This window comes from Panicum virgatum, chromosome 2N (genome assembly GCF_016808335.1).
Source record: "Panicum virgatum strain AP13 chromosome 2N, P.virgatum_v5, whole genome shotgun sequence".
In the NCBI taxonomy this organism is placed as follows: domain Eukaryota; kingdom Viridiplantae; phylum Streptophyta; class Magnoliopsida; order Poales; family Poaceae; genus Panicum; species Panicum virgatum.
In genome coordinates, this window is record NC_053146.1 from 64,604,321 (window position 1) to 64,666,336 (window position 62,016).

Here is a 62,016-nt window from a genome sequence, read left to right on the forward strand (position 1 = left end):
AAATATTCTGTGTTGTAATCTCTGGGCTCACCCTCTTGTGAGTGTTGTCTGCTGATCCTGGAATAGCGTGGCTTTAATCGAGGCTTAACTCGAGGAACTACCGGTGAGTGCCAATTTGGGTCAGAGTTGCTTAGCAACAAAGATCAGTGCACCCGGGCCCAGTAGTTTTGGGTGGTTCCGCCACAGGAGGGTATGGCGCCGGACGTGGCAGGCGTCCTGGGAGCCCTTTAGCCTTGCGGGGATCGCGCCGGCGTCCTGCGGCTCCAGTGGGCGGCGTGGTGGTCGCTGTAGAAGGTACCGTCCTCTGTGCCCGAGCTGGCAGAGCACCGAGGGTTCTGCTGGCGGGGTCTTGCTCTGGTCACGGTCTGTACCGCATTCGAGGGTCGTGGCCATGCTCGCCGAGGATCCTGCGGAGGAGGAAGGTACGGGGAGTTGGCAGCATAGTGGCGAGAACAGTGTTAGGTATGTCTGCACAGGGTGTCGCAGGTTCCCACAGAGTCGGAAAAGCGCCGGGGATGGCGGCATAGTGACCGGAGTTGGCGGACGGGACTCCGGTCACTCCTGCTGTGCGGCATGGCGGCCTGACGCCATCTGACTCCCGCACTTCGTGGTGGAGCAGTTGGTATTTAATGCGACTGTCAGTCGGGCAGGTGAGCTGATGGGTTGCTAGTTCCATCTGCTGAGGGGTGGCCTCGAGCGAGGCGGAGCTTCCCTTGAGCCGGGGCCCTGCGGAGGGCTCGGCCTAGGGGGTCTCGAGCAAGGCGGAGTTTGCCTGCTCTCCGAGGGTAGGTCCGCTACCCTTGAGCGAGGCGGAGATGTAGCGCACCGTTGGAGGCCTCGGCGGGGAGGCCTCGAGCGAGGCGGAGATTATTCTGCGAGTTCGAGGGGAGCCTCGGATGGGTCGTACCGCGGTGCTGGGCCGTGGGCCGAGTACGGATTGGGCTCTTTTGGGACCTGGAGAGGATCCGGGCGCTATGGGAGAGCTGGAAGAGTTCCATAGTATCCGGGTGTAGAGCGACGACGGAGTTGTCGTCATTGGTGGCTTCGTCCACCTCCAGCCGGTTCGTCGTCTTCTTCCTCTCCAGGATCGTCGTCGAGTAGTCCTTCTTCACCTTCGGATCGGGGGAAGATGGTTTGCCTTGGCTCGCCATGACTGTAGAGTACGACGGGGCGGTTTGCACTGTGGCCCGTTTGGCTGATTGCGTTTTGCGCTTTTGAGGGCATTCTAGTCCCTAGATTAGGGTGCCCCTGATTGTGGTACCCGACAATTATAAACTAATTAATCGAGCCGGAGGAGTATCATGGTGATTACACTCCTCTCACATTTGATGGCAGTATGGCACTCTCCATCGTCTCTCTTCATAAAAATATTGATGTGTCAGCAAATTTAATATTCATGACACTATTATGTTCGCTTGGCTGTGTCTGGTAGCTGGTGCTGATTTGCTATGAGAGAAAAGTACTACTGCATGGCTGGTGACTGATACTAATTTGGTGTGAGAGAAAAATACTGCTAACTGATTGGCTGACAAGCCAAACGAACAGAGACTAGCCTTAGCCCTGTTGGCAGCACAGTACTCTCTCCATCCCAAAATAATTTCAATTCTAGGATCAAACACGTAAACCAATACTAGGTGCAAATTACCAAATTGCTCCTTGTATTTTGTTAAAAAAATCTAGACATTGACTTGTCTTTTGTATAAGAAGTTTTCAGAGACTCTTGTCTTTTGTGGTTGCTAGGTCAAAATTGCATTTTTTGTGGGACAAATTTTGGCCCATAAAATTGTATTTATTTTGGGACGGAGGGAATATATTTTTTCCCACAACTGCCTATGGCATTCAAGGTGCTATTGTATTGTATGCTGCCAAACTCCCAACTGCCCCCTCCAAAATATTAAAACACAGAGTAAATTGACATGACATTTGATTTGGAGCTGTCCCACAATCTTTTTTTAAAAAAAACATGACATCTATCTCCAGCTTGGTCAACACAAGAAGATATCGAAAACAAACATATCCGCCAGAATTGCGTCAACTAGCTATAGTGCGATTTAATGGAGGTTAGGTTGGTAGCTACTACCTGACGCCCTCAAAAGACTAATGCAAAAACCCTAGCTGCTGCTCGTTTTCAGCAGGATCGTGCAAACCTGTTCCATTTACGAAAATAAGTGAAAGCTGTTTGATTTTACAATATAAAATTGTCTGCTGAAAGATCTTCGCCTGACCCCTTTTACAATTCTTCTACGGAGTAGAATCATATTTTCTGACACGTTAGATTTTTAGACACTAATCCTTTCAAAGACTACTACTGCCGGGTTAAAACAGGGAGTTAATTCTTTAAATGCCATCAAAATTTATATCAATCCTTTTAATGCCACTAAAAATTAAGATATCCCTTCGTTGCCATCAAAATTTAACGTTTCATCCCTTCAATGCCATTCCGTTAAGTTTTGCCGTTATTCGGACGGAAGCTGTCATGGACCCTATATGTAAGTGAAAGGGAGCTTCCTTTTGACCCCTTCTTCTTGATTTATGATGGACAGGTCATGGTCGGCTGCGTGGCGAGCTGCCTCCGCTGGCGGCGAGGCCGGCTGGTGGCAGTACGGCGCAGGCCCGCGGCCAACACACTCAGGGGAGGCGGGGGTGCGCGGCGGCGCGGCCTGGGGCGGCACAGGGGCGGCCAGCAGCGGGCGACGACTTGGCGGTAGCGGCGGCACCCAAAAACGAGGGTGGAAACTGCGGGAACGTGCAAGAACGAGGAGGGCATGAGCTTCACTGCATCACCTAGGGTCGATTTAGCCATTGTGCAAAGGAAACGGTGGCCGGGCGATGGAGTTCCACTGTGGACGCATCTTGACGGTAATGGAGGCCAACGGCCGGGAAATCCTCTATTCCCGGCGAGGTGGGGGTCGGGGCTCGAGTCTGAGGGGTCGTGGAGGGAGCTAGGGAGGTAAAGGAGCTTCGGGTGCGAGGGATTTGAAATCCATGGAGGGAACTGCGCGGGTTTCGTCGGCGAAGGCGAGCTGCTCGAGCTCCGTCAATGGTGGCCGGAGGAAGAAGAAAGACTGAGCGTGAGAGAGGGAGAGAGTGGTTGGGGCGCAAGATGCTGTACCCCTACGGCATGGTCCTGCACGGCTTCTCGGCGCGGCTCACGCCGGCGGAGGCCGCATGCCTGGCGCGCGTGGAGGTCCTCGCCGTGAACCCGGAGGCGCGGTACGAGGCCTGTTAGAATATCTGGTGTATAACAAACAAAGCAGAACTTGTTGATGAGTCCGGCCATGTAGTTGTAGTCTGTATCCTTGTAGATAAAGTTGTTGTAAGCATATAAATCTGTATTAGAATCCTGATCCGATACATCTACAGGGACTATATATTGTAATCTTAGTTATGCCGATTGTGCATCAATGTTAATTAACGCGCAATCCGAGTGCACCCAAAGTTCAGGGGCGTCGGTTCCTCCTACTGCTTCTGCTGCTCTGATTTTTCCACCATGGGCCCATGGACACAGACCGGGAGTCGAGCTCCTCGCGCGATGACGACGGCCACGGCATGCACACGTCCTCCACGGCCGCTGGCGCCGCCGTGCCCGATGCCAGTCTGTTCGGGTTCGCGGCAGGGACGCGGCGCAGCATGGCGTGCTCTCGCTCTGGCTCTGCAGCAAGAAGAAGGGGGCAAAAAGGAAGGCTTTAGTGCTCCCTTTCACTTACATGTGAGATTCATAGCAGCTTCCGTTCGAGTAACAGTAGAACTTAACGGAATGGCATTGAAGGGATAAAACTTTAAATTCTGATGGCAATGAAAGGATAGCTTAATTTTCAGTGGCATAGAAAGAATTGGTATAAATTTTGATGGCATTCAAGGAATTAACTCAAAATTAAGCCATTCATCATTCATGTCTGGGCTGTAAAAGACTACTACTTTTGGAAGTATCTTCTGTGTTGGTCAGATTCCAAATTGGGGAGGTCAAATTAGGTCACGTAGTTTGACAGACAGTGCACTCTTCTTCCTCCCTATCCTGACAGGTGTAGGGAAATGCGATTTAACAATTAGTAGCTTGAGGAAAATTGTCTGATGAAGTGGATTTTGGCCGGTCTAATAGCCTACCGCTTGACTGATTAAGCAAATGTTTAGTGCCACTAGCTGGTGCGGGCATGTGATGGGGCGACACTACGTGGATTCGGTGTTGACGCAGGAGAACGGTTCGGCCGCGCGTGAATCCATGGATACTGATAAAAACTAAGCCAACAGATGATGCAGCGTCGTCTGAAGCTAGCTTAAGGTTCATTGAAACTGCATTAGGAACTTGCGATTTAAAATTCTGGTGGGATCAGCCGGGACTTGGAACTCTCGGATCTGCCGACAACGATTGCTCATCGCAAGCAATGGTGGTTTCTCTCCTTAATCCCAGGCACCCACTACTCATAGAGAATGATAGGTAGTATGAATTGAATAAAAAAGATTCTATTGTCAACACTACACTTGGAATGTACATGGTGACCAAACAACACTGTTCAAGGTCCAACTAGTAGCATCTAGCTCTCTCTCTCTCTCTCTCTCTGGAAGTCAAAAATTGGATTCGTGCGGATTGTTTCTTTGCATTTCTCATTTCTTCAAAAGCCAAATCTAGGGTAGTGCCGGGATCAAATCCTCTAGCGTGTAGCACAGTAGCAGCGGTGGTGGCGGCTTTAGACCAGCAGGATGATGGACCCAGGCGAGAAAGGCGCAGGAGCAGAGTGGAAAGGCGCGTGGGCGAGGTCTGAAACGGATGTCACGGAGACGGAGGGAGCCCGTGTCTTCTACGGGGGCTGACTCCCTGCACGCGCAGCGGGGGACACTTGGACTCCTCCCCACGCCACGAGCCTGGCGCACATGGAAACTGCCTGACCCACTCGCCGTGCTACACTGTGCGCAGGCCCAAGTGCATCTCTGCTGTCCACAATCTTTCCTCCTGTTCATACGCGGGTGTGAAACACTCTGCATCGAACGGGGTTAAACAATGAACTGCTAAGACTAATACTGACTCTGAATCTCGTGCGGCTGTAAGCCTGTAACGTGATTCCACCTTCAGTGTTCACACTTAGGGATGAAAACGGTCGGGAACGGTTGGGAAAACCCCTCAACCGTTCCCGCAACTGTATTTTTTGGTCGGGAACGGAAACGGAAACGGGAAAATCGGACGGGAAAACGAAATCGGTATTACGGGATATCGGGAACGGAATCAATCGGTCGGGAGCATGCCGATTACGATCGGGAATCGATAACTCAAAACGGGAAAATACATACAACCACTTCAAATATTTAACTCGATAAAATAATTACAACTATGCATAAATAACATGGAAACAAGACTCGTATAACTAAGAAACACAGGTAAAGTGAATCACGAATTCACAATTCACGTTGGAACACATGCAAACAACAATTCACGTTTCCAACACAGGTAACACAGCCGACTACGACAAATACGGGAATTCCCGCGGGAATTTTCCCATTTGAAAACTGGAACCGTGAAAACGGTCGGGAAAACACCCCAACCGTTCCCGTTCCCGCCCGTTTTCCTGTTTTGTTTTCCCATTTTCCCATTTTTTTCGCGGAAACAGTTTACGGTCGGTTTAAACGGTAAACGGAGCCGGTCGGGACGGGATTTTCCCGTCCCATTTTCAACCCTATTCACACTGCAGTTGCTCCGGTGTTCAGTTCCACGCTTTCCAGGTGCCCGGTACAATCTACATCTCTACATCCAAAAACATCACATCAAATATATATTTAGATACATGCATAAAGTATTAAATAAAATTTATTTACAATTTTTTTTGCACGGATAGATTATAAATCGCGAGATGAATCTAATGAGCTTACTTAATTCATGATTTGCAACAGTGATGCTACAGTACCATCCGCTAATTATGAATTAATCATAAATTAATTGGACTCATTAGATTCGTCTCGCGAATTACAATCCATCCGTGCAAAATGTTTTGTAAAAATAGAATTTATTTAGTATTTCGAAATAGCAAGATTCTGTATCAAAAATTTTACCCATAAACATCTAAACATCTAATTCCAGATCTTCAGCTGTGACTGTGAGTTCCTCGCAACCTGTACTGAGGTGACAAGAGGGAGGGGCCCGTGTATTGAGTAGCTTGAGCTGTGCCCTGCCTGTACCCGCACCGCGTTGCCTCCCGTCTCATCGAAACAGCGATGGCGGGCACGGCAGATTAGCGCGACGCTTCAATGGCTTCTGCTAATGCAACAACCATGCCATAATCGGCCAGCTAAGGTCGGACAGTGATAGTATTATTCCGTCCTCGGCATCCAACCCCCCAAACTGTGTTGCTTAGAGGACACTCGAATTTGAGTTTCTTTCTTGTGCCAAAACCCGGCTAGAACTAATAACAAACAGTTGCCTACAGCTCGGCTCTGAACGTCACTTTCAGAATCTTCATACGAGATTAATAATGTCTCTTTGACACTGCTGCGGACGGGGTGGGGACGACAGGTTGGTGGCGATGGGGTTGCCGGAGACTTTTGGGAGCCGGCAGCTTCGAGTGGAGTCAGGCTGGGGGGAGCAGGCGGAGCTGGGCCCCTGCGTGCTCTCGCCGTGCTGACTTCCAACTCGTCTCCTTCCCGTCCGGTCCGGCCGGCCGGCGCCTGTCCGTCACGAGCGCCCGAGCTACGGGCCGCCCGATTAATGGAGTCGGCTCTGTTTGGTCCCCGGACTGGTAGATGCACGGGTTGGTCCATGTCGCCATTCACTCTGTTCGGCTGGCCTGCTTCAGCACTAGCTAACAGTATTTTTCTCTCACACCAAATCAGTACTAGCTATCAGCCACCAGCCAATCAGCAATAATTTTTTATCACAAAAAATCAGTACCAGTCTTCAACAACAGCCAGCCGAACAAAATGATTGTGTAACTGCAATTTAGTTGGTTAACAGAGAAGAGAGAGGTGCCCACATCACTCCAGTAGTGTCGCCTCCGGTAGTACATTGCTGAATGCTGGACTAGCGGCATCCTACAGGGCAGGCACGGCGATGATTGGCAGCACTTCTAGGCAGGGTTCACGTATCCGACCGGTGACCGGTAACCGCCGGCCTCCGGTTCCGGTATACCGGTCCGGTTTGGCCGGTTACCGGTCGGAACCGGTGGAATTCAAATTTGAATTCAAACTTCCCCGTTCAACCGGTTCCGATCGGTATGCCGGTCGGTTAGACCGGTATACCGGCCGGTTTGGCCGGTATACCGGCCGGTTTGGATGGTAACCGGCCGGTTTGACTGGTACAGGTCAAATTCAAATTTTTTTCTTTTTTTGTTTAAATTCAAATGCCCACAAAGTATACTAAATAAATGTTTGTACAACATATTTTAGTCTAAATGAACCCTCCAACTCTTTTTTATACTACTTTTACATTGTATTTGTATACTTTCGTATGCACGTTTTTTTTATTTAACTTATAAATTCCGCAAACCATACTAAATGAACGAATTTTTGAGAAAATTTGACACCATTAGATTCATCACACCTTGAAATATTTTTAGGAATTTTTTGAGAATTTTTCATTTTTTTGAATTCAAATTCAAAATTTGAATTTGGACCGGTTGGGAACCGGTCGGAACCGGAACCGGTCCGGACCGGTTTGACCGGTTACCGGTCAAACCGGACCGGTTCCCACCGGTAAGGTTAACCATGCTTCTAGGTGCTAGGCGTAGATGGTTGCCGAGCCCTCCTGATCGCATGCAACCTAACCAGCGACACGACTAATGGCTTGCGCCGGCGACGCTGCTCGCGGCTCATTGTTATTCATCTGCCACTCTGCCAGCTATAGTTGGCCATTCGGGCCGCCCGGCCCGGGCCCGGGCCCGGGCCGGCCTTGGCCCGTTTTTTACGGGCCGTGCTGTGCATGTCCACGGGCTCCCCTAGCGGCCCAGGCACAAGCCCACGGGTCACTTTCGTGCCGGGCCAGCCCGGCTTAGCCTGACACTAATGCACAGGCCGGGCCGCCCGAAGCCCACAAATACAAAAAAACCCACAAACAACTTCAAATTCAAACATAATCAAACCAAAGTGATGAAACCCTCTCAAACTCAGATACATCACAAATTATAGAGCTGATCACAGATTCAAAAAAAACCCCACAAACCAAGATACATCACAGAGATAGTAGACATCACAGATTCACAGCCACACAGAGACATCACACACATAACAAAAGATCACTTAACTGATAAGTGATGAAAGAATTATAGAGCTGTTTTAACACTTGATCTATGTGATCAAGTGTTGGCTGCCTCATTAAAAACCTTCCTAGGTAAAACTCACCCTTGTGAGAAACCCTAGGAAGGGAAAAAGAGTACAGTCCAACTCTATAATTCTAGTTAATTGTTCAACATTACATCAATGTGTTCAAATTCAACAGACAGACTTTAACATTACAAACAGACCACTAAGACTAAGGTCTAAGGAACTAAGGCTAAGAAGATAAATGCACATTGTTGTTGGCCTGCAGTCCTGCAGACCAAGAGCCAGCCTTGCTGGCTGCCTTCACTTCTCTTTACTTGCCATTGGCAGGGACAGACCTAGCAAACACAGCAAGATCATTAATAGAACAAGTATGAAAGCTTTAGTATGAAACATGTTAAGTACTTACTCATTTGGAGTAGCCTGCCCTTCATCATTGTCATTGTCCTTGATGCCGAACTTAGCCTCGAACTCTCGTGTCTCCCTCTCGACGTCATGCTGCGCCCTTGCATCAGCAGCCTCCCAATCCTTTACGCAGGTCAAGTACTCCACATTATGAGGCGCCAAACGTCGTCGTCGCTCCTCGATCACCCTGCCAGTGAGACTAAAGCACGACTCCGAAGAGATAGTAGAAATTGGGACAGACATAACATCTTTAGCTAGGATGGACATGATGGGATATGTTAATTTGTGCTCATGCCACCAACTTAAGATGTCAAAATCATCATCAAAGCATGTGATAGTGTCGCTGTCCAAGTAGGAAGCCAACTCAGAAATAGCAGATACAGGTGCAGGAGTAGGAGAAGAAGTAGATGCAAGAGCAGGAGAATGAGGAGATGTACCAGTAGCTTCATAGATCTTACCCCATGCCGTTTTTTTTCTTACCAGTAGATCCTAATATGTTGGAGGGGCTCTGCAACCTAACTGCACCATACTTGTTATAAAGTTTATATAGTTCAGTTCTTACCTCAGAGAAGTAATTAGAATAATCAACACCAATAATCTGAGAAAGAATCTGAAGAACATTATGAAAACCTCGAATCTTGGCTCTAGGATCCAAAACAAAGGCAAAGGAATACAAAAGAGGGATGTTCTGCCAATATTTGAGAAACTTCAATTTCATAGGAATCAGAATGTCCGAAAACAAAGGATCAATCTCTCTGGAATGCAAATGACCAGCAATCTCAAGTATATGATGCAACATTAGAGGACTTGTTGGATAGTAAACTCCTGAAAAAGCAACAATTGAGTCATAAAAAATTCCAAAAAACTCCATAATTTTCTCAGCAATGGTCCAATGACCTACACCGAGAAGAGGCTCACCATTAACCAAACCACAATTAGCAGCAATAAAGGTACAGAAAGTGCTCTTGTATGGTATGAAATGCTTGAGCATAAGATATGTAGAATTCCATCTCACATCCATATCCAAACCAAACTTACGAGGATTCACCCCCTTAACAATGCAATAGTTATGAAATTCAGCAATGCGATGGTTAGAAGAGTTCAAATAAAAAATTGCAGTCCTAAAAGCTTCAAGATAAGACTTGATTCTTTTCAAACCAGATTTAACAATGAGGTTTATAATGTGACATGCGCATCGCTGGTGCAAGAGACCACGCAAAGCATTGTCACCGTCTCTGTCAACATTTCCAAGTGTTACAGGATCTGGACCAAGATAACCAACAAACTTAGGAATGAGCCTAGAAATAGCTCTGGCATTAGAAGAAACATTATCAAGGGTCACAGCAAAGATCTTATCAGTCAAACCAAACTCATGAACAACAGCTTCAACACGTTTAGCAATGTTAACGCCAGTATGTGAGCAATCAATGAGCCTAAGCCCAATGACTCTCTTCTCTAGCTCCCAATCAACAGAAACAAAATGACAGACAACACTAAGATAGTCTTCCTTAGCGTTGCCAGACCAAATGTCAGAAGTGATGCAAACAGACGAAACAGAACGCAAGGATTCAATTAAAGAAGTACGACGCTCAAGAAAGTATTTGTCCAAATCTCTAGTAGTGGTTTGCCTAAAGACTCTAGAAAAAACGAGAATTATGAGCACGCGTGATGTACTCCTCAAAAGCTTCTTCAGCACCAAAACCTAGAGTCAAATCAAGTCTGGAAATCAAACGGCATAGCTCTCTCCGAGCAACATCAGGTTTGTACTCCCAGCCACTGACAAAACCATCGCCATTGAACTGAAGTCCCTCCAAGCACCAGATCTGGCACGCTTGAACACGGCCTGCTCGGTAGAAGAGGCAGAAGGCGTCGAGGTCAGCGTCAGAGTCGCCGATCAGCCGACACCATCTCCTCTACCAACAGCATTGGCACCGTCATCGACATTGATCGGAGCAACAACGCTACCGAACAATGCCTCATCGCCGGCAGTGGTGTCGTCGTCATCATCACCGGGCAGGCCACACGCCCTGAGGCTGTCGTTGACGGTGTACTCCTCAATGTCGTCCATCACGACTTCGCCCTCGGCAGCTCCGTGCCTCAATGCCCAGCGGCCCCGAATCCACGAGACCTGCGCAAGAAGAGGGTCAAGAATAGAGTCAGCCGAGAATCAAGAACAAGAAGTCAAGAGAGGACGGACGGCAAGGGTTAGGGTTAGGGGTTACGGATTACCTGTGCAACCGGAGCCCGGAGCCGCAGAGAGAAGAGAGGACGACGAGTAGGGAGCAGATCAGGGGGGATGCTGGGGACCCGGGGTGGGATATACGGTGGCGTGGCGTGCTCGGAGGTAGAGAGCCGGAGCCCGGAGGCGAGGAAGAGACAGAGACCGGAGAGCCAAGTCGAGTAGGAGCCAGAGATCTACTCGCCGGAAACCGGAGGAAAAGGGAGAGGCCGGCGGCCGGCGGCGGAGGCGCAGGAGAATCGCCGAGCCGCCGAGGCGAGAGGGGCTAGGGTTTCGGTCGGGCAGGTCGGATTGGGGCGAGGCGAGTGGGGATTGGGGAATTTAGGATTTGGGAACTGGAGGTCGCGGACGGGGGGCCGCGCGGGGTGGGCTGGGCCGGGCCGGCCAGGCCGTCAGCTTGTTGAAGTTAACAGGCCGCCTACGGGCCGGCCTGCTACTTCCGTGCCGGGCCGTGCCGGTCCACGGGCGGGGGGTGCGGCCCAAGCCCGGGCAATGGTAGCGGGCCGGGCTAGCCCGGGCACGGTTTGGACCGGACCGGGCCGGGCCGTGCTTGGGCCGGGCCAAAATCGTCGCGCTTGGGTCGGGCCTGTGGGCTTCGGGCTGCATGAACATCTATACTGCCAGCTTCATCCCTACAGGCCTCCACTCTGTAACAGAACCGTCCGAATTAAACCATCTTAAGTGCGCTAACTATCATCTTAAACATTAATTTAGTTACTGCACACTTAAAATGGTGTAATCCGGCAGCCTGTTGCGTTAAGGATCGAAAACACTTAATGCGAGCACAGATGATTACAAACAGACCAGGGTTTTCAGATTTAAATTACAAAGCAGAGCTTTACCAATTAAGTTTAAGAAAAATATCACAGTTCAATAAGCAGCAGAATTTAAATAAAAACTTAATTTGAAAACAACATTATCTACGTAGTCGTGAGGATGTCACATCGAGCCCACCGATGTGGATCCTGGTTAGCTTCAACCACCAGCAGCTACCTGAAAACAAGATAACAACAAACCCTGAGTATACTAATACTCAGCAAGACTTACCCAACTAGTTGTATATACTTAGCCGACTCCTAGACATGCAAGGCTGTTTGGCTCTGGAGTTATTTTGCTGAAAAACTACTAATAGTGGATCCTTACTTTCAGTATTTTAGCTCAAGTTTATTGTACAAATACCAACTAGATTTGCACCAAAATCTAGAGCAAGCATGGTATATAACATTAATCATCCCATAATACCATAATCATATCTCATCTCATTCCAATTCTTTACTATGATGTGACACAGTGACCAAAGTTCTCATATCTGCAAGTCACGGCGAATCGATCCGATTTAACCTTACAAGGTGAACCTAACTCACACGACACATGTAAGCCACACTGGACCACACATGTCAACTGTTCTCATCATTACCACGACATCTGAACCACGCCTGCCAAAACCCGGGTGAAGGGCCACTCACGACGAACTCCCAGAGAACCCGAAGGCGACATACAATCCAACACCCGCCGTCATCCCACGCCCAGAGTAGCAGGTTGCAATTCAAACTATCGTCGTAAATCAGGTCTACAACTTACTGGTTTCGACTACCTCCTACTTCCGGCATGTGGTTAGTACTATTCAATCCTCGATCAACAATGCCAACAACGGTACGATCCTCAATAGACACAGGCGGAGGCTCACTTTCCATTCATTCCATATCCATAACCAAATTCATATCCGCCTGGTCTCCATTTTCTTTCCTCATTGATTCATTCTCCAACAACTTTTTCCAAGTAACAAAACCTATATCTCGCGAGTGACAGGAAATCACTCGACTTCTACCGCGACCCTACTTAGCAAAGCATTTCTAACGACACCTGTATACTAGTAGAGACTCATAGGTACCTAGGAAGAAACATGCATACTAGGGTTTCATACAACTCCTAGAAATATAAATGCACAAATACTTAAATAAATATTAAATACTAAAATTAAGGGTTATGCTCCGGGGCTTGCCTGGGTTTGACACAAAGTCAGTTAGTTAGCTTGTAGTCTTGCACCGGCTTGACATCATCTCTAGTCCAAGCATGCACTCCAGACAGTCCTTCCATCTTCTTGATGCATCCATCATTCATCGTCTTGGGGGTTCGATCCCGCCATCACGTGCTTTACGTCCATGCAGTGTACATCTAGCGTACCTAAATGATATGCAACATGCAATTGCGTGAACTTAAGAAAAAACTACACAGAATGCATGAGTGCTCATGATGCAATGCAATGCGATTAACAGAACAACATGGTTGGGCAATCATTTATCGAGTAAACAAAACAACAAGCTCAAAGGAAAACGGTTCAGGGCTGCCATATGAGAGCTCATTCAACTTATTTAGCCTGAAGTGTTTCCTTCCGAAAAGCATTACTAAACTCATTTAGAAAAGCCAAGCAACATGTAAAGTAAGAAGGGTTAGACTAGAACTTTATTTAACTAGCAAGCAAAAATAAGCATGAGAGCACACAAGACCATTTAGCTTAACAAGCCACATAAGCAAGTTTTATAACAAAAACACTACCATCTGGTCCTAAATGATTTAACAAGATTTACACATGAACAAAATAAATTGCTGAAATTACACATGCAGGATAACATTTATTAGCAACAACAATAAAAGGAAACCTGTAGCTAGGAACCAAACAAATGGAAAAACTTAACTTGCAACCATGATTTAGCAACACACATTTACCAGGAAGACAAGCTATTGCCAAAGCATAGAATAAAACTTTTCCAACATTTATTGATAGCAAACAGAATTTGTTTTGGACTTAGCAAGTTAAGTTGAACAAAGAAAGATCTAAAAACATGCATACAGATTATGAGCCGAGGAATTTTACAGTGAAGTACACATGCAAAAACTAGGCTACTGCATAAATTTCAGGATTTTTGGACTTCTAAACTGTAGATATTAATTAAATAAGCTTAAACAAACATTAAACATGATTAAATCAATACATCATAGAAACATTAACTAAACAACAGGTTTAACATTTTTCCTAAGCAATACATGTCAAAACAAAGCTAACCCAACTGGTTTTATATTTTTAACATGCTCCTAACTCCAGTTATGCAATTAACAAGCTACAAATATATTTATTTTGCATAATTAAAACGGCACATAAAAATTTATCAAACAACACATTTTATGATTCTATCATGTAGAGAATAAAAAGATGAAGCTAACAAAACTGGTTTTTGCATTTTTAGCATTTTTCTACTATTTTTATGGATTTTCAAAGTTTCAAGCGATTTGGTCCCTAAAATACTATTCACATGAGTCACAGGCTTCACAAAAAGACCCCTGGAATTAATCCTATTGTTGTGTGGGGTCCCTGGTCGCCATGGCAGTGAGCACAAGCTCACAGAGCTTCACGGGGATGGCACTCCCGGCCTCCGTTCTCGAAGGTAAAGGCATGGGAGAGAGAGAGGAGAGTAACCGTGTTCTTTTTTGGTGACTCCAAGCACGGAAGAAGGGGTGGAACGGGGTCAACCCCAAACGGCCATTGTTGCCACGTCGGGAGCTCGCGAGGGACCCTGTTCCGATGGGAAAAGGGAAGGGCGCGAGTTGGGGCTGGTAGAGGAGGGTATGGGGGTCCTCACCATGGCCTCGAATCGGGCGGGGAATGGCTGGACGAAGGGCGTCGACATCGAGTAGGAGCTTTGGAGGAACTCCAATGGCGACCGGTGATGTCGAGGTCGATCCGGCCGATTTAGCCAGGAAGGAGCTTGGCCGCAAGCTGGGGAAGGTGAAGGGGATGGTGAGGAGGCTCGGGGCATGACCAATTGGAAGGGTACGAGGTGTGGGCGGTGGATCTTGAGCCGGCCATGGAGGCTCTGCTCGAGCTCGGGTTTGCTCTGGTTGAGGAAGTTGGGGGTGAACGTGAGAGAGGAGGGAGATAATGATGCAGCAGATGCATCGAACAAGGGCGTGGGGTGCTTTCTCCTCGTGTGAGGAATAGTGTTTCTTTGACTGTTAATTACGGTATCAAATAAAGTCAGTTTATAAAACCAACTTCAAAACCCCGCGCTAGTAACCTTGAAGAAATTAATAGGGTCTTTGACCGCGGGATTAGAAGATGGTTACTGTAACATCATTGTAGCCAATCATCGATTAATTACTATCATTAGATTCGTCGCGAAAAATTATATGCATCTCTAAAAAGGTTTTGCAAATAGATTTCATTTAGTACACCATACATGCGAAGTTCTCTTTTCGGGAAACATGCGCGCTAGAATTCTAGCGTGATCCAAATAAGGTCATGGGCACATGTGCAGGATGAGGGCGTGAGCTTGCGAAACAGGTTAAAAGTATTTGATTCGATTTAGACCGGAAAAACCCCAAAAATTTGCATTGAAACTCGAATTTTGGCCAAAACGAAAGATGCAGAGGGAAAAAAGATCTACAACTTGATTTGGGAAAAATTTAATTCGATTTTTGGATTAGGGAGAAAAATGTTTTTAAAGCTCGGCCACGATTGAATTAGACAAAGCCATCTTGATTAATACTAATGACTATAATTAAGTGGTGATTAGCGGCTAATGCACAAAATTAACACCAGGGGTGTTACACACTCACACTCACCGCACTCATCGCTCATCATTGTTGAGTACTGCAGTTGCAATCCGACTGATTTCTTGTGCTGATTTGATTTGTCCTAGATGCAAAGATTACCTACCAGTGAAACACCAATCCCAATCCAGTGAAGACTCTCCGAGCAGGGACAAAGCGTACATCTAGTGGTTGACGCATCATCTGGCTTTAGAATCTCGTACAGGCGTAACACGGTAACAGGCCTACACCGGCACCTGCATGCTGTGACTGTGTGTCCAGTGCAGTTTTTTTTTTTGTTCTCTGAAGGGTCGTGTGCCTAGTACATCCAGAAATTTGGGATCCGGATGCGAAATGCAAAATGGAGCCTTAAAATCCTCCGATAAACAAACATCTATTTCTTAAATTAAAGAAAGATAGTTAAATTCATTGAATTAATTCGGCCGGCTGCGATAGAGAATGCTGCTCACCTCACGTTTGCTGGAAAAATGATCGTGGCGGTGTGCACATGAGTCTTGCTGAGCCCAATCGTTGGAGTGTTTGTGGTTAGCCACCGGCGCTGGTCCTGATGATTAGCTAACGACGATTTGTAGACTGTCGCCGACCCTCAGGAAGGATGGAAGAGATGCAGATTCTATAGCAGCGGCGACATATCGGCCGGACGAGGATTAGAAAGGGAATAGTGGTCTGCCACCTCGCTCATGGTCTGCAACGGGGCTGCGCTACATACAGTACTAGCTGGCAGATTTTATTCTGATCAAGCCTTTGTTTAGTTCCATCCAGAATTTCAAAACTTTATAAGATTCCCCGTTACATCGAATCTTTGAACGCATGCATGAATTATTAAATATAGCTAAATAAAATAACTAATTACACAATTTGTCTGTAATTTCCGAGACAAATCTTTTGAGCCTAGTTAATCCATGATTGGATAATAATTACCAAATACAAACGAAAGTAATACAGTACCAAAATTTCAAAAGTTTTTACAACTAAACAGTCCAAGACGAGACTCCGAGAACAGGGGCGCCGTGCTTCCTGAGTTCCTGTTCATGCTGGGCATGCAGTGATGCAGAATTGCATGTCGCAACCATCGTATGTATGTGTTCCCATCGTTTCCGTTGTCTCATTCGTCCTCTGCTTTCAGCCTTCAGCTGTACCAAGATTGCGAGCGAGGAAGTGAGGTAGATGATGATGATGCAGAGGCTGGTCCAGGCGCCGGCCGTCCAGCCAAGGCAATAGTTCTTCTGACATCATGAGAGGCAAAAGAGAGCATTACTATGGAGCATACACATACTTCAACGCTTGGCTTTGAAGGTCAGGAAAAGCACACTCCTTTCGTTGCTCCTTTTGCTCCCAGTCATTAAACATAAGTTTTTTTCTTTTATGGCTACGTGGAGGGTCGGTGCAGCGGATGAAGGATCATTTTGGTTACAACAGTCGTTAGCATTCTTTAGCTGAAACCTAGGATCTGACGGGCTCCATGATTCAGAACTTCATCAGATTCTCAAATGATGCGGCACCCGGTAGGATTGAGATTTCTCTGACGCTGAAAGAGAAGCCGAGGAAAGTTGAGCAATTCTTGCCGGGGTCAGATTAGGTGAGACCTCAGGACTCAGGAGGAGGGGCTGGCTGTCATGTAGGTTCAGCTCGTGCAATTGCATCATTGCCTCATTTGCATGCCTCATGCCTGCATGCTCGGCGGCAAGACAAGCACCAACAACATGACACAGCAGCCCAGGAGCTACTTGAGTCCTGAAGATTGACGCGCCGCAGATGACACGACTTGCCATTGCCATAGATATGAGCAAGTGATGACGTGATGCGCACCGTGCACGATCAATAGCTGCCGGATGGGGTGGGTCTCTCTCGTCGGCTGGAGGACTTGTCCCCTCGGCCCTTCGAACTCACGCCTCACCGCAATCATGTTAATCATTGCTTGAATCCCTGTCTGTCAGTTGCCAACGATCTGCACTGCAGATCTGAATCTGCGCCACCATTGACAGGTGAAAAAAATCTTGCGAAATGTAATTGCGCTCGACCTGGTAATCCTAACGATCTGCATTGCAACGGCACCCACATGCGAGACAGACCTTCTCAGAGCAAAGGACAAAGTGTACATCCATACAGCCACAGTCTCGCAGAAAGGCCAAAGCCTGCACCTGCGTGCTTGCTAGTACAGTGGCAGCATCAAGGTCTAGTAGTTCTGAAACAAGACGAGTAGACGACAACGCAAGGTAAAAGATGCTGGCGCTTTCAGTTCCTGCTTTGCTGGGACGACCAGGCATATACGTTGTTTGTACAGTACTTGGCAGTAGAGTAGAGTTGTAACTCGTACCTATCTTCCTCTGTTTTTTGTTTGTTTTTTTGGAAGAAAAAAAAGTAGTACAGGAAACATGAGCAGAAGAATTGAGCAATGTGAACCATATGCATTAAGGTCTTACGCGACGGCCGAAAGAGAGCAATTGTGTTATATACAAGGTCAGGAAAAGCGCCGTAATTTCTTCCTTCCGTCTCCTCTGTGTCTCCTCTCATTTTGCACACAAGGTTTGAAGTTTGAACATTGCTACGCGGAGGATTCACGCTGCATCATTTGGTCGCAACATTCATCCCAATGTGGTCGTGAAATCTGAATCTGATGTGCGTCATGCTGAAGAGTGAAGACTGAAGAGCTTCAAGATTCTGTGAATGATGAGGGACCCGTGGGACGTGGGGTGGGGCGTAGGAGGGCTCAAGATTTGGCCACGGCTGACAAAGTAGAGCGGCAGTCTTGAAGGTTGACGCTCCGCAGGTGACAAAGACCTCACAATTTCACGAAGGCATGAAGACGTCGATGGGGGCAAGATGGCAGCAAGATGCCCAGATGCGCACGAAACCTTGTGATTCACTGATTCTTGTCCGAGTCAGACGAGCTGAGGTGACAACTCCAACTGCCGGCATGTTTCTTTGCATGGCACGCCTGTCATGTACGGCTGCAAAGAGCAGAGCGAGTTTGTACGAGAAGATAATGAAGCAAGATAAGATCTCGAACGCGATGGTCCTTGGCTTGTTAAACAACTCAGGTAAACGCAGTGGGCAGTAGCTACTTTTGAAAGCATTATCGCTACTTGAGGATTATATGTGCTAATTGCTAACAAGACATCCTTACTTGTGCTCTTCAAATGGCGTAATGATGCAAGGTTAGCAGCAATGCGTGTAAGGATTAGCAATCATTTTAGTACTGATGACAATTGAATGGCAATATGGCATCATCACGGAACACCGGATTTGCTATTGAATAAGCTATTTTTTGGTGCATCTTGAAAGTTTGGTTCCATCGGTTATAACCGAAATCGAACCGAAAGAAACCGAAATCGAAGTTCCTCAATTCCTAGTCCTGAAAAGAACCGAACGGTTCCTGTTATCTAGGAAACGAACTTCTCCAAGAACCAAGAAACCGAACCGATCGGTTCGGTTCTAACCAAACGACCAGGCCTAGCCGCCGCAAGGGCGTGGCTCGCGGGGAGGAGAGTGGCAAGTGGGAGCTCGCCGTGGCGGAGGGAGGCCGGGCGGCGGCAGCAGCCCGAGGCATGGCGAGGCGGGGCGGCGCGAGCGCAGGACCAGCGAGAGGCGCAAGGTGGGGCGGGCCGCGCGGCGAAGGGGAGGTGTGGCGGCGGAGTGGAAGGAGATGGGGATGGGGAGTGGGGGAATGGATAAGGAGGAGAGGAGGAAAAAATAAAAAGGAAGAGGGAAAAAGGAAAAATAAAGAAAAAATTACAAAAAATATAAAGAAGTGTAATTTGGATATTTTACAATCTCAATACAACAGATGAAGTTGTTTTGCCAAATATTTTCCAAATTAACTTCTTTTGCACAGAGAAGCCGCTCCACCGGAGAAGCCGAAGCAGAAGCTGTTTTTGGTGGAGCAGGAGCTCTACCAAACAGACCCATAATAATGTAGAATTTTGCCATTGGAGCTGGATTGAAAATTTCTACAGCACTACGATATTGACAACAAATAGTGCAGTGTGTGGACAGCATGGCGAACATCCAGGCTGCCACGGCCAATGGGTCGTAATTGGGTCACATCGCATACTCACACATAAAATGGAAAAGTAATAAAATAAGCGGGAAACAGTTTGGATCAAATCTCATAATCGCACAGTAGTCCAAAGCACGGGCTGCAGTCGCCATGTCTCGTCACCTATAGATGCCAAATGCCCCTCACTCCCTTTGGCGTCGTGTCCCTCACTCTGTGACTCGGTGTTGGACAATTTTCTCTTCACATTCATTGTGCCAAATTATCACCCATCTTCATCTATAATCTGGTGCACAATTATTTGGTCACATTCATTGTGTCAGATATTTTTTTAGAAGTGGATAAAGATGAGATAATAGAGAGTTTCATGGTCACTAGAAGGGCACGCCAGATGAGAAGTGGATGAAGATGCTATAATCCTTTTTCAACTATTGTTGGTGTGTAAGCTTGTTTTATGCATATTTCAGACTTAGCATACTGCATCCACTTAGTGTAGTGAGAAGATAAGATTTGGTCTATTTTTCTTTCTTGGACTGCCACTGCTGATATCTGTACTAATACATTCAATTGAATTCTGCAGATATGGTTCCTCCAAAACCCCACTTCCAGAAAATCTTTTTTGCCTTCAAGAGAAGACTGAAGTAAATATCCGCCCCTCGTAGGTACTATCTTTGGAATTCATGTTTTTTTTTTCTTGCTTACATTTCATGTAAAATTTGCCACTAAGACATGCACATGCATAGAGCATTTAAATATTTTTTAAATTTTCTGAGCATCTAATTGTGTGGGCTAGTATGACTATTTAGTTAGTTGATATGTGGTCAATGACAGTGTGGACAAATGTAGCAACACAGATGATAAATTAGGAATTGATTGTTTGATAGAATCGATAGCTTTCCTCTGACTCTGATACATTGTAGGACATTAGGATTTATATTTGGAACACATCTGAAGGCCTAGAAGATTGGTTTCATCTACAAGAAGTGATGAAAAGGCGGCAGACAGCCTAGCACCATTTACTATTGTCTCCCAAGGACGAACAATTCCTGCCACAGCTCTTAATAAGACGAGGGAAAAAATTAGTAATCATTTCATCATCCAAATGATTGACAATGATGACAAACGATTCAAGGTTATTGCCTTCTCAGAGATACTGATCTGTATTTCAAGGGGTTTCAGCAAGAGTTGATCTTAAGTGAAGAGCAACATGTGCTCGAGGAGAAAAGAAGAATGGAGAGAGGTGCAGAAACCAAGCTTGTTGAAAGTAAAGAAGAAAAGGAAAGAGAAGGTAAGCTCATTGAAGAGAAAGAAGAAGATGGAAGAGCAATCAGGGGAGGGCAACTTTTACGGTTTCGTGATATGATGGTGCCAGAATTTTTAAATGCTATGAGGGTGAATATTGAAGCTGGTTATAGGAAAAGGTTAGTATTGATCTTGTTGATTTTTTGTCCCATGTTTAAAATCTCTGATCTTGGAAACAATTTCAGTTCTACCCAAGTTAAAGTAACCGTTAAGTGGACCCATAAAGGTTTTCTAAATGGTGTTATACTTAACATGGAAACAATTGATTGGCCTAGTGTCATCTGGACGTTGTTATATAAACATTATCTTATGGAAAGCCAACTATATTATGTATAAAATATTAATACAGTGAAAATAGAGACAATACAAGGGGCATGGTAATGAGTTTTACTAGGGTACCCCGATTACCTGTTGGAATTAGGGGTGACCCAAATACCCACTAAGCCAATTCACTCTAGAATCTGTCAACCGTTTTAATTTCTAGTTACTTAGTGTATTGGGTTTTTTTGTTGGTAGAACCGCCTATTCACTTCCGGCTGATAAAGCCAATATTGGATGAAACCAAGACACTTTTGTGATCTCGGGTGACAGAGCCAACTTTTGACGGAACATAACTTATACATTAAGTACTTAGAAACTATATGGATTAATTGGAAGAGTGGCACTTACAAGAACAAAACTTTATTTCAACATAATACTACACAAGAGCATACAACACCCTCTTTTTTAGTGGCTACCCTACCACCCACCCTTTTCTCCTAGCACTACCACCTCTCATCTACCATGCTCATGGATGGATGTATGACAAGGGAGGGGGTCTCCATTTATAAGACAAAGGGGATATGATATTTAGACTAGTGTCCCCTCGTAGAGAATTTCTAAATATTCTAATATTTTCTAAATTTATTTATTACTTAGTATAGAGTTCTTCATAAAAAATATCTCATTCTTGCATAGTGAAGAATATGCCTTGCACTCTTTCTCGTTACTTTTAGGAGGTAAGAGTTCAAATAAATCTTAACCCTTGAATATTAGAAGAAAAATCTAAATAACTAATTAATTAAGGAAAAACCACCTAACTACCTACATGCTGCGTCCGTGGATCTAGCAGCAGGGGCTTGCATGTATGCATGCATACAAGAGGCTTGCATGTTGCATGTTGGCTATACGCATGCATGAAAATCTCGATGGCCCCTATTTTGTTAGGATTCAATTTTGTGCGCGTTTGTTGTATACTAGTAGCTAAACACAATTGTTACATGTCGATCTCTCTTGTTTGGAAACATATATTTTTAAAATTTTGTCATAGACATCTCAAGTTAGATCTTGAAATGTTCAGGTATATATGGGTCTCATATCATTCCAAAACAACGTTACAAACTAACGATGGTTCCTTCATACCTCGCAAAAAATGATGCAAACCTAAGTATGCAAAGGCTCCAATCATGTTCGTGTCATTCCCCAAGAAAAAGAAAAAAAATGTTACACTCACATGTTTCGCACCCTGCTTCGCGCCCCGCCTCGTGCTCCAGCTTCGGCGGCGGGTGTGCGAGGGAGCGAAGGGGCGAGGAGTAGAGGAGGGGCGATGCGCTCGCGGCGAGGCACACCCCCCGTGGCCCCTGCTTCGTGCTCGGGGCGAGGCCCCTGCTTCGCGCTTGCGGCGAGGCACGCCCGCCCGCGGCCCCTGCTTCGCGCCCCGCCGCGGCGAGGCCCTCCCCCGCCCATGGCCAGGCCGGCGTGCGCAGGCGGCGGCGACAGGAGAAGAACAGAGGAAGAAGAAAGGCTCCATGTGTCGCTTACAAGTGGGCCCCATGCGTCAGGAGTCCACGTCAGCGTCCAGCGTGGCGAAACCGCTTAGCAAAACCGCCCCAGGGGGTTAAGTGTCCGGTATTTGATAGTTCGGGGTGTTAGATATCCGATTTTGTAGTTAGGGGGGTTAAGTGCTCCGACGTTGATAGTTGGGGGGTTATGTAGACTTCTTTCTGTAAATTTTTGTATATAGTTTCTTATGAAAAAAGAAAGAGAAAAGCTGAGATGCAAATTTTGTGTATATAAATTTTTTTCTTTTCTAGAATTTTATAAACTTTTTTGTTGACAATATGCTTGTTAAAAAAAGTATAATTTAAAATTTTTCCTCGTTATAATTTTCTAAAGCAAAATTTTTACATATCTTTTTTGCCCACCCTTTTTATTTGTTTCTCATCTTGTTTTTTCAACTAATATTTTTTCAACTTATTTTTTTAGAAAAAATATCTTTTCCAGATTGTTTTCATGTTCTCAAAATGTTTCCTTGAAAAGTTTTGTCTTAATATTTTCTCTTAATTATATTTTATACCCAAAAGTTTTGTCATCACCTTTTTTTCTATCAAAAAATTTACATTAAATTATTTTTCTTATCATTAAATTTTTTTTTGCCCAATCAATTTTATCCAACAGTATAATATTTTTGTCAACATTTTTTTGTTGTCTTTTTTCGTTCTTCACCAAGACCATATACTTTTGTATAATGGTTTTTTACTATATACTAAGGATGACCTGCCATACTAATTAGGGACAATCACGTCATACTGCCATTCTCGTCCTAATTGATTAGGGCCAATCTTTTTGAACAAGACACAATCATCCCAACTGGTTAGAGTCAATTTCGTTTAACTTCTTGCTATACTCGTCCTAACTGATTAGTGTCAGTCACGTCATACTATCATAGTCGGCCTAACGAGTTAGGGTGCTCTGGAATTTTTTTAGGGTTCGACTCCATGACCATATACTTTTGTATAATGGGTTTTTACTATATATTAAGGATGACCTATCATACTGATTAGGGTCAGTCACTTAATACTGGCATTCTCGTCCTAACTGGTTAGGGTCAGTCACGTCATACTGTCATAGTTGGCCCAACGAGTTATGGTGCTCTGGATTTTTAAGGGTTCTACTCCATGACCATATACTTTTTGTATAATGGGTTTTAACTATATACTAATGATGACATGCTATACTGATTAGGGTCAGTCACGTAGTACTGACATTCTCGTCCCAACTGGTTAGGGTCAGTCACGTAATACTGTAATTCTCGTCCTAACTGGTTAGGGTCAGTCACGTCATACTGTCATACTCGGCCCAACGAATTAGGGTGCTCTAGATTTTTAAGAGTTCTACTCCATGACCATATACTTTTATATAATGTGTTTTTTATTATATACTAATGATGTCATGCTATACTGGTTAGGGTCAGTCACGTAGTACTGCCATTCTCGTTCTAACTGGTTAGGGTCAGTCACGTAATACTGTCATTCTCGTCCTAACTGGTTAGGGTCAGCCACGTAGTACTGCCATTCTCGGCCCAATGAGTTAGGGTGCTCTGGATTTTTAAGGGTACTACTCCATGACCATACTTTTTGTATAATGGGTTTTAACTATATACTAATGATGACATGCTATACTGATTAGGGTCAGTCACGTAGTACTGCCATTCTCGTCCTAACTTGTTAGGGTCCGTCACTTAATACTGGCATTCTCGTCCTAACTGGTTAGGGTCAGTCACGTCATACTGTCATAGTTGGCCCAACGAGTTAGGGTGCTCTAGATTTTTAAGGGTTCTACTCCATGACCATATACTTTTTGTATAATGGGTTTTAACTATATACTAATGATGACATGCTATACTGATTAGGGTCAGTCACGTAGTACTGCCATTCTCGTCCCAACTGGTTAGGGTCAGTCACGTAATACTGTCATTCTCGTCCTAACTAGTTAAGGTCAGTCACGTCATACTGTCATACTCGGCCCAACGAGTTAGGGTGCTCTGAATTTTTTAGGATTCGACTCACTGACCATATACTTTTTGTATAATGTGTTTTTACTATATACTAATGATGGCATGCTATACTGGTTAGGATCAGTCACGTAGTACTGCCATTCTCGTCCTAACTAGTTAGGGTCAGTCACGTAATACTGCCATTCTTATCCTAACTGATTAGGGTCAGTCACGCCATACTGTCATACTCGGCCCAACGAGTTAGGGTGCTCTGGATTTTTAAGGGTTCTACTCCATGACCATATACTTTTTGTATAATGGGTTTTAACTATATACTAATATTGACATGTTATACTGATTAGGGTTAGTCACGTAGTACTGTCATTCTCGTCCTAACTGGTTAGGGTCAATCACGTAATACTGTCATTCTCATCCTAACTGGTTAGGGACAGTCACGTCATGCTATCATACTCGGCCCAACGAGTTAGGGTGCTCTGGATTTTTAAGGGTTCTACTCTATGACCATATACTTTTTGTATAATGGGTTTTAACTATATAATAATGATGACATGCTATATATTTTTTATTTTATTTTATTTTATTTATTCTTATTTCTTGCTTAGCAGCACAAGCAGAAAGTAACCGTTCATCTACACGGCATTCAAGGAAAAAGATTTTTGTCTTCTGCAGAATTTTTAGTTCATTTTGTAAATGTCAGCTGTATGAATATTTGGTATGCAATACAATCTTTGAGAAGGATCAAATATCTTATTCATGTATTTTTTTTCGTAGTTTCTTTTTTAATGATCTTTTTATATGTGTTAAAAAAATTAAAACAAAACTTACTTTTATCCCCCCCCCCCCCACCCGAAAATACACCCTCATCCCCATGATCCCGAAATGTTTAGCTTCTCAAAAGAAAATTTTAGTCGTGAAGTCCTAAAAGAGAAGGAAAATTAAATTGACGCGGCCTCTTGGGTGGATTACGATTCATGCGTCCCCGCGTGTCAACCGCTGGAGCAAAATTAAATTTGTTGTCTCATGCGTCGATCCGTGTGTCGGGCGCTCGCTTTCCAAAAACAGAAATAAGAATCGACCGTACCAGGGTGTTCCTCACGGTTGACCGCAAATTATCTAGCCCGAATGGGATGTGATCCTCTCTCAAAAAGAAAAAAGCTATGACTTGTGTCGAGGAGGTGACAAGTTCAACATACTTTTATGTTCGTCCAATTAAAATATGACGCAAGCTTGGTAACTGAAATCGTTACATATTAGCTGGGGTATGACTCGCCGGATCCTAGCGACAACATGCTGCGGAGAATGTTATCTTCCTCTTATAAGCAAATGTTAAATTGTACACGGTGACAAATGTGACTGGGTAAGTGCATCATCCAATACAATGGTCAACCAGCACTGGGTAGATAACCACCACCACATCCGTGAAACTGTTGGCATTCGGTTCTGGACCCCAAAACACCAGAAACAGATTAATAAAGCAACGCTCACGGGGAAAATCCAAGCAAATGCAATTCAACCGTTCCAAACCAATATTTATTATTGATACTAAGCAGAGGGCATAAAACCATAGAAAATACAGGGTCCCAAATGTAACCACAGATAATGATAGTCAGATACGATGCCACGCCCAGCAATCACTGCACTTGAGTTTACTACAGCAAAAGCCAGCTCAAGCTAGGGTGAATGTCTCGGTACCAATCCTTCGTGGCGATACACGCCTTTTTCGATTTAAGTTTTGAGATACAGTTGCTCCCTCTGTTCCAGGCCTTCTTTAGGGAAGCTACTTGGGGCCAACATCCTTCAACGCGCAGATCTGCTCCTCCCCCATGGAGGACTGGACAGTCACCACAAGGTCCTTCCCGCTGTCAAATCCTTCTTTGATCTGATTAACCAAGCATTAGATGGAGCAAGCATTTTAGGATAATCTTAGCATATAGATAGCTGAGTATGATAAATGTTAAAACAAGATAAAGTGTTTCAACATTTGTTAAAATGACAGCAGAACAGAGCCGCAAGAGTGCAATGACAAGAGTTCAAATGAACAAAACTTCTCATCAGATAAGATCAGAAGCATTCAACTAGAAACAGCACTTAGTCAGGCACGAGCCTGGAATAACTGATGTGGTGACAGAACATTATATATAATAACCCATGTCAATCATATTTAAGTCTGGCAAGTATTGGGGCAGGGCATACTTCAATTATTTTTATTCCACATGTTAACCAAGGTGGATCCCTAACAAGAAAAACAAAGAGAATGCAAAATCCACCTAGTTCTATACTTCTGTGAGGTCCTTACATTCTACTGCTTCCATGGCCCTTAATTCTATCATGCAGAATCTATTAACAAGATGCTACTTAAGAGGCTACAGATAGACTGAAATATAGAAGATGAGAGAGACTGGAATATACAAGTTCATTGTAAAATAATTTACTGCTTTCCAGAAAACAATATTGAGATACAATAGGTAACTCAGATGGAGAGTTTCCCAAAATACCTGACCCAGGAGAGTCTCATCAGTTGGGAGTCTAAGATCGTCCTTGGTGTTGCCATCAGAAGTAAGAAGGCTCACCTGAAAAAATTGAAATAAACAATAAATATTAAATCTAACATTTAGGTACAAAAGAGAGATACTTCGGCTGATTGTTAGAACATACAAATCCATCCTCAGATATGTCAATCAGCTGGTACTCAGTGCGGTTCACATGTGGCACCTGAGGAGTTGAAACAGTGAGTGAATTACGAAGTGAATCATCGAAAGGGCATAGTTAAACAAGCAGAGATATTTAACTTACATCACAATTATGGGAAGACGGGACAATATCTTCAAGCTTTTTCCCATTGAATATGTCAATAGCAACAAAGTGGCATTTAGCATGACCGTGCTTACCAGTCTTTGAGGTAGAAACCTCCACCACCTACAGCATAACATTACTTATAAACCATATTCAATAAATGAAACAAAATTGCAACAAAGGATGCTACTTAAGAGCCGTAGATTCAGATAACCTCATGTTGCATTGCTGATATCACTCAAATCCACCAGAAAAATAACAAATATCAAACAAGAAAATATATAAGGGAATATAAGAGCAAATGGGTTTTGCCATCACCTACGAGAATGCATTGACCCCATGTAATATATTACACAACAAGCTAACGGGACTGCAAGACTTTGGCAGGTTTAGACTAATGTCCAAGCAGATCAGGTGTATCTGTAGTTCTGTACAAATCTATTTGGCCATTGCAACACGGGGCAGCTGGCCACAAGAGCTAGCCACCGCACATGTCAAACTAGATTTCCCCTAATTAAATTAAGAAAAAAATAAGCTTACCTATTTCACAACAGAATCAACTACAAGTCCGAGATGGGTGCAATCAACATAGCAAAGGCCCTTTTATTGCCCCATTATCTTCAAGACAGATCAAATTTAACCATAAACATTGGGGCTCTGAGAAGAAGATTCAACAGAACATACTAACTTCAGATGGCACCTTTCACAGTCTCTAATCCACCATGATCCCCACCTTTCTTCTACGAAATCACTAATCATCAGGCATCTAGCATATAGCATCCACACAACAACAACAACATAGCCTTTTTTCCCAAGCAAGTTGGGGTAGACTAGAGATGAAACCCGAAAGAAATAAGTTCAAGGTTCAGGCACATTGATAGCTAGTCTCCAAGCGCTCCTATCCAAAACTATCTCTTTAGAGATATTCCAATCCTTAAGGTCTCTCTTAACCGACTCATCCCACGTCAGTTTAGGTCTACCTCTACCCCTCTTTACATTATCGACCCGCTCAAAAACCCCATTACGCACCGGCGCCTCAGGAGGCCTTCGTTGGACATGTCCAAACCATCTCAGCCGATGCTGGGTAAGTTTCTCCTCAATTGGTGCCACCCCGACCCTATCCCGAATAACTTCGTTCCGGACTTTATCCCTCCTTGTGTGCCCGCAAAACCACCGCAACATCCGCATCTCTGCTACACTCAGTTGCTGGACATGTCGCCTTTTGTAGACCAACATTCAGCACCGTATAACATCACCGGACGAATTGCTGTCCTATAGAATTTGACTTTTAGCTTTTGTGGCACCCTCTTGTCACAAAGGATGCCAGAAGCTTGCCGCCATTTCAACCAGCCAGCTGAAATTCTATGCCTAACATCTTCATCAATGTCGTCATCCTTTTGTAGCACCGATCCTAAATACCGAAAAGTATCCTTCTGGACCACCACTTGCCCATCTAGACTAACGTCTCCCCCCTCATGCCTAGACTAACATCATGTACTCGGTCTTGGTCCTACTAAGTCTGAACCCTTTCGACTCTAACGTGCGTCTCCACAGCTCTAACTTCCTAATAACCCCTGCCCTACTCTCGTCAACTAGCACCACATCATCAGCAAAGAACATACACCAAGGGATCTCACCTTGGTGTATGTCCCTTGTGACCTCATCCATCACTAAAACAAATAAATAAGAGCTCAATGCTGACTCCTGGTGTAGGCCTATGTTAATAGGAAAGTCAGTGGTGTTGCCATCACATGTCCGGACAAACGTCGTCGCATTCTTGTACATATTCTTAATGAGGATAATGTACTTAGTTAGGACTTTGTGCTTCTCCAAGACCCACCACATGACATTTCTCGGTACTTTGTCATATGCCTTCTCAAGGTCAATGAAGACCATGTGCAAGTCCTTCTGCTCCCTATATCTCTCCATCAATTGTCGTATTAAGAAAATCGCCTCCATGGTTGACCTTCTAGGCATGAACCCAAATTGATTTTGGGTCACACTTATCACTCTTCTTAGGCGATGCTCGATAACCCTCTCTCAAAGCTTCATCGTATGGCTCATCAGCTTAATCCCACGGTAGTTAGTACAACTTTGAACATCGCCCTTATTTTTGAAGATATGTACTAATATACTTCTCCATTCTTCCGGCATCTTGTTTGACCGAAAAATGAGATTAAAAAACTTAGTTAACCATACAATTGCTCTATCTCCTAGGCATCTCCACACCTCAATGGGGATACCATCAGAGCCCATCGCTTTACCTCCCTTCATCCTCTTCAAAGCCTCCCCGATCTCTACCTCCTGAATTCTCCTCACAAAACGTCTGTTGGTATCGTCAAAAGAGTCATCTAACTCAAGGGTAGGGCCCTCACTCTCCTCATTAAACAACTTGTCGAAGTACTCTCTCCATCTATTCATGATCTCATCATCCTTCACTAGCAGTCGATCTGTCCCATCCTTAATGCATTTGATTTGGTTGATGTCCCTTGTCTTCCGCTCGCAGATCCTAGCCATCCTATAAATGTCCTTCTCCCCTTCTTTCGTGCCTAGCCGCTGATACAGGTCATCATACACCTTACCCTTTGCTACACTCACAGCTCGCTTTGCAACCCTCTTCGCTAATTTATAGCCCTCGATGTTGGCTGCACTCTGTCAAGGTGGAGGCGCTTGAAACACTCTAGCATATAGCATCCAAATCCACAAATTCCATCCCCAGACATGATGCCAACCTTCTACATAATCAATAATCATCCGGTATTTAACATCCAAGTCCACAAATTCCAGCCCCAGAGACAAGGTCAACCGTCCACAGATAACAGTAACAGCACGTATCCCCATCAAGATATCATATAGTATTATGACTGGATACAACTCCAAATCGCCAGCTCAGCCACACAACCACACGCATCTAGACATAATCGCAAGATTAGAGCCCTAGACTCGAACCCAGATCGAAGCGCGTATATACCTTGCAGGGGCGGCCCTTGATGACGATGAAGCCGTTCTTGCGGATGGTACCAGCCTGCTGCGGGTAGGTCTTGGACGCCCCAGCGTCGGCCTTCGACTCGAAGTGGTGCTCCTCGGAATCCGACATAGCTACCCCTGCAACAAACCCAAACAACAAGATCCGATAATTAACCTCGATTCCCCAGATCTCAGCAAGCAAAACAAATCCGAAATCAGGAACACGAGCTGCTAAATTCGGAAGCAAATCTGAGAGGCGGCGGATCAAATTCTAACCTGGTTTGGATGGATCACGAGGAAGCGGAGGAGCAGGGGAGAGATGGGGAGGCGCAGATGATAAGCGATAAGCTCGCTGCGAATCCTAGGGTTTGGGGGAATTTATACTGCTAACAGCAGGTGCGCCCACCGCTTCCACCCGGGAGGAGGAGGTTTGTCTCACTGCCAGTGAGTCCAGAGTAGAAAAGGCCCGCGTGTCGGCGAAACAGCTCTAGGTGCAGATTTTTAGAGCATCTGGGCCGTCGGTTCGGTCGGGGGGTCTGGACACGTGCACGGCTACGGGTGGTAGGGCATCTCCTCGCGTTTGATTCACGCCATGGACGGCTGAAAGCATCTTTCTTCCTCCTTTTTCCTCGCCTTTTATTTATTTTCTTTGCTTTTCTTCTTTCCTTTTCAGCGTCTTTTAGCTGATCAGTGATAAGAAAACACAGGTCAAGGTCTGATTCCGATCAGATTGGGATTCGCTGTGAGCCCTTATGAACTCACTGTTCCTAACGTTCGCTTTGCACGTGACTGGAACAAATCGTGCGGGGATTGACTTGGGAATCCATGTTTGTGCTCTTGAAATTTCCATGTAACAAATACACCAGAAAAAAGGTAGCACAAGTCAATTGTTCAATAATTCGATCGTGTTACATTAGTAATCGTGGGCCGATATTTTTGAATTCCGCTTGAGTGACATCTTGTCATTATATCAATCTTCCTGTGTATATTCCTTAAAAAAAAACTTTCTGTGTATATAAGGCATAGTTCGTAGTGATGTGAACGGTACGTTTTCAAGTAGTTGATCAAACCATGGAAAAAAAGAACAGAACAAGAACACTTGTGTTCGGGGGGATTTTTTTTTTCTTTTAGATTAGAAATGGTATATACTCTTGTGTTAGGACCGAAACAGAGGTAGCAACTTTTTTCTAGTGGAAGGTAGCAACTTTTAGCCCGTACATCATTAGGGTTGCCGGCCGCCTGGCCCAACAAGACAATTAGGCAGATCTAGGCATTGTGTTTGGGCCGAAAATGTTCCGTGCTTTTGCAGGCAAGTCAGGGCCTCTGTTGTGCCCAGATAGCGGCCTCCTCGCTTGGGAAGACGAAGATAAATGTCGACGCAGCAGTGTCCAAAAACTCGGGCACAAGTTCGGTGGCTGCGGTTGCTCGTGACTCAACTAGTTTGTTCATGGGAGCTTTTTTGGTGGTCTTGATTGATATATCAGATTCGGAAACACTGGAGGTTCTTACATGCAGGAAAGGCTTGGCTCTGGGAAAGGACTTGCTTCTGCATAACCTGATACTGGAGAGTGATTGCGCCAACGTCGTCCGGAGTATCAAGAACGAGGCGATGGGACCTTTTTTTATGGCTAGATTGTGCGAAAAATCAAGATGACAGCCAAAGAATTTCAGTCCGTCCAATTCATCCATGAAGGACGAGTCTTAAATGTAGATGCTCATAATCTGCCTAGATCTTCTTTGTATAAAGGTTTAGGTCGTCATGTGTGGTTCTTAAATCCGCTAGTGGGCGTCTATAATTCTTATCATGTTCATGATCAATAAAATCCGGTGGTGATGCTAAAAAAAATTGCACAATTCCCATGTCTGCTATTGTGAATAATGTTGGGGGTGCGATAAGAGTATATCTACTTATCAGTATGTTTTTTTGCGGGCATACTTTATCAGTATGTTAAACATGGGTTGTGAAATGAAATGGTTTCACGTGATGGACATGCTCGTATCGGTTTGAATTTTCGACTCGGTTCATATTTTCACCTATTTTTTCTCCCGTGATTGGGGACATATCTGTTGACAATGAGGTATCCATAGCGACTTTAGATGTGTTCGTACTTCTTCGTAGGCTACGGTAGGGGGTGAGCTTTGGCCCATGCGTCATGTTTTTGAAAAGAAAAACTAGGAATGAGATATCAGCTAAATATAATTTACATTCGTTTCCTCTCCTTCACAAATTGATTCATCAAGCATTTTCTATCCAACTTTTTCACTCTAACCCATCCATGGAGATGCAGGACAATTAGACGGAACTCTGACATTGGAGTCTCACAGAAAGGAATACAATGGTCCGGATCAAAGGTGTGAAGAGGACAGGAAGAAAGGTGCTTGCTCGGAGAGCTAGATATACAATTTGCTTCATTAGAGCATCTCCAAAAAACTAACAAAATCTGATTGGGTAGGTAAAAGAAGAATAAAAGAGAAAAAATCAACATCCAACAGGCTGGCCATCTCGCTCGTGTCGCTATCCACCTCGCCTAGCCATGCCATCACCTCCCCTCGCTCGGCAAACTTCTTCGATCGTCACGACGGAGATGAAGCCTCGTCCAGAGAAGCAGGACAAGACGGAGTTCAAGACGGAGGCTGGACAGAAGCAGATGCTCCCCGACGACCTGGTGCTCGAGATCGGGACACAAGCGGGTGCTCCAAGACGACCTGGTGCTCGAGATTGTCACAAGGTACCCTACCATTGTCGTTGATTTGCTCCCCAGTGGAGGCCGCCCATCGTTGTCGTCGGGGGCAGAACGCCGACCACCCTCCTTCGACCATCCGAGTTTTACCTCAAATCGATCGCAGGTGATCCCCTCGTACTCCCCTACCACTTCCCCACCGCTGGCAAACCCTGTCCTCGCCGGAATTTCACCTCCACCACCATAGTCATGTCCCGAGGGGCTACATTGCAGCCCCAAATTTTTTCTAGGGTGTTTAGTGCAAAATCCAGGGATATCATTTGATTTTAACATTCTTAAGTTATCTATTCTGCTGATTTTCCCACCATTTAGGAGGCTCTCTATTTTTTTACAGGGTTAGAAAAACTCTAAATTTAGTTAGGAGAATAGTTATTCTCTTGAAGTTGCTCTTAATCGCGAGGCAACAAGAGGCAAAAAGACATGCAACAGAAGATGTATAATGGCAAAGAATAAGTGCCTAGAACTTCAGCGGCGCAAGGCTTGTTTCTTTTTTCTTTTCTCACTAAAGGATACAACTAACAAGCCTTGTGATATGCTATTAGCATACTGTTAAACTTGGTGATGTTCTGAGCAGTATGATTACAAGCCTTGAGATCTCTTCCTCGATGTATTGATTTAAGGCTTTAAGCCCACACTATTAGCATGCTCTTGAAAACCAATGCGATACTAGCAACCACCATCCTTCTAACCAAGCTTAAGCATAACATTTTTTTTTTTGAGAGGGGCTCAAGCATAACATTCAACCAACCTAATGACAATACTAAATGGGACACATGTAAAAGGAACCGGATATCCTGTAAACTCAGGCCAGCTCAAAAAGGCAAAACAAATGCCGTTCTCCAAATTGAATCTGTATGTTAAAAATCAGTGAGCATCCGTAACTCTTTAAACCTCGTGGTGTCAGATCCAACGCGCACTGCCCACCCATGTTGACGGATGGTCGCATGAATCATATGCATTGTCGTGGGGATTCTAGGGGTACCCACAGCCGGGTGGCGGAACGCACCCGCCTATTCCCAGTGAGGGAGTACTCGGAGAAGTACTAGGCAATGGGGCTAGATCTACGCTGAGAAAGGGGACTCAAGAACACACGATTTAGAGTGGTTCGGGCCGCCGGAGCGTAATACCCTACGTCCACTGTGAGATGTATTGTTCTTGGTTGTGTATGAACCTATCCTCTGCTGGCCTTGGTTCTTGCTCAGCCTGAGGTTTTCTAGCGGCGTCCTCCCCCTTTTATAGATCAAGGGGGAGCGGATACATAGGGCGTGGATGCCCCGACAGGTGGGCCCAACGTGACTGTGGCTACAGCGGTAGCGAATCTTTACTGCTGCTCTCCTGACTCAGGGGGGTCTTTTCTTGTCCCGTCAACTAGGCGCTCGTTGGAGTAGCGTAGCTTGCGGCGTGGCCTGTTGAGGCTATTATGTAGCGTCATAATGGGCGAAGCTGAGCCGTCGTATCCATCTGGCAGATGCAGTATGGGCGGCGCCAGCGGCTCCACTGCCTTGGTAATACGCGATCAATAGTATCCCCTGGTCAATGAAACGCCTCAGCTTCTGTCATATCAATGCAGACGTTCACCTACTGCAATAAATGCAATGGTGGGTGAACGTTGGTATGGAAACCCAAACGGCCATGTCTTGCAGACACGTGGCGGCCCCGGACCACCCCGACGCGGGGCGTCGATCTCTTCCCTTAGCGAGGGGTCCGGTTATTGTACAGGGGGTCCGGGACCCCATGTGGGGTCCGGTCTCCTCGGGGAGGTCCGGAGTCCCGACTGCTTGCGCACGAGTTCCTGCCTTTTCCGGGACACGTGGTGTCTCCGGACCTTTCCCAACTGAGGAACTGCCCAGGCCGCTGCTGGGAGAACAGGATTCCGGACCGCAGGGGTCCGGTTGTTTGGATGTAGTTAAGGATAACTATAAGATCCTTGCCTAGACACAGCAAGAGGGGGTACCCCAGTCCTGGATACCGACATGCATGTTTGCAACTTGGAAATCTCAATTACATTTTCAAAAAAAAACTTGGAAAGTTCAAAACTGGAAGTACTACTAGCACATAGCAAACGCCGCCCAGCTGTTGCTATTTAGAGCGTCCACGCGGCCGCCGCTAGAGTCGAACCAGGTTCCCGAACCACTCCGCTGGCAGCCGGGCGGACCCACCGCTCAGTGACCGATCCCAAACCCCCGCCGCCCGCCATGGCGCCGCCGGAGCCGGAGGTCTTCGACGTCGTCATCTTCGGGGCCTCGGGCTTCACCGGCAAGTACGTCATCCGTGAGGCCCTCAAGTTCCTCTCCCCCAGCTCCCCGCTCCGCTCCCTCGCGGTCGCCGGCCGCAGCCGCGACCGCGTCGCCGCCGCGCTCCGCTGGGCGGCGGCCCCGGCCCCGCCGCCCGAGGGAGTGGTTATCCTCGTCGCGGACGCCGACGACCCGGCCTCCCTCGCGGCGCTCGCGTCCCGCGCCCGGGTCGTGCTCTCCTGCGCGGGGCCCTTCCGCCTCCACGGCCATGCCGTTGCGGCGGCCTGCGCGGCCGCGGGCGCCGACTGCCTCGACATCTCCGGGGAGCCCGAGTTCATGGAGCGCGTCGAGGCCGAGCTCCACGAGCCCGCCGCCAGGAGCGGGTCTCTCATCGTCTCCGCATGCGGGTTCGACTCCGTCCCCGCGGAGCTGGGGTTTCTGTTCCACTCCAGGCAGTGGGAGCCGCCGTCCGCGCCGGTGACCGTGGAGGCGTACGTCAGCCTGCAGTCGACAAAGAGGATCGTCGGGAACATCGGCACCTACGAGTCTGCCGTGCTCGGGGTGGCCAACGCCGGCCAGCTGCAGGCGCTGCGCCGGTCGAGGCCCAGGCGGCCGAGGCCCAATGTGAGTTGCTATTCCCTTATTGCAGCCTATGTATTTTTTGAAGTGTTTGATCAACATCAACCTGCTTGTGCGATTGCTATAAAAACATGAAAGGTAGTGCGAATTAGAATGTTTACATTATGCTAGAACTTAGAAGGATGGTTGATCTGCACATAAAACATACTGGAAATTCACTATGATGATTGTTGCTGGGTCAGATCCCAAATTCATGAGTGTTTTGCACATTAAAGGCCACTATGCTAGAATTTTCTATTGTTGTCCAATTTGTGCGAAATTTGACTGTGTTGTCCTGAAGGGTATGATGGATCAGTAGTTTGGCATAGCCACAGATGATTGCTGAAATCAAAATTAACTTAGATTCAAGATATGTATGCACAGATCTCCTAGCTTGCCATGTGCTACTGATGCAATTGGTTAGTCAAGATTCTTATAATAGTAAACTTTTAACTTTTATGATAAATCTGGACAGCTAGCTCTCAGATATTCTGGATTTTCGTGGTCAGTTTGAATTCCACACTGAGTACAAATATTTATGTGTGTGGACTGCTAGTTTGGTGAACTAATACTTGTTGGAGAGCTCTACTTGTTGACCAACTCACAGTACTGTTTTCTTTCTGTATTTTCCGTTTTTTGTGAATTCCCTTCTGCTTACCATTACCTTCATGCCGAAGTGCCATTCTTTTGTGGCTATTCAATCAAGCATTCCCTTCTCGTGTGCCAACTGCCAACCACTAGATGTTCCTTCCACTCCTTAAGAAGCCTCTGAACTGTCACATGTAAATGATGGTTGCCATGCTGCTTGTCTGTGCAAAAATGGTTTGCAGATTAGTGCTACCCCACAAGGAACGGGTTATATTATTTTTGAAGTAGTTCATCTAGTTCTTTATAACTTTTTTCGGTAAATGAAAAGCTCACTGCTTACATGTTATGTCCTTAAATCAGAGTGGGTGTATGCTTTCATCTTATTTTGCTATTGGGTGTGGCCTTTTGCTGGAATATTTATTTTTTCTTAAATTTTGAATGGAAATTTGAATATTTGTTGAACTGTATATTATCATGCTCTTTCCATTTTTCCTCTGTTCTCCATGATTAAGACTTTTAGGAAGCACACCATTTGATTCATGTCTTTGTACAGAACATAATAGTAGAAGTTTAGGATGCTAATTGATTTCAAAAGTACTCTTTGTCTTATATAATGTTAAGCATACATGGAAGATTATTTGTACCATATAAAATTTGGAAATAATTATAGGAGAAGAAGAGGGACCCTATCTTAGATGCAGAATAATCTGTCATCAATTCCTGAAGTGTAAGAACAGTGAACTTGACCTTTGGCCTCATGACCTCAGTTTGCTGGCTTCAATATTATGACATGACAATGTTCCACGATGGCATGATCAGTAACCACCATGCGCATATATTGTAAAACACAAGAGGGAATGTTCCACTATGCTCATTCTCTGCGTTTTGTAATATTACTTTAGCAACTAACTTCAGATACAACAGAAGAGAGAGGCAATGCTTTGCTTAAGTTGAATTTGGCAATGAGCACAATGTAATTTCTGAACAATATGCCACTTGATCTTTTAGTATCTTTCTAATATCTCAATTTTAGGTGTTTAGTTTGTAGTTGTTATGGTTGTAGATCAGGCATGATTGTTGCTGTATATGTTTCTTGATTAAAATAGGGGAGTTCAATAGATTGGTATATGCTATCTCGAATGTTTCCTTCTCTTTTCATTTTTTGGAGTTCAACGGTCCGCACATCCATTGAAAACTGCAGTGCCTATTTTCACTTCATGAAATGATCTATTTGCGAAACAATGAAAGATCAAGAAAAAATTGCAATATTAGGACTGCAAACACTGACCACTCGTGAATTTGCCACTCCCAGTGAATGACACGATGGGACCATCTGTGCCTATGAAATGTGGAGCCAATGGCAAAACTGCAAAGGCCAATGTTTGCAGTCCCATTTTTGCAAATTTCCCGAAAGATCAAATAGTGTTTTCTGGATAAAATCTTGATTAATGCTAACGTTTGTTCCTTTATGCAGATTCCAGGCTCTCCACCTCCCAAAGGGTCGCTGATTGAGGGTCATAATCCTCTGGGGATGTGGGCTATGAAGTTGCCTTCAGCTGACACTGTGGTTGTGAAGAGAACTCTGTCAACAGTTACTGAGCATCCTGAGGGCCTTCCTGGGGCAGAAGAAACCCCAGAGTACGCCGAGCAGAGGAAGAGCTTCTGGTCCTCTGTTAAACCTGCCCATTTCGGCGTGAAGATTGCCTCCAGATCCCTGATGATCATCGTGCGATTTCTGATCACCGGACTGTTCATCGGCCTTCTTGCCAACTTCCCCTTTGGCAGGTACCTCCTGCTGAAGTACCCTGAGTTCTTCTCCGCTGGGATGTTCAGCAGGGCAGGCCCAACTGAGGAAGAGGTCAAGAGCGCCTCCTTCAAGATGTGGTTCGTGGGGCATGGCTACAGCGATGTTGCTCAGGCGTCGGAGCGTGGGAGCAAGCTGGACAAGGAGGTGATCACCAAGGTCTCAGGCCCTGAGGTCGGGTACATCACGACCCCGATCGTGCTGCTGCAGTGCGCCCTTGTGCTGCTGAGCCAGCGCGGCAACTTGCCCAAGGGAGGGGTGTACACGCCGGGTGCCGTCTTTGGCCCTACCGACCTCCAGCAGCGCCTCCAGGAGAACGGGGTGTCATTCGATGTTCACGTGACAAGGGCCGGGCGCTGAGGTTGGAAGTGGAAAAGAGTTGGCGAAGGACGTGCGGCCTGGGGAATAAGAAGCGATCGGTGGCGACTCAATCGTGTGCGTGAAACGAGTGGTAGACTCTAAAGGTAATGCCTACTAATACTGCGTTCTGAAGTATACCTAGTCTCTGTTTGTGGTGCTATGTTTATGTGAGCCGACAGAGTAGGAAAACGGTCTAGCGGTGTACTGTGAGAGGATGATATGGGTTGGGTTGCAGTGTGTGTAATGCCAGACTTGGCTTGCTGAGGAAAGCTGCTTTCTAAAGCGGTAATGCATACTGGTGGAGTACGTGAGAAATTCCAAAGTGGTTAAGGCCTCGTTTGGATCAGAGGAATTCTCCAGTTTTCCTTTCCTCTGGAAAACAATCGCGTTTGTCCGTTTGGATATTGGAACGAAGGGTTCCTGTGCTCTGTTCATGAGGAAAGGGAGCGATGCATCTTTCTCTTGCTCCCCACGAGCCGCCATGCCCGGCCAACGGCGGTCGGCGCCTTGCCGGCCAAGGGAGGAGGCGCGGAGCAGTCACACGTCTGTACAATCCGGTGGCCTCAGCGAAGTCGCTAGGGCACTCGAGCCGTCGAGCGAGTGCCGAACGCGCGCGGACGCCGCCGTCGTTTTCGCAGGCCAGCCCGTAGGTTTGTTGGTTGGTTCTCGCCAAATCGCCCCGCGCGCCTCGGTGCGTGGCTGCGTGCCTGTCCTTTTCCGGTGCCGTCGACCGGCGCACTACCTACCCTTGGAATGACCCCCCCGCGCGGCCGCTTTCGTGGACCAGGGAAAACGAAGCGCAAATTGGGTGGGCGCGAGGCCTCGCGCGGCGCCGTACCCGGCCGCCATCACCGTCCTCGGTTCGTGGGTTCGGCGCGCCTCAGGCATGGATCATGGATGGAAGGAAACGACCGGCGCGCGACGGCATCCGGAGCCCCGAGTGACCCATGGGCGGAGGAGGAGCGGTGGCCGGTGGCCGCTGGGGGGATCCATGCCGTCCCTGGAAGGCGTTGCCAGTTACCACCGCGGTTCGAGAGCGATCTGAAAGGGAACGAACGAAGCAACGTTTTGGTTCACCGTCCGCGGACTCCTCGCATGCGTTCGACCTCCGTTGCCGGCGACGCGGTCATGATCCATGGCCACTTTTTATCTTCTTCTGTTCAGCTTTGGTTGCCCCCCGTGCTCATGTTCCATGGAGCATGCTCGCTTTACTAACGGCTTGTGCTCCTTTGTGAAGACCAAAGACTTTCGTTGTATAATAGTTTTCCAGCAGATCAGGTTCTTGACAAATAAAAAAACTTGTTGACCACTCGAGGATGTCAAATCTTTGACCGTATGCCCGTATCGCTTCGACTGCACGGCACAGCATCGATAGGCGCGCGTCATGAGATTCAGGTTCATGTTCAGAACCGTCAGTCCGTCAGTTATCCGAGGAAGCGAATGCTAATGCTCCCATATAGGATCGAGATAGAGACACGAGGAAATGGAAAAGGGCATTGCCGATTGCCGTCACTACACGCCTCTGATACGAGGTGTAAGAGCAACATTACACCAGAAAAGAGGATGCTTTGCATTGCAATCAACAGGTTCTTGCTGTCTGCGTGGGAATGTACAGCGATCGTGTCTTTTTTTTTTCCTAAACAACCAAAACTGCCTCTCGTCTCCTACACCTGATATTCACATCATAAAACAATTGGGAAAAGCTAACTAGAAACAACAAACAAATTTGAACAGACAGGTGTGGGAAAAGAATGATCAAAGATGTCAGGTGAATTCGAGTAGCACGCTGGCGGAATCGGCGACGTCGACCAGCGCGGCGAGCACGTCCGGCATGTCGGGCCGCTCCTGCGGCGCGTCGGCCGTGCACCGCATGCCCAGCATCAGGAGCTCCCACGACACTGTGCCGGCCGCCTCCTCCTCCGACCGCCACCCTTCCTTGGCCATCCGCCGGGCCCACTCCAACAGGCACTCCTCCTCGCCGCCGTCCACGGCGCGCCGCCCCGTGGCGAGCTCCATCAGGAGCACGCCGTAGCTGTACACGTCGCCCTTCGTCGTGGCGCGCCACGTCTGCCCGTACTCGGGGGCCACGTACCCGACGGTCCCGGCGACCACCGTGCTCACGTGCGTGTCGCCGGGGCGGACCACGCGGGCCAGCCCGAAGTCCGTCACCTTGGCGCGGCCGTCCCGGTCCAGGAGCACGTTGCTGGCCTTCACGTCGCGGTGCACCACCGCGGGGCGGCACTCGTGGTGCAGGAACACGAGCGCCCGCGCCACGCCGATCGCCGCGTCCAGCCGCCGCGCCCAGCCGAACGCGGCGGTGTCGCCGATCAGGGACTCCAGGTTGCCGCCGTCGAGGTGCTCGTAGACCAGGATCTTGGCAGAGCCGGACAGGCACCACCCGTAGAGCGCGACGAGGTTCGGGTGCGGCCACGTCGACCCCATCCGGTCGGCGAGCACCTCCATCTCGGCGCGGAACTCGCGCTCGCCGTCGCCGTCGCCGTCGCGCGCCCTGGCGAGCTTCTTGACCGCCACGGTGCGGCCGTCGGGGAGCACGCCGCGGTACACCACGCCGTAGCCGCCCCGCCCGATCACCAGGTCGTCAGAGAAGTTCCTCGTGGCCGCCACGATGTCGCGGTAGGTGAACGCCGTCTTGCACAGCTGGAACACCTTCACCCCCTCTGAGGAGTTGGAGCACCCGGCGGTCGATGACGATGACCCGGACGGCGGCGACGAAGTTGACAGCTGCACCGAGCACTTGCCGGAGCCGCACTTGGTGTTCCCACACGAGAATGACTCGGGGTCCGGGTCCTGGTCCACGGGGAACCGCGCCCGAAGATTCACCAGGAAAAACACCAAGGCGCCGGCGACGAAGGCGACGACGAGTGAGAACATGAACCACCACGCGATGGTTCTTCGAGACATTCCACGCCCTCGAACCGCTGGAACATCCGCAACTTCTGGTCGTGGTTGCTTACCGGCGCCTCGCTGGAATGAAATCAGTGGGTCGCCGAGGAAGGATTGCTCGTCGAAGGTGCCGAACTGGCCGGTGTTGGGGAAGTTGCCGGAAAGATGAGGGTTGTAGGACACGTTGAACCTGTTCAGCTCCGTGAGCTGGCTCAGGCTCCCCGGCAGCTCGCCGGAAAAGTTGTTGTAGGACAGGTCCATCATCTCGAGGCACCGAATGCGGCCGATCTCTGACGGGATCGCGCCTGAGATGTTGTTCCTCGAGACATTCAATACGACGAGCGGAAGCCGGCTGATCTCCGGCGGCAGCCGCCCGGCGAGCCGGTTGTTGTCGAGGTGGAGCAGACTGAGGTTCAGCATCGCCCCGATCTCCGGCGGTATCTCTCCGGACAGCCGGTTACTGGACAGCTGCACGTATCCGGAGATTGTGTTGGACCTCACCGGCGACGAGGAGTTGGTGCAGATGGGGACGATGCCGTAGCCCTTGAGGATTCGGTCCCATATGCTGCGGCAGTTCTCCCGCGTCATGATCGAGTACACGAAGCTGAACGGGGGATAGCTCGCTGGGATCCACCGCTTCATGGCCTGGCACTCGCCGGAGCCGGCGAGCACGGTGGAATATTCTTCCCGGTTCTTGGCGAATGTAGGGCCGGGGTTGCTCCCTATGGCTGCCATCTCCGGCGGGATCTTTCCGCTCAACTCGTTGTCAGCCAGGTTCAGCCAGAGCAAGCTGGTGCATTTGCCAATTTCCGGCGGAATCTCTCCGGAGAGCTGGTTCCCCGCGAGCATCAGCCACAAAAGCGACGTCAAGTTCCCAACGGTCGCCGGTATCCCGCCGGAGAGCTTGTTATGCGACAGGTCCAGCGCCTGGAGCTCGGTGAGGCGGCCGTACGCCAGCGGTATGCTGCCCGAGAATTGGTTGTTGGCAAGCATCAGGTACTTGAGGCTCTTCATCTCGGCCAACTCTGTAGGGAGCTCGCCGGAGAAATCGTTGAAGCTGAGGTCGAGCCTGGCCAGCAGCGGTAGCCGGAGCACGCCGGAGCTGACGATGCCACCAGTGTAGTTGTTGTGGTGCAGCACAAGGTACCTCAAGCTTGCAAACCTGCCAAAGGTGTCTTGCACGTCCCCACCAAAGCGGTTGCTGCTGATGTCCAAGAACTGAAGCTTCTTGCACTTCATCAGCTCCGACGGTATCTGGCGGTCGAACGTGTTGTTCCCGAGAATTATCGTCTCGATCACGGCGAGCTTGCCCAGTCCGGCCGGTATGGCGCCGTTGAAGCCATTCCCCCACAGCGACAAGTACGTCAGATTCGCGCACTTGGCTATGGAGTCCGGGAGGCTTCCAGTCAGGTTATTCGCTGACAGGTCCAGAGATTCGAGCTTGCAGCCGTCCTGGAACGTGGCCGGCGGAACGCTCCCGGTGAGCTTATTCTCGGCGACGTTGAACTGCCTGAACCTCGCGACGCCCGGCCACAGCTCGCCGGTGAAGTTGTTGGAGCTGAGGTCGACGTACTCGAGCCTGGCGCAGCCGTCGAACATGCCGGTGATATTTCCGGTGAGCCTATTGGTGGACACGTTGAACACGGCCAGGTCGCCGCAAATCGCCGTGAAGTTCGCCGCGACGCCGCCCACGAGCCGGTTCCCCGACACGTCGAGCGTCCGCAGCATGGTCAGGCCGGAGAGGTCCAGCGAGCCGCCGATGAGGTTGTGGGAGAGGTTGAGGTGCACGAGGCCGCGGCATTGGCCGATGTCGCCGGCGCCACCGATGGTGTTGTCGGAGAGGTCGAGCCTGGCGAGCGCGGACAGCCGCGAGAAGTTGCCGAACGCCGGGCCGGAGATGCTCGCGCCGGATAGGTCCAGCGACGTGACGCGGCCGCCGCCGTCGCAGCCAACGCCATGCCACCCGCACGGCGACGCGTCGGTCTCCGTCCACGCGTCGTAGGCGCCGCGGTTCACCTTGTTGGCCTCCTTCAGGAAGCGCTTGAGCTCGACGAGCACCTCCCTGTCGCCGCTGGCGCTGCCGCTTCCGCCCTGCGCGCCGGCTATCGCCACCACCTCACCTTCAAGACGGGACACGATCGCCGCGGTTACTCGCGCAATTCGACACCCGCGCCATGAACAGGGCAACGAAACAGAGCAAGAAGAGGGGTCAAGGGGAGGCACACGGAGCGCGGAATCCTAACCTGCGACGAGGAGTAAGCCGAGGAATCCGATGAACAGAGGAGACATGGCCTTGCGTCCCGAATCATGGAAGAAACCCAACAGAATCGGATGCACCGGCGGCGACGGGGACGACGGACCGAGCGGCGAGCGGCCTCGGCATGCGCCTGCTGCGGCGTCTCTTCTTCTCTGCTTCTTGCCCCCGGCTACCTCCCGCGCTCCGCTTCTCCTCTTGCCTTTCACTTGTTCACGGACAGATGAAGTAACCAGAGGGACAAAATCTCGGGCGCTAATCGCAAGTTATCTAATGGCGCGAGGGCTCGCATGTGGTGCGACGGGCACGCCAGCTACTGGCCTGTCGCTGTTGCTGTTGCTCCCGCCGGCCCTGGCCTTTGACTGTGGAAACACATCGCTGCGTCCGTCAAAGCGGAACTGTGGCTTGGGTTAGGGTTTCCAACCTTTTTTAATCGCTAATGCTGACTGCACGGGGAGCAGACGAGGTGATGGGAGCTCTGCCGGCTGCTCGGGTCGTGGTCTTTGAATTTGCCTCCTTGCTTATCGTTCCGAGTAAGGCCCGGACTTGTCACCACAACGCGTGGTTTTTCTCACACTTTGTTAAATCCCAAGTTGGGTTATTCAACTGAAAGAATGGAGGTAAGCAGTTGTCTTATCATCGCGGTCAGAAATCACACATCGACAGTGACGCCAGCTGAAGGGGAAGAGAAGTGCTAGTGTTACAAGTCGGCTGACCTTAACAAAATACCGAGAGACTGTCTATGATCAAGTACTCTCCTTAAAAAATACTGATCATCTTTATTCATCGTTGTTTTGGCTTGGGAGTGCATTTTGACCAGTCCTTTTTACTGAATCCTATGTGTGCCATGGAATGTTAAACGAGTTCTACATGCGCCACCGGAAAACATCCAATGTCTCCTTACCACTGCCGTTGGAATCTGCCCAAACGTCTACTAACCTAACGGCACATGCTTTTCCTTCAAACATGAACCTAGACGCCGGAGCCTTCGAAATTACTGTACTACTTCACACGTGACGGCCGACGGGTGTGTATCTCCTCCGTTGCTGGTCAGGTAAGTGAAGGCGGCCGCCCATGTTGACGACGCCCAACTCCAAGGCGACTGTGACCGGCCTCTTCGCTGCGGCGGTCTCGCGTCCAAATTGCTCCGAAACCGTCCGGGCCCCCGGCCGGCGGAGGAAGAAGGGCAGGCGCGCACGCCTCCGGCGCGGCATGCGTGTGGCAGGCGTGCGCCCGCCGGCACTCGATCGAAGGCGCCCGCAAATTGCCCCAGTCCAATTCCGCCCCAAACTCCGTGAAGCTTCTAGACGCGGGCGGCGATGATGATGCCGACGCCCGGCATGATAGAAAGGCCCGGATCCCAATGTAATTTTTTTTAAATTGCTTGTATGGTGTACTAAATATAGTCGAAAAATAAATCGCATTACACAAATGGATTGTAAATCGCGAGACGAATCTAATGAGCCTAATTAAGACATGATTAGACACTAAATTGCTATAGTACATATGCTCTGATGATGGATTAATTAGGCTCATTAGATTCGTCTTGTAGTTTACAGACGAAATCTGTAATTAGTTTTGTGATTAGTCTATATTTAATACTTTAAATATTAAAATTCCTTTTTAAAAATGCAAAATGCAAACAAACAAGGCCAAAGGCGAGTGGGGCAGTAACACGCGCCGCGCTCGCCGACAAGACGGAGTGGCGTCAGGCCGGGAACATTCCCGTCTGCGCGCCGCGCCGCGCCCGGTCGACGACCGCCGTCGTAAAGCAAATGGTGGCCGGCGGTTGGATCCCGTCCCTAGATGGGCGCGTCGTCGTCGGTGTCGGACAGGCAGCAGGACATCCGTGATGGAACTGTGCTCTGTTCATTTGCATGATGGCGGAGTGCCGGAGTATATAGCTGCTTGTCGGGGACCACGATTAGGGCACCCTAATCGGGGTACTAAAATCACCCTAAAAACGCAAACACATATTAAACAACTGAGCCCACGAAGGTCTACGACCTCCTTTCAATCTGGAAGAAAGGAAAGGACTCAAAGAAGCCCAGCACGCGGCCCATCCGCACCCCCTCGGACCCGCGAGGTGATCTCCGTCTCGCTCGAGGGCTCCCATCGAGACCCTCGACCGCGCCCCGCGTCTCCGCCTCGCTCGAGGGTAGCGAGCCTACCCTCGGGGAGGCGAATCGTCTCCGCCTCGCTCGAGGGTAGCGAACCTACCCTCGAGCGGGGCAAATCATCTCCGTCTCGCTCGAGGCCACCACTCGACGAAAGAGACATACAACCCTTCCGCTCACCGACCCGTCGTACGGAGGCATTAAATGCCAACCACTCCTCCACAGCGCCCAGGACAGACGGCGTCAGGCCACCATTCCCCACAGTGGCTGTGACCGAAGTCCCGTCCGCCAACTACGGTCACTGCTCCGCCATGCCGGACACTGTGGCAACACTGTGGGAACCCGCGACGCGGTACGAGACGTGCTCGGCACAGTTCCCGTTACTATTCTGCCAATTCCTACTGTCCGGACTCCACCTCACCACACCGACGGCCCCGGACCCGTCCCCTGCTCGGGAAGGGGTCCGGCGTCGTCACGCGTCCCCTAAGGAGGGATGCTCAGCACTAGCAGCCGGAAGCCCGGACCTCCCCCCTCGAGGGGTCTGGAACCTCCACGTGACTCCCGGACCCCCTTAGCGCACGCGCTAGTACTCCACCAGGGGGCCGGGACCGCCACGTGCCCCACTACCGTTGGTGCACATATATACGCAAGACCCTGGCCTGCAGGGCCCACGCAACGCCACCACGCCACATCTGGAAGACGGTACACCCTACAGCGACGACCACGCCGCCTGCTGGGGCTGTCAGGACGCCGGCGCGATCTCCGCAAGGCCGAGGACGATGCCCAGGACAACTGCCACGCCCGACGCCATGCCCCACAGTGTTCGACCACTGCACCCCCCGCGATTCGGGGAAAAGACGACGACTTCCATGACCCCCTGTGCATGTACACCGTCCCTCCTTGCGTCTATAAAAGGAGGAGGCGGGCATCCTTTAAGGGGGTCGCGCAATCAGACCATTCGATAGTACGCAACACTCAGCACTACTGAGCCTCCGATATTGGCTCTTGCCTCAATCAACTTCTCCTCTAGCAGAGACTTGGGAGGTTCCCTCCATCTCTCGCCTCACCTGTACTCCCTACTACAGGCACCTTCGGTGCAAGATAATACAGTGCCCTCGCACACCCCCTTACTGGACGTACGGCCCCGCGGCCGGAATCAGGATAAACTCGTGCATTACTGTGTTGCCTCTTGCATCAACATCTGGGACGAGAAAACAAGCAGCAACATTACTAGTTGGGTCCGGACCGCCGGGTCAGGACACCGACAGTTGGCGCGCCAGGTAGGGGAGCGCTGCGTGACATTTTCTCTTTTGTACCCATTTGATCTCCAGGGATGGCGAGCAGATCCAACCCATTCCCCATGGGCGTCTCGGATCCGCTCCGAGCAGGATACGTGATCTGGTTCGGGAGCCTTGAGTTCAGAGCAACCGGCAACGGTTACCTCATGGAGCTCCTCTCGCCCAGACGCAACCCTGACACTCCGACTTCACCGGCCCGGCGCAACAGGCGCTCGGGTCAGCACTCGCGACAAGCGCGCATGGAGCGGCACCAGGCGGCACGCCTCAGCTCCCCCACATGGGTTGAGGTTGCCATGTCACGGCTCAGCGTCGCGGTCGACGGGGCCACCGCTTCGTCATCACGTGCTTCGGTGCAAGCTACGCCGGCACCATCATCGACTGCAGCCCTAGTGCCTCCTAGGGGGCGCGACTGCGGCGTCGCCCTTCCCCATCGGGATGCGCAATGCTGCCTCCTACGCCTCTTCATCCAGCACCAACTTCGCCGAGTATGAGGATCTGCCGGGTCATCACCTCTTGTCGATCCGCAACCTCAATGCATCGTCTCCTAACGACTCCTACCCCGAGACGGCGAGCTCGATAGCCGAAGACATCAGCTTCTTCATGGACAACTTCACTGCCGAGGAGGCCGAGGACTACTCCGGGGTCCGCGACCCCGACGCTTTCCGCTCGTTCCAGCTCGTGGCGGCTTACTACCTCACCTGCTCCGAGGACTCCAGCGAGGGGGATTACGATCCCGCCCGGGAGTGCTTCATGGTCGAGCTCGCGGACGGGCAAGAGGACAACGCTCCGGGTGATGATGGGAACGGCGGGGTAGACGCGCAGGCAAACCAATCGGTGGTGCCAGCTGCGGCCTCTTCTTATTCGTCAAGCTCGGCGGCGCGGCAGGCACAGCTTGCATAGCTCAAGGAGCTTCAAGCCAATCTCGACGAGCAGCGTCGGTAGACTCAGGAGCTGCGCACCGCACTCGAGCAACAGCGCACATGCCTAGGCAGCGGCACGCATTGCCCGGGAGCGGATCCTAGCCGATGATAACGTCGACAAGCCTCCGGAACTGAAAACGGCCGGCGAAAAACTCGTCGCTGCGGCCTACCTACTCCAAGCGATGCCCGAGCCGTCGACGACTTCGGGTCGCAACCTGCGCCGTGAGGCACAGGCGCTCATCGAGCAAGCTGCTGTGCAGCACGCCGAGAGCTCTGCGTCTCGTATGCGCTCTATAGTCCCGAAGCATCCCGGTGGGACTGCACGCCAGGACCACGAGGTTTCGGTGCACACTCCACCAGGAGTGAAGGGAAAGGCAGCCGTAGCACGTGACGCGAAGGCACCCTCGGTGCACGACCGCATCGGAAAGGCTCCCGCAAGGGAGCGACTCCATGACACGCGCGGGCATGCCGGCGATGGCGACGCCCGCTACATCATCAACGGCAGGAAGTACACCCCTCAACGGGGTGGACGCTTCGACACCGAGCATGACAGGGGCGAGTCACCGGAGCCTCCGGGCGCCTGGGTGTTCAGCCGGGAGATTCGAACTGCTCCTTTTCCCCACGCTTTCGACAGCCCACCACCCTCGTCAAGTACTCGGGCGAGACCGATCCTGCAGCCTGGCTCAACGACTACCGCCTAGCATGCCAGCTGGGCAATGCGACGGAAGACGCGGTTATTATCCGCAACCTTCCCCTTCATCTTGCTGACGCCACACGAACGTGGCTCGAGCACTTGCCCGTGGACCAGATCCACAACTGGGCCGACTTGGTCCAAATCTTCGTGGGCAACTTTCAGGGCATGTACGTGCGCCCTGGGAACTCCTGGGGCCTCAAAGGGTGTCGGCAGAAGCCTAATGAGTCCTTGTGCGACTACGTGCGGCGCTTATCCAAGCAATGCACCGAGCTCCCCAGCGTCACTCATGTCGTGGTCATCAACGCCTTCCTCGAGGGCACGACGTGCAGGAACCTGGTGCACGAGCTTGCGCGAAGCCGCCCCACCAACACCAACAAGTTGTTCGACGCTGCCACCGATTACACCGCCAGCGAGGAGGCAGTTGGTGCCATTTTCGACGACAAGTTGAACAAGCGCAAGGAAGACGCGCCCGGAGAGGGCGGCAACGCCAAGATCAACGCCCCCGCCAAGAAACAAAAGCGGGGGAGGAAAGGGAAGAAGTAGGCCCCACCAATCCAGTGTGGACCGGGGCAGGCGGAAGACATCGACGAGGCCTTCGTCGCCGCTCCGGACCGCAAAGGACCTCGAGGCCCCCCTCGAGGGGGGAGGCGGCCTATTCGATGACATGCTCAAGAAGTCGTGCCCTTACCACAAGGGCTCGGTCAACCACACCCTCGAGCAGTGCGAATTGCTCAAGAAGTACTACAACCGCATCGCGACGAGGACAAGAAAAAGGATGCTGGCGACAAAGGTGGAGATGACGAGTTCCCCCCAGTGGAGAACGCCTTCTTCATCTTTGGAGGACCAACGATGAACATGACCTCTCGGCAGCGCAAGCGTGAGCGCCAGGAAGTCTTCTCCGTCACCAAGGCCACGCCATCCTACCTCGACTGGTCGAAGGACACCATTTCTTTTGGCCGCGAAGACCACCCCGACTACGTCCCACACCCGGGATGGTACCCGCTTGTTGTCGACCCCATCATCGGCAAAACCTGCTTCTCCAAGGTGCTCATGGATGGAGGCAGCAGCCTCAACATCATGTACGCCCACACCTTGGAGCTCATGGGGATTGGATTGAATAAGCTTCGCCCCAGCAAGTCGCCATTTCATGGCGTTGCGCTGGGGAGGCGAGTCCAACCCCTCGGCCAGATCGATCTACCCGTCTGCTTCGGCACGACAGTCAACTTCCGCAAGGAGGTACTCACCTTTGAGGTGGTGGGGTTTCGGGGATCCTATCATGCCATTCTTGGTCGTCCCTGTTACGCCAAGTTCATGGCCATCCCCAACTACACCTACCTCAAGCTGAAGATGCCGGGTCCGAAGGGTGTCATCACCGTCGGCTCTTCGTTCGAGCACGCCTACGAGTGCGATGTCGAGTGCGTTGAGCACACAGAGGCTCAAGCGGAGGATGAGGCCCTCGCAGCCACCCTCGACAAAATGGCAAGCGAGGCCTTGGACTCCACGCACTGACACGTGGGAAGCTTCGAACCTGCCGAGGGTATCAAGAAGGTGCCCCTCGACCCGAATCCCTTCGACGATAAGGCGTTGCAGGTCAGCGCCACCCTCGACAGCAAATAGGAAGTGGTGCTCATCGACTTTCTCCGCGCCAATGCAGACATATTTGCGTGGAGCCCCTCAGACATGCCTGGCATACCGAGGGAGGTCGCCGAGCACTCCCTTGATATCCGACCCAACTCCAAGCCGGTGAAGCAGCGCCTGTGGCGTTTCGATGAGCTCAAGCGCCGGGCGATCGGCGAGGAGCTGCAGAAACTTCTGACGGTCGGATTCATCAAGGAAGTATTCCATCTCGAGTGGCTAGCTAATCCTGTATTAGTGAAGAAAAAGAATGGGAGTTGGCGGATGTGCGTAGACTACACTAGTTTAAATAAAGTATGTCCGAAGGTTCCCTTTCCTTTGCCACGCATTGATCAAATCGTAGATTCAACTGCGGGATGCGAACTTTTATCCTTTCGTGATGCTTACTCCGGTTACCATCAAATTAAGATGAAAGAGTCCGACCAGCTCGTGACTTCTTTTATCATGCCTTTTGGCATGTACTGCTACGTCACGATGCCCTTTGGCCTCAGAAATGCCGGAGCTACATATCAGCGGTGTATGCTCCACGTTTTCGGGGACCATCTCGGGCGGAACGTAGAGGCATATGTCGATGACATCGTTGTAAAATCCAGGAAGGCGGACGACCTGGTGGCCGATCTCAGGATCGCATTCGATTGCCTAAGGGCTAAATTGGTAAAACTCAACCCCGAGAAGTGCGTGTTCGGAGTCCCTCGAGGCATACTCTTGGGCTTCATTGTCTCCCAGTGGGGCATCGAACCCAACCCTGACAAAGTCTCGGCCATCACTCGAATGGGACCGATCCGAGACCTAAAGGGGGTACAGAGGGTCATGGGATGCCTAGCGTCCCTTAGCCGATTCATCTCGCATCTCGGCGAGAAAGGCTTACCCCTGTATCGACTCCTGAGGAAAACCGAGCGCCTCACGTGGACCCCCGAAGCTCAAGAAGCCCTTGACAGGTTGAAGGCATCGCTCACTCATGCCCCCATTCTCACGCCAACCGTGGATGGCGAGCCCCTCTATCTATACGTAGCCGCGACGACCCAAGTGGTCAGCGCGGTGGTCGTTGTCGAAAGACAAGAGGAGGGCCATGCTCTACCTATCCAACAGCCGGTGTACTACATCAGCGAGGTGTTGTCTGAAACCAAGACACGCTATCCGCAGATTCAGAAGCTGCTATACACAGTGGTTTTGGCCCGGCGCAAGCAGTGCCACTACTTCGAGGCCCATCCCGTCACCGTGGTCTCGTCTTTCCCTCCGGGAGAGATAGTCCGCAATAGGAAAGCCGAGGTTAGAATTGCCAAATGGTCCGTGGAGCTGATGGGAGAAACTCCCACCTACCCCCCCCCCCCCGCAAAGCGATCAAGTCCCAAGTCTTGGCTGACTTCGTGGCTGAGTGGACGGACACTCAGCTATCCCCACCACAAATCCAGGCTGAATGCTGGACCGTGTACTTCGATGGGTCGGTGATGAAAACCGGCGCCGGCACTGGCCTCATCTTCATCTCACCCCTCGGAGATCACATGTGATACGTAATACGCTTGCACTTCCCTACGTCTAACAATATGGCAGAGTACGAGGCCCTCCTCAGTGGCCTCCGCATCGCCATCGAGCTTGGCGTCAAATGCCTCGACGTATGTGGTGACTCTCAACTCATCATCGACCAAGTGATGAAGGAGTCTAGCTGCCACGACCCGAAGATGGAGGCATACTGCAAAAGCAGTACGCCGCCTCGAAGACAAGTTCGACGGCCTAGAACTCAATCATGTCCCGCGCAAGTACAACGAGGATGCCGACGAACAAGCCAAGATCGCGTCGGGGCGGACCACCGTCCCCCTGAACATCTTCGCTCGCGACATCACCAAGCCCTCCGTCGAATTCGAAGATCCGGCGGAGCCAGGCCCCTCGAACACCGGGCCCTTCGGCGGGAACCCCCCGGCGGACGAGGCCGAGCCCATGGGTATTGACTTCGAAACCTCCTCCACGGACGAGGCCGAAGCAATGGAGATCGACGAGGCCCCCACTTCGCAAGATTGGCGCGCCCAGTACCTCGACTGGATGATTCGAGGGGTCCTACCCTCGGACCGCGCTCGGGCGCGGCGCCTCGCTAGGCGGGCCAAGTCCTTCGCCCTAATCGACGACGAGCTGTACAAGCGCAGTCCTTCGGGCGTCTTGCAGCGATGCATCCCCATCCCCGAAGGCAAGGAGCTGATCCGTGACATCCACACTGGCACCTGCGGTCATTATGCCGCGCCACGAACCCTCGTGGGTAACGCATTTCGACAAGGTTTTTACTGGCCCACCGCGGTCGCCAACGCCACCGACGTCGTGCGGACGTGCGAGGGTTGCCAGTTCTATGCTCGAAAGACGCACCTCCCGGCCCACGCTCTGCAGACCATCCCCATCACGTGGCTGTTTGCCGTGTGGGGGCTGGACCTCGTCGGCCCGCTGCAGAGGGCGCCCGGGGGCTTCACCCACTTGTTGGTAGCAATCGACAAATTCTCCAAGTGGATCGAGGCTCGACCCATCGGAAAGATTAAATCCGAGCAAGCTGTTCTGTTCTTCATTGACATTGTCTTCAGGTTCGGGGTCCCGAACTCGATCATCACCGACAACGGCACTCAGTTCACAGGCAAGAAGTTCTTGGCGTTCTGCGACAGCTACCACATACGGGTGGACTGGTCGGCTGTGGCGCACCCACAGGCGAACGGGCAAGTGGAGCGTGCTAATGGCAGGATCCTCCAAGGACTGAAACCAAGGATCTTCAACAAGCTGAACAAGTTTGGCCGGAGGTGGCTCACAGAGCTACGCTTGGTTATTTGGAGCCTGAGGACGACCCCAAGCAGAGCAACGGGCTTTACCCCGTTTTTCCTCGTCTATGGCGCCGAGGCCATACTCCCCACAGACCTGGAGTACGGGTCACCAAGGCTCAAGACCTATCAAGAGCAGCAGAACTAGCGAGCCCGCGAAGACTCGCTGGATCAAGTGGATGAGGCTCGAGATGTGGCGCTCCTACACTCTGCGCGCTACCAGCACTCTTTGCGAAGATATCAAGCGCAGAGAGTCCGGCGCCGAGACCTCAACAAAGGGGACCTGGTGCTGAGGCTTCGACAGGACAACATGGGCCGTCACATGTTCTCACCACCGTGGGAAGGCCCATACATCATCGCTGAGGTGCTCAAGCCCGGCACGTACAAGCTGGCGAACGAAAACGGCGAAGTCTTCACCAATGCTTGGAACATACAGCAGCTACGTCGCTTCTATTCTTAGAGTTCCGAGCTATTTGTACATCATTTGTACTCACATTTTCGATTTCCCGAAACAATAAAGGAGTATGCTTTACTTATTTATTTTTTGGGAACCTTCCGGACCCTCGGGGGCTCGGATGCGCATGTACACCGAGGTACGCCTGGCTTTACCCTCGGTAAAGCCAAGCCTCCCTCGGGGGCTACTACGGGGGGAACCCCCAAACGTCCCAAAAAATGGCCAACATTTTTTCTAAAAATTTCCGTCTCTAAGTTTCCCGTACACTTGGAAAAAACGGACGAGAGGCATAAGCAACTACAGTACGGGGCCGGCCGAGTCGTGGGGCCGCCTACGCCTCCAGGATACGGCACCCCCCCTCACCACCCCACGCCTAAGTCGCATATCAACGCGAAATTCCTCACAGAAGTTTACCAAAGTCGCACACGAGAACACGGAAGTAGAGTAAAGAAAACGAGGGCTCGAATGTACAAGGCCTCGATGGGCCACACTGTCGATTTAAGATAATGAATTTCCTAATTCACAAGTACAATTATGACAAACACTAATTCATTACATGGGCTCCGAGGCCCAGTCTCCCTACAGGTTATCATCCCCCCTCTGCGGGTCTGCAGCAGCATCGAATTCGGCTATTGGGGGGGATGTCAGCTTTGAGCTTCCCGACCAGGACTGTGGCGAACTCCTCGGCAGCTGCGTCGGCATCGTCCATGATGGCCGACGCGGCGTCCGCATCGGCGTCGTTGGGAATGACGTACCCCGATGACACCCTCTGGAGGTCCATGATATAGTGCGTCGAGGCCACGGCAAGGGCTCGCAAGACGCCGAGGCGGAAGGTGCTCTTGGCGTGCTCAGCGATCCGGCCACCTAGCGCTCGCAGGCGGCTGATCACCGAGCTACCAGACACGGCGCCCTCCCCCTAGAGCTCCCGTCACACGCTCACAGCGGTTCGCTCCAGGTCAGCGTACTCCGCCTGCGCCGCCATGAGCGCGGTGTTGACCGCCTCCTTCGCCGCAGTCTCGTCTGCCACTCTCTGCCTCAGCTCTGATCAAAGGAACCAAGATAAGCTGCGAAAAATTAGAACCCAACAACAGCGAAATTTCGAGCACACACCTGCAATATTCTTCTGCGCCTCCTCCTGCTGGACTCGGGCGGCCTCCTCGAGTTAAGACAAGGAGTTCTCCTTCTCCTTGAGGGCGGCCTCCGCATTCCGGATGGCCACGTCCTTTCCCTCATGGGCTCTGCCCTTCTCCTCGAGGGTCCCGGTGAGCGTGGCGACAGTTGCTTTCTCGCACTGGAGCTTGACATCCTTGCCTTGGAGCTCGGCCTCCTTTGCGCTGGAGCTCGGCTTCCTTCTGCTCGAGCGCCGTCCTAGCGCGCTGCAGCTCGACGGTTTGCGCCTCGGCTTCTTGAGCCTTCTGCTCCGCTGCGGCCCTCTGGACGTCACGCTCGCCGGTGGTCCGCGCCAGCTCCTCCTCTAGCGCCTGCTGACGCGCCCCCAGATCCGTCATCTTGGTGTTGGCGTCGATATTCTGGAGCACCAATCCAGCATTGTGCTGCCCAAGCCAGCGCACCTGAGAGTACAGCCAGGTCATCTCGGCGCTCTTTTTGCGCGAGATGTCCCTCAGCTGTTGCAAGAGGAAAGGCGTGGGTAAAACAAATGAAATCAAGGACAAAATACGAACGATTCCCGGGAGGGAGCCGCTTACCTGACTGATCTGGTAATCCGTCGTCCTATGGAGCTCCAGGGCGCGATTGAGGTGGTTCAGAATCTAAGAGCCTGCCTCAATCTGCGCCTGTCAGATGGCCTCCTCCTCCTGCTCGTCGTGGAGAAACTTCGAGGGGACCCCAGACTGGATGATTGCCCCGTGATGGGGCCCCTCAGACGTCCCCGCGTCGAGCACCTCCTCGCAGGCCGACGTAAATTCGGCGATTTTGTCGGCGGCGCTTGCAGCAGCAGCGGGGTCAATGTCCCTCGAGTCCCCGAACTCCTCGCTACTATCTAGCAGCTGCACCACAGGCACCACGCTTTCCGGCGCCGCCTGCGTCGTCGTTGCCACAATGACACCCTCGTCCCGAGCCTCTGCAGGCACCGAGATGCGGGTTTCCTCCGCCACCGGCGCCCTCGGCGCTGACTCCTCCTCCGCGGCGCCCTCGACACCAGCCCTCGGGGGCTCGGGGATGAGGGTCTCCATCTCCGTTTAGCTGGCAGGGCGCTCCTCCGCGTCCCCCACCAGCTCCTTCCTCTGCGACCGGCCGGGCGGCGCTATCCGTGTCGCTCCGACTGGCCTCAACTTCGACGTCCGGCCGGGTGGCGCCATCTGCGCCGCCCCAGCCGGCCTCCCCCACGGCGTCAGCCCGGGCGGCTGCTTCAACGCCACTCTGACTGGCCTCACCCCCATTCCCCAGCGCTCGAGCCTGTTGGGCCGCTTGGGCCCCTCGAGCCATCGCCTCCCACATCTTCGCGGCCTCCACCCCGTTCTTGAGAGCTTTGGCCAGCGCGAGCGGGGCTGCATCCTTGGCAACGGCCCCGGAGCTGGAAATCGAGGAAGAAAGACTGAGGTTAGCAGGATTGGGGGATCAATTAAATGAACGCAAAGAATAAAACCAAAACCACTTACCCGGACCGGGCGCTCATATTGCGTTTGCCCGTGCCGCTCCTTCGGGCCAGCAGCACACTGACGCCCCTCGACGACTGATCCGAGGGTGTCGTCCCCGGATCAGCCTGAAGCCTCGAGGCCATCTGCGCGGGCGTCTCCGCGCTCGCCGCGGACCCGTCGCCGCCCATCGACATCGTGGGCGCGGGGATCCCCTCACCTGTCGCCGGCAGGGGCGACCTCCGCTCTGTCGCGGGCGTAGACGATCTTCTGCCCGCCACCGGCGTGGGCGACCTTCGTCCCACCCCTGGCGTGGGCGACCTCCGCTCCGCCCCCGCGAGGGGTGGGTCCACCAACAACCCCGGTACGGGCCTCGCCTCACGCAGCGTCACTGGCGCGTCCTCGTCGCCAGCCTCTTGATAGACCAGCGGAGAATCCACGCCTGTTACCGCCTCTGCGTGCAGGCGGTTGACTTCCTGTTCCTCCGGGATCGGAGGCCTCGAGGGGTGGCACCTGCGGCTCACCCCCTGCAAAACGCAATCAAATCAGAGTCAGGGAGCGGGGAAAGGAATAGCACAAGTCGACAACGGATCGAAATTGAGACTCACCACTGAAAGGTACCCCGGCTCGGGGTGCATCTTGATCTCCCAAAGATCGTTTGCGTTGTCGGGGAACTCCGCCACGGCGTTCCTCGCCCTCCGGGCAGCGATGCCTCGGGGGAGTAGCACCATCGATGTCCTCAAGCCCGAGGCCGGGACCCCTGGGGTGAGGCCGAAGATTGGCAGGCTCCTCTCCGTGAGAGGAATCACTCTCTGCCGGTGAAAGTTCGCGATGACGGCAGCCGCCATCAACCCCTTCCTCGCCAGGTGCACCAGCGCCTCGGTGAGCACTTCAAGACTGGCTTGATGCGCCGGGGGCGATACCCCCCAGTCCCACTTCACTGGTCTCTCCCGAAGCACCTTATTGGTGAACGCCGGGAGCCTGTTGCCGAAGTTGCGTAGGTAGAACCACCCTCGAGTCCACCCGGCGTTGTTCGTCGTCATCTTGTTGGGGATGTACAGGTTCTTCTGGCTTGGGCGCAAATGGAGCATCAGGCCACTGGCGCGCGCGAACCTCTTCGGCTGGCCCCGCACGTTCTCGATGAAGAGCTCGCCGCGGAACAAGTGGATCCACATATCCCAATGAGCTTCAATCCCCAGGTATCCCTCGTAGACAGCGACGAAGACCGCCGCCTGCGAGATGGAGTTGGGGCCGAAGTTGTGCAGCTCCGCTCCGTAGTACTCGCACAACGCCCGCATGAATCTACTGACGGGGACGCCGAATCCCCGCTCATGGAGACGCACGAGGCTCACGATGTAGCCCTCGGGGGGATTCGGCTCGGTCTCCTCCGGCCGTGGGGGAATCCACACCGGCCGCTCAAAGCTGATGTTCATCGGTAGCAGCCGGTCGGCGACTAGCTGCCTTCAGAACCGCTTCTGTGGTGGTGGATTTCCCCCACGGCAACGGCTCCCGGACGTCCGACATTGGTTCGAATTACGGGGGGATGTGGGAAGGCAAGCTCAGCGGTTCCTAAGGTGCGCTCTCGCTCTCTCCTTCTCCCTCCTCTCGTTCTCGACTGTGGGTTCAGGATGCAGGGGAGGTAGAGAAGGCAAGGGAGGTGAAGGCAGATGGCCAGGTGAGCCCAAACAATCACCCCATTCTCGCTTTTATTCACCGCGACGGGCGTATTCGCCGCCACGGCACGAATCCCCCGCATTGAATGCGGTAGATTTTTGCTGCGGCTAACGAATGGGCCCTATGACCGCGGAGTCTCCCACGCGCGCACTTAGCAATAACTACGGCGCGGTAATCGATGGGCGCGGTGCGACTGTTGCACTGTTCCATCCGTCAGCCGCCGCCCACGCCGCTTCGTCTACCCGAGGTGGTCGCCTGAAAAGGCGCGCCCGCACTGCACCGCACGAACCGGGCCACGTCACCCACGACCAGCGAAAGACACGCGCACACGACCAGCGACTCCGCGCCGCTCGCTAACAGTGACGGAATATTCCCTTCGGGGGCTCTTCACCCTCGAGGGAACCTTAATCCGAGGCCTTACTGATCAGGGGTTCAAAACCTGGCCCGTCGAGGGTTCGACAGGCGCCCCAGATCGCCAGAGTCAGGGACTGCATGGATGTGTCGTACAAGCTACCCTCGAACGCGGAGTTCGAGACGTCCTACGCATTGTTCAAGGCCAGTCGAGGGTGCCTAGCAGGGGGATCCCATAGAGGGAGAGCATCGAGCCATCGGACCCTATCGAATTGGTCCGAGCCCCGCCTAGCGAACCTTTGCGAGCGCTTTATGTGACGTGTCCACGGACCACGAGCCGACCCTTATCGAACGGGGCACGGACGTCCACTTGAACTACTCGATAACAGTTCACTGAAGCAGCCATAGCTCGCGGCCCGGGCATGGGTAGCATGGTGCGCTTCACCCCTCCTCCCTGCGGAAGGGTGACGAGGGCCGTAACAAAAGTCGAGGGTTCCCCGAACGCCTTTACGCAAGCCGGGGCTCGGGGGCTCCTCGCACACCGCGGCTCAGGCCGCACCCTCGAATGTATCGACGCCCGTCGATTATGAAGTTCCATGTGTTTAACCAAAACCCTCACTCTTGACGCGCGCCTGCCAGATGGTTCAGCCGGACACTGGGTCGCTGTGCTAGCACGAAAAACACCGATGCCGGCTGAAAGGAGTGCCGATGTCGGCTGAAAAAGACGCTGGACGGCCACCTCAGTAAAGCAACCAAGCAGGACGACGTTTATAGCCCTTGGACGAGTGTAAACACTCCTCCAAGGCCTCGGGGCTACACCCGCGGGTGCGCTGACGTGCCCCCACAGAGGAAACTTCACACATTCGAGGACCAAAATCCCTTGCATGGGTGGTGCCCACGCATACACTTTCGGTCGTCCTCTCTGCGAAGGAGAAGGAGACTTCATTGATCTTTGTGAACAAATATTACAAAGGGTTACCGGCTTAAAGCCGTCGAAAAGTACAAACGCATTGCCACGTGCGTGGCAATTTTCCCTGTCTTGGGGAGGAGCAAGCTTCCCTCCCTCTCTCGCCTCGCCTCGCCTGTACCCCTACTACAGGCACCTCCGGTGCAAGATAATACAGTGCCCTCGCAAACCCCTTTGCTGGACATACGGCCCCGCGGCCGAAACCAGGATAAACCCATGCGTTACTGTGTTGCCTCTTGCATCAACACCTGGGACGAGAAAACACGCAGCAACATTACTAGTTTGGTCCGGACCGCCGGGTCAGGACACCGACACTGCTCGTAACCGGGCGAAAAAAAAACTAAGTGTTTAAAGTTTAAACTTAAGATAAGATGTTCAGAACAAGCTAATTTAGTTCAGTTTGAAGAACAATAAATAGAACCCAAAAAACTGAAAGCGCGGTGACACAAACTCATGTCGGTTCGAAACACGGATCTGAATCAGAACACACAGGCAGCACACAGCAACGTGCTTTGCCTACTCTTTTGAGAAAGTCAAGTGCTTTTGATTCGTACTTTCCATGGATGAGAATTCTCCGCAAGGTCACGGGGAAAAGGCGGGAACGAAAGCGAAGATTACATTCCATCCCGTTTGAAAGTTCCAAGCTAGTAGATCTCTGGACACGCTCACACGCATCATGCAGGATATGATGATGATCAGTAGAAACGGGGAACACGGCCCACCTCGAAGATGCCCATACGGGAATCATCACTGCGTGCGAGCGCCCCCTTTTTTTTGGTGGGCTCTGCTCGCGCGCGCACCATGCGTTCTCGCGTTTTGCACGATTCGGGGTCAAAGCTCGGCGCGCGACCGAGGACCAGCCCCTTTACTTTACCTTTTGGAGAGTTGACGACTGGGACTGCCGATTCTTTCTCGCAGCTCGTGATCAAAGGCTTGAAGACAACCAGAGTAGTGCGGTGTGTTCTGTCTGAAGGGAGGAACCGGCAAAACGAACTAATTCTTGTTGTTAGTGATTCTAATCCACTTATTACAACTTGTAACCGGCCCCTCTGGGACAAAACATGCATGGTTCCTACCCTAACCCATGCTTGACGCTCATGAGCGTGGTGATTTGCTCTAGCCACTAGCCAGATATTTGATCTTATCGCCAAATCTTGACGTAGTTAGCTCATATTTTCCGTGCTTTTTCTGTTTTAGTGGTAAAGTTTTTTCTTATCTTTGCTAGAAAACTTGACATTACCGCCCGGTAAAAACGTGCCCCCGCACATGCACATCGTCAAGTCACGCAAATTTTACGCGTGCGCGTTTCCTGGGAATCGCGACCCTTTCTTACCACCCAACCTATACATCACATGTGACCAAATGAGATATGCATTCCTTCTGAACTAACACGTGAAGTACCATTAGTACCGGGCCAAGACACCGGCCGATACTAAATGTCGCATTTTAGTACCGGCCGGTGTCTTGGCCCGGTACTAAAATGCGATATTTAGTACTGAACGGTGTCTTGGCCCGGTATTAAAATGGCTCTGAGAGCATTCAAATTTAGATCCGATACTAAAATGGATCCGCACCAACTTTAGTACCGAATACTTAAGTGAAGAGACAAAAGCCCATTTTTTTAATGTATTCAACGTGTGATTACCATGCAAACTTTGTTTAGTACTAATAGACTAGTAGTGTGGCGCAGGTCATGTTACGTGAGTCGTGAGTATCTGATTTAATCTTTGCCTTACGCCCCAAGTATATTACAGCGAGTAAAAATTTCGTTTGGTGCAGCGTCAGACGACGGCGCCATGCATGCAGTCATCGCCGCAGATCTTTTCCGAGATGCTAGCTCAAAAGCGCAAGCAACTGAATTCTCCATGCTCTCCGGTCTCTTCGGCGCCTGCAAAACTTTATTTTTTTGTTATCGCCCGACATTAACACTCGAGATCTTTTGTTTTCGCACGTTCGAACGCCGTCGCATTCAGAAAACACGGGTTCCACGGGCTCGAATTTGACTTATCTACCGGTTGTTAACGTTTGCACTGGGAATTTGGGATTGAATTCACATTCACTGCTTAAATTTGTCACGCGCATGTACGTGCGTACGACCGACGGGTCACTGTCACCAGTACCAATCAAGGCACGGAATTCGTTTTGAAAGTTCCATCGCTCGTGGGGACTTCGCGTGCGGGTGTTTATACGCAGCAATTTCGTCGTAGGGCCCGTGTCAATTCAGATCAACCCCATGCTTTGATTTGCCGCTAGCCCGCGCCTCGCTGTCACTGCACCTGGACGACTCCTCCTGTGACAGGCTTGGTGAGCGTACGGACTAAACTACAAGCCAGCCTACGAGACCAGGTTGTGATTGTTGTTCTCGGCTCCATCGGAAACCGACGAAATCCGGTGGTGGTAGGAATAGCCTACGCTAGCTTTACAGCGCCGGACAGCTCGGAGCTCGGCTACGTGTCGCAAATCGAGCACGTGCAGCCTTGCCCTCCCTGCTGTGCTTTGGCCGTTCGTGCCCGGCGCAACGTGCTTAGATGCAGCATCTCGGATGTGTAAGTGTAACCATCGATGCAAGGGGACGGTCTCTCGTCTCGGCCGTCGATCGACTCGTCGGATGATTGGCGTGATCACGCGTTCCGGATCCGGGGAAATCGAGTCCGAACGATTGCCGGGGAAATCGAGTCCGAACGATCCGGGGAAAA

At 50.5% G+C, this 62,016-nt stretch overlaps 3 protein-coding genes and 2 long non-coding RNA genes across 7 annotated transcripts; 2 read left to right on the forward strand and 3 right to left on the reverse strand.

Moving 5' to 3' along the window:
* Nucleotides 1-8,190: 8,190 nt before the first annotated feature.
* Nucleotides 8,191-14,846, reverse strand: LOC120658650. Of its 3 annotated transcripts, none has more exons than XR_005668780.1 (3): nt 14,521-14,846; nt 8,648-11,875; nt 8,191-8,576 (listed from the first exon to the last, which is right to left on the reverse strand). It is a non-coding gene; the product is annotated as an uncharacterized LOC120658650 (long non-coding RNA). The 3 variants fall into 3 exon arrangements; XR_005668781.1 differs by lacking the exon at nt 14,521-14,846 and having other exon boundaries at nt 8,648-10,771; nt 10,873-12,794; XR_005668779.1 differs by lacking the exon at nt 14,521-14,846 and having other exon boundaries at nt 8,648-12,794.
* Nucleotides 14,847-19,948: 5,102 nt separating this feature from the next.
* Nucleotides 19,949-21,014, forward strand: LOC120658663. The gene is made up of 2 exons (XR_005668800.1): nt 19,949-20,149; nt 20,408-21,014. It is a non-coding gene; the product is annotated as an uncharacterized LOC120658663 (long non-coding RNA).
* Nucleotides 21,015-26,050: 5,036 nt separating this feature from the next.
* Nucleotides 26,051-30,767, reverse strand: LOC120658631 (eukaryotic translation initiation factor 5A-like). Its single transcript, XM_039936903.1, has 6 exons — nt 30,601-30,767; nt 30,329-30,462; nt 27,358-27,480; nt 27,220-27,276; nt 27,060-27,134; nt 26,051-26,443 (listed from the first exon to the last, which is right to left on the reverse strand). Exons 2-6 carry the CDS (start codon nt 30,452-30,454, stop codon nt 26,342-26,344), a joined length of 483 nt encoding a protein of 160 aa, XP_039792837.1. The 5' UTR covers nt 30,455-30,462; nt 30,601-30,767; the 3' UTR covers nt 26,051-26,341.
* A 4,213-nt stretch (nt 30,768-34,980) lies between these two features.
* Nucleotides 34,981-39,015, forward strand: LOC120658549 (probable mitochondrial saccharopine dehydrogenase-like oxidoreductase At5g39410). Its single transcript, XM_039936809.1, has 2 exons — nt 34,981-35,923; nt 37,980-39,015. The coding sequence occupies exons 1-2, from the start codon at nt 35,261-35,263 to the stop codon at nt 38,667-38,669; spliced, it is 1,353 nt and encodes a 450-aa protein (XP_039792743.1). The 5' UTR covers nt 34,981-35,260; the 3' UTR covers nt 38,670-39,015.
* A 1,200-nt stretch (nt 39,016-40,215) lies between these two features.
* Nucleotides 40,216-44,304, reverse strand: LOC120658509 (probable LRR receptor-like serine/threonine-protein kinase At1g74360). Its single transcript, XM_039936759.1, has 2 exons — nt 43,817-44,304; nt 40,216-43,693 (listed from the first exon to the last, which is right to left on the reverse strand). The coding sequence occupies exons 1-2, from the start codon at nt 43,860-43,862 to the stop codon at nt 40,434-40,436; spliced, it is 3,306 nt and encodes a 1,101-aa protein (XP_039792693.1). The 5' UTR covers nt 43,863-44,304; the 3' UTR covers nt 40,216-40,433.
* Between the last annotated feature and the right edge of the window lie 17,712 nt (nt 44,305-62,016).

Bases quoted from the DNA above. Each gene is read 5' to 3' on its own strand.
- LOC120658509 (XM_039936759.1), bottom strand. From the start codon at position 43,862: ATGTCTCCTCTGTTCATCGGATTCCTCGGCTTACTCCTCGTCGCAG. The intron at 43,694-43,816 runs GTTAGGATTCCG...CCCGTCTTGAAG, and splicing joins CGGCTTACTCCTCGTCGCAG to GTGAGGTGGTGGCGATAGCC.
- LOC120658549 (XM_039936809.1), top strand. From the start codon at position 35,261: ATGGCGCCGCCGGAGCCGGAGGTCTTCGACGTCGTCATCTTCGGGGCC. The intron at 35,924-37,979 runs GTGAGTTGCTAT...TCCTTTATGCAG, and splicing joins CCAGGCGGCCGAGGCCCAAT to ATTCCAGGCTCTCCACCTCC.
- LOC120658631 (XM_039936903.1), bottom strand. From the start codon at position 30,454: ATGTCGGATTCCGAGGAGCACCACTTCGAGTCGAAGGCCGACGCTGGG. The intron at 27,481-30,328 runs GTATATACGCGC...GTTATGCTGTAG, and splicing joins TCAAGGGCCGCCCCTGCAAG to GTGGTGGAGGTTTCTACCTC. The intron at 27,135-27,219 runs GTATGTTCTAAC...CAATTTTTTCAG, and splicing joins ACATATCTGAGGATGGATTT to GTGAGCCTTCTTACTTCTGA.